This window comes from Paroedura picta, chromosome 10 (assembly GCF_049243985.1).
Source record: "Paroedura picta isolate Pp20150507F chromosome 10, Ppicta_v3.0, whole genome shotgun sequence".
NCBI classification, from domain to species: domain Eukaryota; kingdom Metazoa; phylum Chordata; class Lepidosauria; order Squamata; family Gekkonidae; genus Paroedura; species Paroedura picta.
In genome coordinates this window covers 85,611,066-85,682,258 of record NC_135378.1, presented here as the reverse complement: position 1 = coordinate 85,682,258, position 71,193 = coordinate 85,611,066, and the positions used below count along the sequence as shown (strand labels likewise).

The 71,193-nt window shown below is 50.9% G+C and overlaps 1 long non-coding RNA gene across 1 annotated transcript; it reads right to left on the bottom strand.

The window, feature by feature from the left end:
* Positions 1-37,447: 37,447 nt before the first annotated feature.
* Positions 37,448-70,968, bottom strand: LOC143820019 (uncharacterized). The gene is made up of 3 exons (XR_013225209.1): positions 70,913-70,968; positions 42,917-43,010; positions 37,448-37,956 (listed from the first exon to the last, which is right to left on the bottom strand). It is a non-coding gene; the product is annotated as an uncharacterized LOC143820019 (long non-coding RNA).
* Positions 70,969-71,193: the final 225 nt, after the last annotated feature.

Below are 71,193 nucleotides of genomic sequence, written 5' to 3'. Positions count from 1 at the left end.
ATCTAGGAAGGGTGGGATACAAAATTAAAATGTTTTAAAAATGATTTATCTGTTCCACTTAATATTTCTGGTAAGGGCTTGGAGGAGGAGCTGGTCTCATGGCTTAAGTGCCACTCAGCGCTTAACACCCACTCAGGGCAGCTGTCCCGCCCCTGAGTGCCTCCTCCTCCAACCGGCTTGCCTGTCTGTCCAGTAACCAGCCAATCACCTTCCGTCCCCCACCCCTGACCACCCCCTCCTCCTTCCACTTCCCAATGAGGCTCGGAGGCTGCAGATCCCTGCTGCGTGAAAGCTGCCCCTGCTGGTGAGTTCCAAAACAGCTACCTGCAGCCTTCCCAGGTCCTGGGGGGAGGGGGAAGCCATCTGTAGAGGTCTTCCACCCCACCCCAATCTACACCTGTTGTATTCCGGAATACAACGGGCTTGGCCCCTAGAACCAAGAACCAAGACAGGCAGCCCTCTGATGGGGTTAGAAGGGGTCAACTTTTTTACTGTTGAATAAAAAGGATTGTGCAACAACCTTCAGGCTTTGAGGAACCCCAGAAGCGGCACGATCGTGCAGAATACGGTTGGGAAGCAGAGCTGTGGACACACCCATCTGGGGCCCCTCTCCTTCCCACCCCCTCAAGGGCCATGATTGGCCATTTGGGGAGGGGATGGGCAGGTTGACATGGCCATATGTGCTCATCTCACCTGGTAAATGTTTAACAAATTTTTAAAATATGTACAAAATTCATTAACTCCCACCCCTTCAGGAAACCCTTCCAGGGCTGTCAAGAAACCCCGGGGTTTCATGACCCCTAGGTTAGAGGAAGACAATGAGTTTGTGTTCTTTCTTGCTCATGCAGCTCCGTCTCTCTCATTGGTCTGAGCTACCTGCAAGAATAAAAGGGAGGAGGAGGAGAGAATCATAGAGGTTGCCTTTGGGTACTCGGAGGAAGGGATGGATCAAGATGGAACCACCAGAGAGGGGGAGAAGCAGAAATTTTCGTCAACATTCTCTCCAATCAGCACCAGGATTGCTGGATGTTTTACTTCATCTAGTAGCAGTTATTGGGGGGGGGGGAGGGCTCCAAACCAGAACCCCTGTCTTCCTAAGACTTCCCTTCTTTCGCAGATAAGGTTACCAACTGCAGGTTGGAGAATTCTGGGAGGTCATGGAACGGGCTGCCTAAAGAATTGGGGAGCTCCCTCTCACTGGCAACCTTGAAGCAGCGGCTGGACAGATCCTTCTCTTGGATGCCTGAGGCTGATCCTGCACTGATCAGGGGGTGGGACTAGATGGCCTGCATGGGCCCTTCCCACTCTAGGATTCTAGGAGTCTAGTTCAGCAGTGGAAGGGGCTGCCTCAGGAGGTGGGGAGCTCCCCCTCACTGGCCATCTTCAAGCAGCGGCTGGACAGATCCTTCTCCTGGATGCTTGAGGCTGATCCTGCACTGATCAGGGGGTGGGACTAGATGGCCTGCATGGGCCCTTCCCACTCTAGGATTCTAGGAGTCTAGTTCAGCAGTGGAAGGGGCTGCCTCAGGAGCCCCCCTCACTGGCAACCTTGAAGCAGCGGCTGAACAGATCCTTCTCCTGGATGCTTGAGGCTGATCCTGCACTAAGCAAGGGGTGGGACTAGATGGCCTCTATGGTCCCTTCCGATTCTAGGATTCTAGGCTCTTATGCTGAGCCTTTGGTCTGCCAAGGTCACCAGAAAAGGAGCCATTTTTTCAGGCGGTGTCTCTCACATCACTTGCTGCTGGATCTTTTCCCTGCAGAGGACATCTAAATGTCTCTTGCTCGTCAGTCAGACCGTCTGAGGCCCTCCTGGCTCCCTTACACAGATGCCATCTGAGCAATCCGTCATCAATCTCGTCTCCCCTGCGCGAGTTGTCCTCCTGGAGGAAAGAATGAAGATTGGGGCCACTGCAGGCCCCCACAGCGGGGCCAACGAAAGAGGCCAGGCCCCTTTCGCTGTGCCCGGAATCCATTTCCCCTCGTCTGCCCTCAGCCCGCCTTCCTCCCCTTCTGCTCCCGCAGCCCATTCAAACTCGGCAATGGCGGAAGACTCATTTCGCTCTCTCGTCATTACCCGGGATTGATTCGACAACATCTGTCGCGGCATATGCCGTCCCTCGCTGATGAGGGGATGGGGCTGGAAGTGTCAGGGAGAGGAGGGACTTGGGGCGGATGACAACCGGGTGGAGTTGGGGGGTCAGGGCTGTGTCTATCTTTCGTTCCGGAGCGCTGCCCCAGAAGACCCGGGGTTGGCACGTTCAGGGATGCGAAAGAACCCGGAAGGGGAACGACGGTCCGGTCCATTTGGTTGGAGGAGGAGAATTATGGCCAAGTGCTGTGGAGCAGGCCTCGGATTGTGCCAGAGAAGATGGTTGTCAGCTGCGGCAATTAGGAGCAAGTTGCCATTAAAGGAACTGCGCAAGGAAGAGTAAATACTCATTACCTTATCCGTTTTATCTCTTCCTTTGAATGTAAGCAATCAAAGGCGCCTCTTGCCTGCCAGAGAGTTTTGCTGGCTGACGATTATCTTCTCGGGATGATCTCCTCCCCTCTCCGAAAACAGCTTCTTCCCCAATCCGAATCACAAGCGAAGCCGGGGCGATTTGATGACTCTGACGGACGATTGGATGCAGATGTTTCTCCGCAATAGCCATATCGGCAGCCTCCGGGCAGCCTGGCCCACGAAACAGCCCGCTTGGATGGCGAAGGAAGGATGGCTTCACCTTGCCCCTTTGATCCTTTCTGAATTGTTCAATCAACCAGGGGAGGAAGGGGCCTAGCGTTACCAGCCTCCAGGTGGGACCCAGGGACTTACAGCGAGTTTCCTAGCAACACAGTTCTCTGCATCTCGGGGGAAGGTCACAGGGAATGTCCCTTCTCCAACAGACCCCACTCAGTGGCTTTCAAGGGTCTCAGGCTGGGGTCTTTCATAGGTTCAGCCAGGGGAAGAGGAGGTTGGGAGAGGACAGGATGGTTCTTTTGCAGTATTTGAAGGGTTGTCACTTGGTGTTGAAAGCCCGCGTCCTGTTAGTGAGGACTCCTCGGAGGAAGTGCCTCGCTAGGAGCTCCCAGCTTCACCTGAACCTCAGCTGGATGAGAGCTTAGCCCAGTTAGATGTTCAACAGGAAGCTCTGGCCATCAGAAGGGTCTGGAGCTGCAGACAAATGAGGGTTTAGACTCCAAAGTGGTTGCAAAAGCTCCTCCTTCCTCTGCCCAGCCTCCAGCTGAAGCTCCCTGTCTTGCCAGCCCACCTGGCCCAATTCAGCAACTCTGTTTACCTGTTTGAAGTGATCTCCAGTCCAAAAGGCACCGCACTGGTTAGCAAGACAGTTGCTGACTGCAGAAGCCTGTGAGTCCTCTCAGAGTGAGGATGAAGAGGTTGCTGACAGCCTATATTAACTGGGGGTTAGGAGGCCTGGGTTTCAGGTGCAACTTTGATTCAATGAACTGTTGGACCCTGCATTGCATCTGTCTCCTTGGCATTCTGTTTTTCAGAGACTGTGCTTCCTTCTACCAGAGAGCTGAAGCCTGAGACCAGCTGCTTCAGTAGCGAGTGGGGAATTGGACTACAGAGCCAGTTTGGTGTAGTGGATAGGAGTGGGGACTTCTAATCTGGCATGCCAGGTTCGATTCTGCACTCCCCCACATGCAACCAGCTGGGTGCCCTTGGGCACATCACGGCACTGGTAAAGCTGTTCTGACCAAGCAGGAATATCAGGGCTCTCTCAGCCTCACCCACCCCACAGGGTGTCTGTCGTGGGGAAAGGAAACAGAAGGCGACTGTAAGCCTCCTTCAGTTAGAGAAAAGAGGCATATAACAACCTTCTTCTTCTTCTTCTTCTAGATGGCCTGCGTGGCCCCTTCCAACTCTATGGTCCTAAGTGCTGTCTCCTCAGACTGGCAACAGCTCTCCGGGGCAGGCAGAGGTCTTTCACATCACCTGTTGTCTGTTTCTTTCAGGTGGAGATGCCAGGGATTGAACATGGGACCTCCTGCATGGCAGGCGGAGGCTCTTCCACTAAGCTATGGCACCTAAATCAGACTCTTGGATCCTTAGCCCCATTAACTTCCCAAGTTGCTTTCATTTGTGGTTGTAAAGAACACACAATGCACATGAAGCTGCCTGATACCTAATCAGACCGTTAATCCATCAAGGTCGGTTTTGCCTGCTCAGACTGGCAGGGATTCAGGAAGAAGTCTTTCCCATCCCCTCCTGCCTGGTCCTTTTCACTGGAGATGCCGGGGATTGAGCCTGGGACCTACTGCAGGCCAAGCAGAGGCTCTGCCACTGAGCCAGGATCTCAGGCCAAGGTCTTCCCCATCCCCTCCTGCCTGGTCCTTCTAACTGGAGATGCCGGGGATTGAACCCAAGACCTTCTGCCTGCCAAGCAGAGGCTCGGCCCCTGAGCCAGGGTCTCGGGTCAAGGTCTTTCCCATCCCCTCCCACCTGGTCCTTTCAACTGGAGATGCCGGGGACTGAACCTCGGACCTTCTGCAGGCCAAGCAGAGGCTCTTCCACTGAGCCAGGGTCTCAGGCCAAGGTCTTCCCCATCCCCTCCTGCCTGGTCCTTCTAACTGGAGATGCCGGGGATTGAACCTGGGACCTTTTGCCTGCCAAGCAGAGGCTCGGCCCCTGAGCCAGGGTCTCGGGTCAAGGTCTTTCCCATCCCCTCCCACCTGGTCCTTTCAACTGGAGATGCCGGGGACTGAACCTCGGACCTTCTGCAGGCCAAGCAGAGGCTCTGCCACTGAGCCATGGCCTCTCTCCCTGGCTCTCCAGGGTCTCAGGTCAAGGTCTTTCCCATCCCCTCCCACCTGGTCCTTTCAACTGGAGATGCCGGGGACTGAACCTCGGACCTTCTGCAGGCCAAGCAGAGGCTCTGCCACTGAGCCAGGGTCTCAGGCCAAGGTCTTCCCCATCCCCTCCTGCCTGGTCCTTCTAACTGCATATTCTGGGGCCTTCAAGCTTCCAAGGCCTTCTGTCCACATGGCGCAGCATGTCTGCGGATCACTCTTGCCCACCCATGGCTGGCAGGGTTTGAGCAGCCAAGCTTGTGGCGTCCTCCTCACAGTCAGCCTTTGACAAAGTATTTATCGGGCTGGCGTCACTATAGCAACCAAGCACCGAATCATGAATACTCGCACAGTTCGGAACTGGCCCCGTTCTGAACAAGAACAAAGAGAGGGGCGGGGAAGGAAGCGCCAAGGAAAGGACGTTGATGTCCGTCTCCAAGCAAACTTGAGCCAAACGCGAGACCCTCCAGGCTCCTAAGGCATGGGCCCAAAGGGCAGGCTTTGCAGCTAGGTTTGTGGTTTGTGACGTTGTCCCATGCAAATCAAGCAAACCGGGGGCACAATCTGGCACCCACCTCGTCAAAAGGAATAAGAGTGGCAGAACAGCACGTTTGTTCTGACTCTCAGCCTTAGGGGGCCATCAAGCCATTACTGCCTCCCAGGAGCACAAAAGCCCTCCTTTCCAGATGACTGAGAGCCAGACCCAGGTTCGAATCCCCAGTCGCGCCAAGGAACCTCGTTGGATCTTCTGCAGGCCCAGATGCATTGTGAGAAGCACAAAGCCCAAAGTCTTTCAAGCGGAGATGGGCTTAGGGTTGCCAACCTCCAGGTAGTTCTGCAAAAGAACAAAATCTGCAGGGTTAAGTCAAGACAACGAGAATTGGTCCAATAGGAAGAAAAGCTTTATCCAATGCTTTGAAAGCACAAACAGTCCCTAGAAACACTGCACCAATATCCAGAAGCTGTAGGGATAACGAGTTTCTTCATAGTTTAATTTCAGAGTGACGACTTCTAAAAGTTTACAAAGGCAGTAAGGTTTTGGTTGGCAATCCTACAGGTTTGTTATAACTTTGCAGTATTTCTATGTACCAGTTGTACTTTCATAGAATCATAGAACAAGAGAGTTGGAAGGGACCTCCTGTGTCCTCTAGTAATCCAACCCCCTGCACTGTGCAGGACACTCACCACCCTCTCGCTCATCCACTGTCCCCTGCCACCCCCTTGAGCCTTCCCAGAATCAGCCTCTCCATCAGATGGCTCTCCAGCCTGTTTCAAGATCTCCAAAGATGGAAAACCCACCACCTCCTGAGGAAGCCTGTTCCCCTGAGAAACCGCTCTAACTGTCAGGTTTAGGTGGAATTTCTTTTGAATTAATTTCATCCCATTTATTCTGGTCTGTCCCTCTGGGGCAAGAGAGAACAACTGTCCTCCATCCTCCATATGGCAGCCTTTTAAATACTCAAAGATGGTTCTCAGATCCCCTCTCAGTCGTCTCCTCTCCAGGCTAAACAGACCAAGCTCCCCCAACCTTTCCTCCTACGTCTTAGTCTCCCAATCGGATTTTATTCATATTGTACAAATTCTTGTTGCATTACCGTGGATTTTGTTCTTTTATATGTTATACACTCTGTACCCAATTTTGCATTTTTTAAAAATCTCCAGGTGGTAACTGGAGATCTCCTGGAATCACAACTGATCTTCGGATCATGGAGTTCCGTCCCCCTGGAGAAAATAGCTTCCAGTATGCCCTCCTGAGGCCCCTTCCTTCCCCCAACCCTGTCTTTGATGGAATATATTGACTTTATAAACTGCCCCTCTTGACACAGCCATCTCCGTCTGTGACCTTCAAGAAGATCCTCCCCAAGAATTGGGGCCCCCATAATGACACAATGACTTGACAGAAAGGGGATACAGCTTGTCTGTAGGATGTCACAAGATTCCCTCTAAAGCGAAAATTGTAGAGAATTCAGAATTCGTGTTCTCCTCGGACGAGACATGTGAAGAGCGTCAAGAGAAGAAGAAGAGTTGGGGTTTGTGTACCTAATTTTTTGCTTCCTGTAGGAGTCTCAAAGCAGCTTACAATCACTTACCCTTCCTCTCTCCACAACAGGCACCCTGGGAGGCAGGTAGGGCAGAGAGAGCTCTGAGAGAACTGGTCACTCACTGGCTGCATGTGGAGGAGGGGGGAATCAAACCTGGCTCTCCAGATTAGAAGCCGCCACTCTTAACCACTAATCCGTGTTTTTAGGAGAGGCTGAGGTTCAAGGGGGTGACATGAGGAAAGTCCATCCCCAGGATCTCTGGTTATAAATGGACCAGGTAGTAGATGCCTGAGACCCTAGAGAGCTGTGGCCAGTCAGAGTGGACCAATCAGCAGAAGGCAGCGGTGTGTGATATTAAAACGACCAAAATGGCCGAAATCTCAGAATTATAGAATCACAGAATCCTAGAGTTGGAAGGGACCTCCTGGGTCATCTAGTCCAACCCCCTGCACTATGCAGGACACTCACAACCCCATCACAGAGAGTGGAGCAGTTCCCCCACCAACCAGAAGGGGGCACTAGGTTCTAGGGAGCCGCCTGTCCCATTCTGGAGCTAATTGATGCAAATATGAGCAGATTTGCGTGCATGTTTATTATTTTAGCATAATTGAGCATTTCACATGACAAACTTGCATCTCCTTCCCCCGCCCCAGACTTGATCTGTATCTACATCTTAATCTCTTTATTTTCTCCTTTGACATAGTGCCAAAGCACCCGCGGTAGTCTTCAACAGAAGATAAGACTTACAATCTGATACAGGCAGCACAAAAGGGGCGGGTGGGAAGGCGGAGATGGAAGATGGAAACCCGATTCGGAAAACTCTTGTACATCTGGCCGTCTACGTACAGTTGGCCTTGATGGATGTGTGCTACGGGAGGGGCCGTGGCTCAGTGGAAGAGCCTCTGCTTGGCCTGCGGATGGTCCCAGGTTCAATCCCCAGCATCACCAGATAAAAGGACCAGGCAGGAGGTGATGGGAAAATTTCTTCCTAAGACCCTGGAGAGCCATGAGGAAGGGCTGTGACTCAGTGGTAGAGCCTCTACTTGCCTTGCAGAAGGTCCCAGGTTCAATCCCAGGCATTTCCAGCAAAAAGGACCAGGCAGGAGGTGACGGGGAAAGTTCTCGGCCTGAGACCCTGGAGAGTCATGGAGAGACTCAGTGACAGAGCCTCTGCTTGGTCTGCTGAAGGTCCCAGGTTCAATCCCCAGCATCTCCAGTGAAAAGAACCAGGCTATAGGTGATGGGAAAGACCTCTGCCTGAGAGACCCATGGAGAAGGGCTGTGATGCAGTGGTAGAGCATCTGCCTGGCATGTAAAAGGTCCCCAATTCAAGGACCAGCCAGCAAAAGGCCTCTTGGGACCCTGGAAAATATACGTGTGTTCCTTTCTGAAAGGGGAGACTCGTTCAGGCAGGTGAAAGTGGAGTATAGAATCATAGAGTTGGAAGGGGCCATACAGGCCATCTAGTCCAACCCCTGCTCTACGCAGGATAAGCCCTAAGCATCCTAAAGCATCCAAGAAAGGTGTGCATCCAACCTTTGCTTGAAGACTGCCAGTGTATAAAAACCAACTTTTCTTCTTGGCAACTATGTGGAAATGCACCTGTCAAAAAAATGTTGCAAACCAGTAGGAACTTTGTGTTTTCTCAAAACGGTCACAGATACTGCTTTGAACTCACTGCTCAAAAGTGATCCAACTCAGTTTGAATCTAGTAGCACCCTAGGAATATTTTGGAGCTTGACCTTTTGAGAGTTGAAGCTTGTTTTGTCAGCCCCAAAATCTTTTTTATGTTTACGGTGCCGCTGGACTCGAATTCAGCTCTTCTACGGCAGGCCAGCTTGGCTACCCTCCGAATCTGTGGGAAGTTTATCATCAGTAGTGGAACAGCTCTGCCTCCTCCTGTCTCTTCCTCCAGGTGTGGAAAGGAGATGAAAAGCAAGCTGGTGCCAAATTACCTGGGCGGGCGAGAATTGTAATTTCTGCTTTTCATTTGTGGGCTCTGATCTCCACTCATCCATGGATGGGCCACTGCACAGACCAACATCCTCCAGAAATTTGGCACCTCGTGCCGTCCCTTCCAAGGTCACCTCACAAGATATCCTGTCCTCCAAAATACAAAAAAAAATAAAATAAAAATGGGCATCACATGGACAAGCCAAGCGGGTCAAAGATTAGTCCGCCATTTCTCTGGAACGAATCACCTGTCGAGTAAATGACCCTCAGAGAAATGAAACAACAGCCTCTTGACTTTCTCCTATTCTTTTGTCGGTTTTCTCCGCAAGCTGCTTAATCTGTCGTCATCCCCTCCCTCCTATACATTTTCCCTTCATAAAGCCATTTTTGTCCACCTCCCACAGCCGTATAATCCTGCCTTTGTGGCCGGAGGAGAAACGTTAATCTCACCAAATTGTACGTCTGCGGCTGATCACCGCCACAGGCTAAGAAAACCAAAGCTGGCTTGACATGAATGGCTTAAACTGGCCCATTAGAACTTTCTGCCTCGCCGTGTCCAGCTGTAAAAGTTAGTTTTGGCAGGCGTCGCTCCCGACGTACCATCAGCTGGTTTCAACAGTAATGGTCCGGGAACCACATCGGAGCGGAATAACGGCGTGCCCTCACAGAAGTTCTCAAATTATAGCTGCTTCCCTGAGAGAGTTTTGAAATTTTCCTCGCAGTGCCTCCCTCTTAGATATGAACCGTTCTGAAATCCGGCCCCTTTCGAGGAATCGGCTTCCGTGGCCACGCTGAACGTGGAGGTTTTCCAAAACGGGGAGGGTCTGGTGACTTCCCTACCCAACGCAAATGGCTTGGAATGTTTTGCCGGCACTTTTGCCGCCCAGTTGGCGGGGCTGCCAAAACATTGGCACGTGGGCGCCAGCTGTGGGCCTCTCTGAAATTTGTGCTTTTGTGGGCTCCGTCATTGTTGCACGGAAACAGCCCATAATCATTAATTGGGCGGATCACTGGATCACCTGCCTTGCATACCGAGGCAAATGCTTTGGAAACTCAGGGCCGTTTTTATGAGCTCCAGGCCTTGTTTTGCTGGAGAGGTGAAGGCCAGTTTTATAATAACCTCAGCCTTGGCTAATGGACAGGGGCTGCAGCTTAGGGGGGTAGAGCATCCGCTTGGCATGCAGAAGTAGCAGTGTATTTAGGGGACGGGGATGGGGGGGGTATATGCCCTTGGCACTGGTTGAGGGACATGCAGGAGGACTCTGGTAATCAGGGGGCCTGGAGGCCACCCTCACCTGGGTCCCTCAGTGGCAGGTGGACTGACAGATGGATGAGATGTGCATGGCAGGTGGGCGAGCCAGCGAAGGAGATGTGGGAGGGTAGAGGAGATGTGTGGGGCGGCCCAGAGGAGACACATGGAGTGGGCAGGCAGAGGTGATACACAGGGGAGATGTGCAGGCAGGAAAAATGCAGGGCAGGCAGGTGGAGTAGACACATGGGGGGGTGGGGGGATGCATGGGAAGGCTTCCTGGAGGAGATGTGCAGGCAAGCAAGTTGAAGAGACATTTATAGGTAATTAATTTATTAATTAATTAGTAGTTACATTTATGCTGGCTCATGGTGGTTCACAGCAGTCAGTGGGCGCAAATAATCATTAAAAATTAAAACAGTTGAAACAGTTAACAACAGCCCAAAAAATCGGTGACATTAGACTTCTGATTCGTAGCTCAGAATCAGACGGGGGGCTGTCTGACTTGCCACATGATGGCCGGGAGAGGATGGTGGGCGGACTGCCTGCTCACAACCCTGCATGCCCCCCCCTTCACCATGCCCCGCCCCCACGTCGCCAAGCCCCGCCCATCCCCTTGCCTGGGGTGGCAAATGCGCTGGGGCCACTTCTGTGCAAAAGGCTGCAGGTTCAATCCCTGGTGGATCAAAGTTCCAGGAGAGCCTTGAAGACCAACAAATTAGCTCTTCTTCTTCTGCGTTCAGACACACCACAAAGATCTTTCCCATGTTGGAAGCTGCAGCCAAAGAAATGTTTGGGAAAATCCTGTGCAGCCAGTTAAACCTCCAGTGGCTCGTTAGAAGCTTTCCTTGGCAAAAGCCCCCCCCCTCCGGCTGTGCCCCGTTTCTAAAAGTGGTGGGCACCAAGAAAGGTGGCAGTACGTATTGTGAGGCCCAGGGCCACCGCGTTGGGGACTCCAGCTTTAGCCTATTGCAGGGGTAGTCAAACTGCGGCCCTTCAGATGTCCATGGACTACAATTCCCATGAGCCCCTGCCAGCATTCGCTGGCAGGGGCTCCTGGGAATTGTAGTCCATGGACATCTGGAGGGCCGCAGTTTGACTACCCCTGGCCTATTGAGTCATGAGGAGTCCAGGCCTAGACCCAGAATCCCCTGGCTGTCCCTGAGGCCGCAGTTTCCTGGTATAGTCCCTTGGATACATTAATGCCCAGTCCTTCCCGTCCCGGAGGAGCCAGGTAACAAGACATGAGAATATAAAATGTCATCACATCCTAGATTGCATCTACAATATTTTGCTTTGCTCATTTTGGGGGGAACGTAAAGTGCTGCGTCGCGGGAACTATTTTAACAGGAAACAAAATAAAAATGTTAAAAACCGCAACTGGCACCAGAAAACATTCCATTAAAATTCCATAAAAATGTAGTTTCATGGCTAAAGGCACCGCAAACATTGATGTCCCCCTCTCCTCTACCTGCTTAATGGCCGCTCTTAAAAAGGACAATTTTTGCCGAGTGCCGCAAATAATAGCTCTGCTGGGCAAGATTTTGGGGGAGAACATCTGGGGAGGGGGGGGGGGGAGCCAGATAGGACATTCAGGGGGCTCAGTGGAGACAAAGAAAACCGGGAACAGGCTCAGCTGGAGGCCGGAAGGGAGAAGCGGTCCCACGGGAGTCGGTGTTCCTGGAGTCCAGATCCTGCAGCAGTTCTTTGGTTTCGCTCGTTGAGTTCCTTTCAAGCCTACAAATAAAGGTGCGTTTCTTTTGTGGGTTTCCAAATTCGCTTAATGAGCAACCCAAATTGTGCAATAAGAATTGTGTTCTGTATCCTGCAAACACAACGCCTATTTGTATGCATAGGCTTCTATCTGTCCACTCGCCTGCCCCTCCATCCGCCCATCTCTGCCCGTCTGTCCATCTATTATCTATCATCTTTCTTAGTGTCCATTCAACTGTCTTCCTCCATCCGTCAATCACCTTTCATCTCTCTTTCCGATCTACTTATCCATCTATCTGTCTGTCTCTGTCTGTCTATCAATCATCTGTTATGTATCATTTTTCTTACTGTCTGATCAATCCATCCATCCATCCATCCATGTGTCCATCTCAGTCCATTCAGCTATCAATCATCTATCAACTCTTTCTGTCTGATCCAGCTATCCAGTTATACACCCATCCACCTATGTCTGTCTATCTCCGTCCATCCGTCCATCTATCCGTCCATCTATCTGTCTTTCTGTCTGTCTGTTTCTGGCTCAGAATCAGGTGGGGAACTGTCTGACTTGCCACATGAGGGGCGGGCAGAGGAAATGCACAGGGGGAATGGGCTGGCCTGCAGAGGAGATGTGAGGGGCATCAAACATCATTATAGGAAGGGGGAGACTTGTCTTGGCAGTAGCATGTGCGAAAAGGATCTAGGAGTCTTAGTAGACCAGACATTGAACATGAGTCAGCAGTGTCACTCGGTGGCTAAAAAGGCAAATGGGATTTTGGGCTGTATCAAACAGAGTATCGTGTCCAGATCACGGGAGGTGATGGTACCACTTTACTCTGCTCTGGTTCGGCCTCACTTGGAGTCCTGTGTTCAGTTGTGGGCACCCCAGTTGAAGAGGGGTGTTGACAAACTGGAGCATGTCCAGAGGAGAGCAACAAAGATGGTGAGGGGTTTGGAGTGTCCATGAGGGGCTGAAGGGTTCAAGCAGCCCCTTCCTCTTACTATTCAGCTCTTTGATAAAGCAGCCTGGGTATCTGTTAAATCCGTGGTTTGAGAGGTGAACACGGACACCGGCCAGGATTTGCGCTTTGATTAAGACACCGGCCTGGTGCAAAAAATACCAAACCAATAACCCCCATAGAAAACCCCCCACTTATCTACCCCAGCAAACGGCTCTTCCCACCAGTGGACACCATTGGTCAGTGTCAGTTTAAATTGACTGGATCCGGCCGTCGGGATTAGGGCTGGCCACTTGGGTGTGCCTCGGCTGCTTCTGTGATTGCCAAGGCGGGCCAAGCAGACCGAAGCGGCCAACCCTAGCAGGATCCAGCCATGCATCCGTCAGCTACATTGTAAGCCACGATCCTGCCTCGGACCTCAGCTTGGTCCTCGGAGGTCTACAGGCCCGACGCCATCTCCATTTCCAAAGAAACAGAACGTCATGTGCCGAGAATTGAGAAGAGAGCACAACAGGTTGCTGGAACCACCCGTGTGCTTCCCTGCTTTTCCACCTTGTCACATCTGAGACAGACACAGGCCTATCGAGTCAGGCCCTCTCCCCCGTAGGCGCCCCAATCTCCCCGCCGCGATACTTCCGCCTTATTAGATCTGAGATTTACAGTCCGCAGGTTTCTCCCGAGCGCGACGCCGTCGAGGAGCAGAGGACGCGTTAAAAAGTTTATCCAGCGCTGCGGCGCGTGCCGCGTGCGCCATAAACGGCCCATTACCGGGGGCCATAAATAATTAATTAATGGGCGCGCATCAGGAGAAGGGATCTTTGGCTAAGATTTAATTTTTTTTTTTATTTCACTTTCATAAAGACTCGAGGGCTCCTTTTCTCTCTCTCTCTTTTTTTTATTATTATTTCTCCCCCCCCCCCCTTTCTCAGGGCTATGAAGCTCCGGTTACGAGCGCCGGGGTGAAAATGAAGACTCACTCCCGGGGAACATTGACGCGTCGGCGCAGCAAATGAATTGGAAATGAAGTGCGGCAATAAAATGAATAATTCAAAAAACACACCTCAAGTCCTGTGTTGTTTGATCAATTAGTGCCACTGGATTAAGGCTATAATTTACGGGGAAGGGAGGGGTCGGGCAGGTGAGGATCCGGAGAGGGAAACGGAGGGAGGGACGGCGGAGAAAGGAGAGGAGAGGAGGAAGGCCGGGACGGAGAGGCATGGCGGGCAAAGAGAAGCGAAGAATCGACACGCCAAGATTGAATTTTCTCTCTGGGTGTCCTGGAGTTGCCAACCTCCAGGGGAGACGTGGAGATCTCCTGGAATTACAACTGAACTCCAGAGGATAGAGCTCAGTTTCCCAGGAGAAAATGGATGCTTTGAAGCAGGGGTGGGCAAACTGTAGCCCTCCACATGTCCATGGACTACAATTCCCATGAGACCCTGCCAGCGAATGCCTGGAGAAAAGGAGGTTGAGAGGGGACATGATAGCCCTCTAAGTATTTGAAAGGTTGTCATTTGGAGGAGGGCAGGATGCTGTTTCTGTTGGCTGCAGAGGAGAGGACACGCAGTAATGGGTTTAAACTTCAAGTACAACGATACAGGCTAGATATCAGGAAAAAGTTTTTCACAGTCAGAGTAGTTCAGCAGTGGAATAGGCTGCCTAAGGAGGTGGTGAGCTCCCCCTCACTGGCAGTCTTCAAGCAAAGGCTGGATACACACTTTTCTTGGATGCTTTAGGATGCTCTGGGCTGATCCTGCATTGAGCAGGGGGTTGGACTAGATGGCCTGTATGGCCCCTTCCAACTCTATGATTCTATGACATCTGGAGGGCACAGTTTGCCCACTCCTGCTTTGGAGCATGGGATTGATGGCATTCACCCGCACAACAGCCCTGTTAGGTAGGCCCTCTCCACCTGGAGAACAACAGGCTTAAGACTTTTGTGGCTGAATGAGGATTTTGAGCCAGGTTTCCCCAGGCCTGGTCAGACCCTCTAAGCCCGGCCTCACCCTGACTCCCCATGTGACACTTTTCGCTGGAGAAGGAAGACTCCTAAGGCCAACCGGGTTCCTTGTGGGATTCTGAAGGTGCTGCCCTGATCACAGGCTTCGGACTAGGGTTTCCAGCTCGGGGGGGGGGGGAATTATTCTGCACCTGCGTAAAATATATATAAGTACATTAACCTTTCCACCTTGGCGTGGGAGGTGGCGTCTACCTGATGCCAAGCTATGCTCCTGGAACCACCAAAGGGTTGGTTGCAAACTGCAATAGTGGGAGATGTCTGGGTGCCCCCTGGGGGTTGGCATCGCCCCGTCAGGCCTGCCCCCTTTTGGAACTCCTCCAGCGGCAGCCGATTCTCTGTTTGCAACAGCAACAAGAAAAACTCCCCCATACAGCCCAGATCTCAAGCCCTCGTGATGTTCCCTCGAAAGGTCACGCCGTCAACCGAGATGGCTCCCTTTCTATCTCCTTATCGCCTCTGCGCGGCCGCCGCCAGCCTAGAGAGGAACTTCGCACGGTAAATTAAGGTTTAGCAGTGTGTTATTTTGCGATAAGCCAGCTCCTGTGTGTCTAAGACACTCGGCGTTCCCTTGAAAGGGTTGATAACTGCGCGGACCTCTTTGGCGCAAAAGGGAAGCGATTGCGGCCGCCCCCATAAAGGCACCTTGCCTTGCCTTGCCGGGCCGGTGGTGCGTGCGAGCATGTTCCACAGACGGCGATCGGTTTGCGCCGCATGCCTGCCGGCCCTGAGTCTGCTGCGTGTGCTTTGCAAGGCCTCCCCCCGTGGCTTTTTGAATCTCATTAGCCATGTCTGGATATTGTCCATCCGCAGGGGGTGGGCGAACGGCACGGCCGCAAGAACTGGGCTGCTGAGCCACGCGGCACTCGTGGCACATCGCTGGGGTGGGGGCTGCCCCCTCTGGGTTGGGAAACACCTGGAGGCTTTGGGGGTGGAGCCAGGAGTGGGCTGGATTCTGGGAGGGAAGGGAACTCAGTGAAGGTCAGTGCCAGAGCCCACCCTCCAGAGCTGCCATTCGATCCGGAAGTGAGCTATAATTCCAGGGGATCCCCAGGTCCCCCCTGGAGGCTGGCATCCATACTTCCCCAGGCTTAATGTTGTGAACTTCAAAGAGGGAACTGTCTAGAGATATGGGGTGCGGCACCGGACCCTGCTGAGTATAGACCCCTGGCTGAGATGTGCATTGAGCACAGAGCAGGAACTTGCTGGTGTTTCTCAAATCTCCTCTTGTATCCTGATTGGCTCAACAAGAGACTTCCTGCTCCTTTGAGCACACTTCCTCCCTGCTCGCCTCCAGGACAGACCAAATCGATATGGAACAGTTAGACGGTTAGTTACGTCTCCCTCTCCTCCCTATACAAAGTTGCTTCTCTTTGCTCTGCAATTCTTCGCATATTCAATGTTTGCCAAAATTCTCATGCTCCGCTCCCCAAATCTCCCCAAATGTTGCCCCAGAACCAATGGGATGGAATTAATTCAAAAGAATTTCTGGCTAAACATCCGGAAGTAGTTCCTGACAGTTAGAGTAGTTCTTCAGTGAAGCAGGCTTCCTCAGGAGGTGGTGGATTCTCCTTCCTTGGAAGTTTTTAAGCATCTGACAGAAATGCGGATTCTGTGAACTTAGGCAGATGGTGAGTGGGTGGGCAGAAGGGATTGTGCCCTTCCATGCTAGGATCTTGTGGCCCTTTCTTGCCTGCCCAGCAAAATGCCAAGTGCTGCTTTGGGGTCAGAAGGCAAAGTTCCTCCAGACCAGACTGACCAGGGATTCTGGGATTGTTTTGTGGGGAGGAATTATCTGGGCATGGAATTGCGGCCACTGTGAGTGGGCAGGTAGTTGTGAGTGTCCTTCATCCTGCAGGGGGTTGGACTAGATGACCTTGGAGGTCCCTTCCAACTCTGTGATTCTATGATTCCAGATAATTCCCGATTTGGAGCTGGCAACCCCAGTAATACGTTTTCATCCCAGGTTCTTCGTTTTCAGCTGCCAGGCATTCTGATAACGGCAAATATTGCTTTGCTTAATTTATGGATTGCCTCAATTGAAACTGTTTTACCATGTTTTGTGCTGTTCTTTTTTTTTTAATGCAACGATTTTATTAATTGTAATAGTTTCTTGATGTATCTGCTCTCTTACTGATATGCTTGCAAGTTTTCTTTTTTTGTGGGAGGGGGGGACAAACTTTATGGTGAACATGTCTAAATCAGACAGATAGCTGTATGTGTTGAATTAATTTGTATCGACTCCAGCCAGCTGGTATTTAATAAGGAGGCTTGCAAATTAACACCATCACTTGATGAAAGCATCTCTAGTCAATCCATCATTGGTCATTTAGTTGATTAATTGGCTCATTAGTTGATTAAGCCGGCAAATATTTGTGTGCAAATTGATCCTACTTTTCTAATGAAAATTGATCTTTCCATGGTTACGCATGTTTCCAGATATTTGTCATGAGGGTAGGTTTTGTTTAATATTGGGGCAGGGGATTAAGAATTTTTTAATGAAAATAATACATTTCTGAGAATCAGATTGGCGCAGTTTACATGGAAGCACATAATTTGCAACAAACTAATTCTGGTGGGTGGCCCTTGGTGGCAGCCACTATGCCAGGGGCCGCCCCTGCCCCCGCGCCTGTCTACCCTCCAAAGCTGCCATTGAGTCCGGAGCTGTAATTCCAGGGGATCCCCAGGTCCCACCTGGAGGATGGCATCCCTAATTGAGACAGTGGTCCCAGAACATCGGCAGCCTTCAAACAGGAGCTTGCTTGGCTCTTCTATGGAGGAAGGTTCCTCATGAGGCTTGCCAACCTCCAGGTGAGGTCTGGGGCTCTTCCCACATTACAGCCCATTTCTAGGCAACAGAGGATAAAAAGGCCGATTTGGGGAGTGGATTCTATGACATCATACCCCGCTGAAGTCCTTCTCCTGCCTAAACTGTCTTAGAATATGCAAGATCTCTTGTGTTCACAGCTCAAAAGGATATGATTAGGTAGGAACTGCTGAATGTTTATCAACACATCTTTTCCTGTGTCCTGATTGGCTCAGCTGGAGACTTCCTGCTCCTTTGAACCCACTTCCTCCCTGATTGCCTCCAAACGAAAAAGAACAGTTAGCCAGACTGACAAGAGTTTCTCTCTCTCTCTCTCTCTCTCTCTCTCTCTCTCTCTCTCTCTCCAAAGTTGTTTTAGTTGTCAATAAAGCGGTGCTCATCTGTTCTGCACAGATTGGGTCACTAGGTTGCACTTGCCAACCTGCCCAGGCCTTAAAGAAGAGGCCCTGAACTTAGACAGGTGGTCCCAAGAAGAAGCAAATCTGGGGGTTTGAACTTGGGGCCCCAGAATCACTGAGGTGGGGCACCCAATGGCCCCCAAGCCCCCATCCAACTCATTACTGCATCATGCTGTTGGAGGGTCAGGCAGGACGTTGACATGAGCAATGGGCCACTTCCAACATCTTCAAACTGATAGAGTGGCTGCCAACCTCCAGGTGGGGCCTGGAGATTCCTGGAATCACAACTGACCTTCAAGGTATAATTCCCCTGAGAAAAAATGTCTGCGCTGAACGGTGAACTGAATGGCATTATTGTGCAACCAAAAAAGGGGTAACATATAATATCCTTTAGTTGTTTTCTATTAGTTATATATATATTTTCCTAAAATTTATGATTTTTTTTCTACATTTGTAGTTGCCTAGTTATATGTTTTATGCTTTTTTAGATTCACAGGCATGTCTTGATAATTTGCTCAGGTTGCATTTTAAGATCATTTATTTCTAGTTACTCCACTGAGAGCGGCAGTCAAGAAATATAATAAGTATAATAAATATAATAAATAAAATACATTTTTGGTCCAATCTGTGCAAGAGATCTCCAGCCACCGCCTGGAGCTTGGCAACCCAAAGTGCACAGAGGGCCATCATGGACTCCCTTCGATAACAAGATGCCCAAAACAAAGGAAAGAAGCCGATCTGGGTGCATCAATCAAGCAGGCTTGCCAACCTCTAGGCGAGGGCTGGAGTTATCTTAAAATTGCACTTTGGACCACGGAGACCAGTTCCCCTGGAGGAAATGGCCCTTGGACGTCATATCCCTGTTGAGCCCCCTCCCCAAAGTCTTCCCTCCCTTGGCTCCACCCCCAAATCTTCAAAAACTTCACCCCCCCCCCCCCAGAGTAGCAGCAACAGATTGGCCCTCTGGGTCACCTGACCCCCCAGGTGAGCCATGTTCTGGCTGGTTGTCCTGGCCAAAGCCACTTGCCCTTCCCTCCTCTGGCCAGCCACCCTGGGGGCGCAAGGACCCAAAGTGCGCTCTACCGGGCTGCTCTTATGGGGACCTCCTCTCCTGTGTCCCCCCATCCCCCTCCAGCTCTGCGAGGCGGGCCAGTTCTAGCCGCCAAACCTCACTCAAGATCTGTGTGTCCCCACCCACCCTCCAATTTCTGTGTCCCTAACTGCTCATGAAGAAAGGCCGCAGGAAGAGTACGGGCAAAGCTATTTGTGCTGGTAATTGCCGTTATTTTCTCCGCCAGACAGTGCGCCCAGCTTCTCTTGTTAATGTAAACATGCCTTTAATGACAGCCTGCGCAGCTTCTGAGCGAGAGAGACCGTTCTCTAGGACGTTTACAGCCCGGGAAGTTCGGAGCACGCTGCAACATTTGGGGGGCTGCATTGCGGTAAACCGAAAACAAACATCCCAGCATCGCTTTCGTGTCTGGCTACTTTTGCACACTTTCGGGGGCGCTTGGCTTTAGGCCAACCTGCTTCCTGATGAAGGAGGGAACAAATTTGGGGGGCAAGTATCAAGTGGAACGTTTGGGTTTTCTTGCAAACGACGGACTGTCTGTTGTCCTGATTTCATCCCCCCCCCCACCTCCCAACAGTCTCTATTGCGGCTGTTGTTACATGACAGAAAGTGAAACAAATCCCTAGGGCTACCAACCTCCAGGTGGTGACTGGAGATGCCCAACTATTACAACTTTCTCTCTGGCATGATACCTCCTTGAAGTGCCTCCCCTTCCCAACCTCACTCTCCCAAGGCTCCACCCCCCCCTCCAAAATCTCCAGGTATTTCCCAGCCTGGAGCTGGCAACCCCAATCACATCCCAATGAAGACCCTCCCGTCCTCAAGCCCCGCCCTCCACATGATATGCCCCAGGATGGCCCTTGGATGTCCAAGGAAGGAAATCGACCACAATCCTCTCAGATGCTACCCCCCAAATCTCCAGGTATTCTCCAATCGGGGGAATCAGAGAGTCTGATCCTGTGAAGGTTCAAGGGGGTGGCAGGTGACACTGGGTGAGCGAGAGGATTGTGAGTGTCCTGCACAGTGCAGGGGGTTGGACTAGATGACCCAGGAGGTCCCTTCCAGCTCTAGGATTCTGTGATTCTATGATTCTATGGTATTTCTTAGTCCTACACATCATAAATATATGGGATTGGATTCAGTGGAAAGGTCAGGTGCTTGTCCTTTGGTTCCTTTCATTGCAGCGGGGCATGTCCCTCCCCGGGAGCTGTTACAATCTGTGTTCGATGAATGAACGGTTCCGTCATGAACACGAAGCCATGTCCCATGTGAGTGTGGACTGTGTGTGTGATGTGCTGCCAAGTCACATGGCAACATTAAGAACTAGGGAGGAAAATCTGCTCAGGATCCTTGGCCCCAAAGAAATAAGGCTGCTTTCAACCAGGACCAAGGCTTTTTCTACCCGCTGGATCAAACCAATGGTCCGTCTTGTCCAGCCTCCTGTCCCACACAGGGCCCACCAGTCCCTCTGGGCAGCCAACAACAGGGTATAGAGTCCAAGGGTGGGCAGGAAGGGATGTGCCAGTGTTTGTCTCTTGTGGCCCTTCCTTGCAGACTCAGGGAATTGCTGATCGCCACTGTGGGGTGGTAGGCCAATTTCCTCCAAACCAGGCTGGATTCTGGAGATTTTTGGTGGAAGGATAAGACGTTAAATAATGTGGGGGAGAGGACCGCGCCCTGTGGGACTCCACATGGAAGTCTGTAGGAGCGCGAGAGCTCATCCCCCACTGTTACCCTCTGGGTCCGGTCCTGGAGAAAGGAGCGTATCCAGCGTAAAGCTGTGCCCCGTATCCCCGTTTCGGCGAGGCGGTGGACCAACAATTCGTGGTCCACGGTGTCAAAAGCGGCCGACAGGTCCAGAAGAACCAGCACTGCCGACCCGCCTCTATCCAGCTGGCGACGGAGATCATCCAGCAGGGCGACCAGCACCGTCTCCACCCCGTGGCCAGGTCGGAAGCCAGACTGATATGGATCGAGTGCCGAAGTTTCTTCCAAGAATGCCAGGAGCTGGTCTGTCTTCCCTTTCCTCTCCCCACAACAGACACCCTGTGAGGGAGGGGAGGCTGAGTGAGCCCCAATATTATGCTCAGTCAGGGCTGTGGCAGTTTAGAGATTGTAAAGCCGAAACTCCACAGACAAATAAACTTGACTAAAATATTACTTCAAAGAGAAACATTTTACATCCATAGGCCACCTTCTCTTCATCTCCCATTCAAAAAAAAATTCTGATCATTTTTGGGCAAGAAATAACTTCTGCTTATATTGTGGATAAGTTTCCTTATTGATTTATCATCCTCAGGCAGGGATTCTTAATATTGAAACCAGCCCGTCTCTTTTTTCAAGAAGGTCTTTATTGAACGTCCAAGGAATTTCTGTATGCAACTTTCCAAATACACTGAAACGTTGGTAAGTTACTTTCAAGTATACTAACAACTATATGAATGTTATACTTTATGGGGGGGAGAACACTTTTTTTGCATTATATACACTTTGAATTTGTAGTTCTGCCGCTGAGGAAATGTATGAAAATGGGTTCATAACCGGTTCACACAGACATCCTTTACTGGCTTCTAAAACTGCATCCCGAATAGAACGAGAGTGCGGATTTCCTGACCTTTTACAAGTTCCCTTTCTTTTGGATAACTCCAATACAGAAATAAAAGGAAAGGCAGCTAAATCTCTGCAAGGTGCCATCAAATTGCATCAGGACTGTTGCTAAAGACGGTGTCTGTAACCAGTTCACGTTCTGGCATAACTTCGGCTTCGATAAGCAGTTGCTGTTTCCTTGAGCAGCTCTGGAGGGTGGAATCTGTGGCTTGGTACCCTGGATGAGGTCTTTCCACTCCCCAAGCTCCATCTTGACTGGGCATTGGCAGAGTTTAACTATGCAAAGGCGGGGCACAGCACTGGCAGCATAAAGAAGCCCTCCCTCCAGCCAGCAGATCATGGGGGGCTCAAGGCAGGAGCAGGGTTTTTCCCAAGCACCCAACAGGGAGATGGCAACCTGCTCTGGGTGATATCCAGAAATGCGCTTCCCCTTGAAATAAATCAAAGCAACTTACTGAACCATCAATCAGACTTCAGGACACTCTGGCAGCCCTCAAGGGATGAACTTGGAGGAGTCAAGACCCTGCTAGCCTGGTGCAGTGGCTATGGGCATTGATTTCTAATCTGGAGAGCTGGGTGTAATCCCCCACTCCTTCTCCACATGTAGCCGGCTGGGTGGCCTTGGGCTGGTCCAGTTCTCTCTGAGCTCTCTCAGCCCCACCTCCCTCACAGGGTGTCTGCTGCGGGGAGAGGTTGGGAAGGTGATTGGAAGCCGTTTTGGGGCTCCTTCCAATAGTGAAAAGTGATGCATTAGGAACCAGCTCTTCTTCTCTCTTTATTGAGCAGGAAAAACAACTTTGTAAAGAAGAGACGAAATCATCTTAAGTGACTAATTGTTGTTCTGGAGAGATGCAGGGAGGAAGTGTGCTCAGAGGAGCAGGAAATCTCCTGCTGATTTAAGACTCCTGCAAGTAGTGAAAAGCGGGGTATAAAACCCAACTCTTCCTCTTTCTCTTCCTCTTCTCCTCCTCCTCCTCCGGCTCCATCCCTCAAATTCCCAGGTATTCCCTGAACGGAAGCTCTGACCTTTCCAAAGCTGGCAGAACCACCCATGTAAAAGCCGAATGGGAGCAGATAGCAAGGAGGAGTTGGCTTCCGTAGGGAAAGGCAATCCTGCCAATGTAGGGGCCCCAGGCCAGAAACACACTCATCTCAGCCAACCAGCCTAATCTGCTTCTTTCTGCTGACTAGCTTAGTAGATGCTGGAAATGCAGTGGGCATGGTCTATCTTGATTTTAGTCTTGGGAGAACATCAGTAAAGACAAGGATGGATAAGGAGAAACCTCAGCAGGGGATAACTCTCCACGGTCCCTCCTCCGAACCAGCCACTTTCTCCCGAGGAGACCAATTCTGGTCATCTGTATAGTGCTTAGTATAGTGCTTAAGAGTGGCAGCTTCAAATCTGGCCAGCTGGCCTCTATTTCCCACTCCTCCTCCACATGCAGCCAGCTGGGTGACCTTGGGCTCGTCACAGTCCTTGTAGTCCTGTTATCACAGAGCAGTTCCCTCAGAGCTCTCTCCACCACACCTCCCTCACAGGGCATCTGTTGTGGGGAGAGGAAGGGGAGTCAATGGTCAGCCACTTCGAGACTCCTTCGGGTAGTGAAAAGAGGCATCTAAGAGCCAACTCTTCTTCTTCTTCTTCTTCTTCTTCTTCTTCTTCTTCTCCTTCTCCTTCTCCTTCTCCTTCTCCTTCTTCTTCGGACATGGTCAACGGTTGGCGCGTTCCTCGAGGGAAGAAGAAAGGGAGAAGACAACAGCCAAGAAAGGCAAATGCAGGGGGGGGGGGAGTTGTTATTGCTCGTTTTAATCCCCTCCGGGCTGAGAGAGCTTCCCAGCCACATTCAAGCAGCTAATCACCTTCCTTTGTCACTGAAACAAAAATACGCGCAAAACGTCATGTCATCGCTCAACTCTGCCACCGGAGAAAAATGCAGACATTAATTACAGCTGCTGTTGTTGTGTGGGGGAAATTACTGTAATCGAGACAGAGGTGAGATGCATCTCCGTGTTTAAGGCAAACACCGGAGAGCTTGCACGAGACGCCACTCTCCCGGAGGAGGTGGGCAGGGGGGGGGGGAGATGCCAGCCCACAATGCCTAGACATGGACGACCCCTGCCTCAGTTAGCTGTGACCGTGAAACAGAGCCTCCGTGTTCAGGGGAAGTGTACCATTCTGGGGGTGGTGCTAGCAGACGCTGAGAGAACTGGGTAGGTGCAGCTTGGAGAAGAGGAGGGAGAGGGGTGACAGTGTTTGGACTAGGAGCAGTGGATACAAAAATTACAGGAAAGAATCATAGAATCCTAGAGTTGGAAGGGTCCATAGAGGCCATCTAGTCCAACCCCCTGCTCAACGCAGGATCAGCCCAAAGCATCCTAAAGCATCCAAGAAAAGTGTGTATCCAGCCTTTGCTTAGAATCATAGAATCATAGAACCATAGAGTTGGAAGGGGCCAAACAGGCCATCTAGTCCAACCCCCTGCTCAACGCAGGATCAGCCCTAAGCATCCTAAAGCATCCAAGAAAAGTGTGTATCCAACCTTTGCTTGAAGACTGCCAGTGAGGGGGAGCCCACCACCTCCTTAGGCAGCCGATTCCACAAGAAGGTTCCACTTAAATATTAGCAAGCATTTTAGGATGGCGAGGGCTGTTCGTGGATGGAAGACGCTGCCTCAGAGGGTGGCCAAGTCACCTTTCACTGGAGGTTTTTAGGAGATTGGGGGAGCCCCTGTCAGGAGTGGGTGATTTTGAAGTCCCTGGGAAGTTGGAGGGCTGGACTGGATGGTTCCTGGTGGTCCCTTCCAGCTCTGTGTGATCCTGAATCATCGGGAACTGGAGATAAACTGCTCAAGGTGGCCCTGCTATATAAAATGATAAAACCAATCTAACACAATCAAGACAAGTGAAACCTGGGCAGCTGGCTGTAGGAACGTCAGCAGGGGGCAAATAATGGGGCAGGAGGGGTAGAAGTGTGCAAAGAAGACGAGAACAGGGAAACCATGGATTGGCAAGTTGGGAAAGATCTGGAGATTTTGGGGCTGAAGCTTCGGGAGGGCAGGGATTCCTTTCACCCCATTGTCAGGATGAGATCATAGAATAACAGAGGTGGAAGGGACCTCATGGGTCATCTAGTCCAACCCCTTGCACTATGCAGGACACTCATAACCCCATCGCTCATCTACTGTCACCTGCCACCCCCTTGACCATTTAGGAGGAGGAGGAGGGGGAGGGGGAGGGGGAGGAATCCTAGAATCATAGAGTTGGAAGGGATCTCTGGGGCCATCTAGTCCAACCCCCTGCACTATGCAGGACAACCACAACCCTCTCGCTTACCCACTGTAATGAGTTACACTGAAGGTTTTAATATTACCCTTTTGAACTGGATGTTGTTGCCCCGATTTTGGGTAAAGAAATACAGGGGTGCGGGTTTCATTTACCCAATTTCCTTCTGCTAATGCACCATCTCTCAACTTTTTTTACCATTGAGAAACCCCTGGAATATTCTCCAGGCTTCGAGAAACCCCAGAAGTGGCATGATCATGCAGAATATGGTTGGGAAGCAGGGCTGTGGACCAGGGCCCCTCCCCTCCCCACCTCCTCCAGGACAAACTGGACAGTTTGGGAGGGTTGGATGGGTTGAAAGCCTGCTCTGTGGTCATTTCAAACTGTGCCACTTCCTACACACACACACACTATGGCTGTGCGATCTTCCTCAGAGTTTTTCGTTTTAACGTTCTAAGTGGAGCCCTATAGCATTCAACTGATATAGCACTCCCAAGCCCAGGCATCTCAATAGTGCTGCTATAGCACTGAAGCGTCAACTGGGTGTAGCCCTATAGCACTCGGCTTAGAACGAAGTTTGCAGAAGATCGTGCAGCTGGGGACGCAGCATAACAGGAAGTGCTGTGGGTATTCTAAGCAGCACAAGACAACAGAAGCCATTTCCCTCGAAAGAGACTCAGCCACGCATTGCTAACCTGACCCACACAAGGCTGTACGCACAGGTAAATAAATTCTGCTAGCAGACATTGCTACAACGGGTCTGTCCGAAATAACAGGGGGAAAAAATTCCGCTCGCAACCAATTACTACAAAGGCAATTTGCAAACGGCCTGCCTCAAAACAGAAGGCTAATTGATCCTTGTGAGCAGCCACAAAAGTTAACTATAAATATGCAAATAGAGGCGAGAACAAGACTCATTAAGCATTCAGCGTTAACCACCAAAATTAAGTGCCATTAAATATATTAAAAGGACTCTCCCCATACTTGTCTTTACAAATGCGTCTAACAGAAATACTACAGGAAGGCAGCAAGAGGTTAAGCGCTCTGTCCAGGTGAATGCAACCCTGCCCAAACATAGGTGGCCAAGCGGGCACAGGCTCCGTTCGCATCCGGCTAGCCAGCCGTAAGCAGGGGCCTGCTCCTTCAATGAGCTGTCCAGAGGTTTGCAACTGAATTTTTGAGTGTGCCTGTTTTGCACAATCACATTGTTTCTTGCGCAGGCTAAAGGCGAGTCCAAGAGAGCTCTGAGAGAACTGCTCTGCAAGAACAGGCCTAAGAGCACTGTGCCCAGCCCAGGGTCACCCAGCTGGCTGCATGTGGAGGAGGAGTGGGGAATCTAGCCCAGTTCTCCAGATTAGAGGCTGCCGCTCTTAACCTCGGTACCATGCTAGCTCTTGTTTATTGTTTAAGGAGCTGGCGCTTGACCGCTCCTCCTTTGCGTATTTAAACTCTGCCAACCGTGGTGATAAAAGAAATGATTTCAACCTTCTAATTGATCATACAGTTCTTGGAAATTGGCTTTCGGCCCATATTGGAGGCCAAGATCCGATCTCTCTTTCTTCTTTGTATTAAGAAAATCTGCTCGCTCTGTAACCTTTTGCTTACAATGGAGATGGTTTATAGAGTGCCTTTCAGATAGTCTAAGGAATGCTGCTTCCACGAGAATAAAAGGTCACTTCTTATTTCTAATCGCTTGGGACGGGCTGGCGCCGGAGGTAGAGGGTTGTGGTCTAGAAATGTGCTCTGTTTAGTATAAGCCTGACAGGCGAGTCCAGTGCGGGTGACCCAGCCGTGCTCCAGAGCTGGCCTGGAGAGAGAACCCAGAGATGACTCTGCAAGAAGAAGAGTTGGTTTTGATACCCTGCTTGTCACCGCCCGAAGGAGTCTCAAAGCAACTTACAATCTTCTTCCCTTCCTGTCCCCACAATGGACACCCTGTGAGGGAGATGAGGGTGAGAGAGCTCTGTGAGAACAGAACTATCAGGACTGTGACTGGCCCAAAGTCACCCAGCTGTGGGGGAGGAGCGAGGAATCAAACCTGGCTCACCGGATTAGTAGCCGCTCTTAACCACGACACCATGCTAGCTGTATCAAGGATTGCCCCAAGCAAGAGGGGCATTATCGCTTGGGTCTGAGTTTCTGAGACAGTCTTATGTCGTAGGTGTGTGACATTCTATGCTACTCTCTGTTCCTGGCACAAGTTTGATGGGCCTGAGTCCTCTGTGACTTTATTTTTGCTGTGGCTAATTTAAAAAAAACATAAAACAGTTTTGCAGCCTGGCATGTTTTGGGGTAATTCATGCTAGGCAAGGACCCTGCTTGGACCCACGGCTGACAGTGCCTGCTTGGGAACCAAAAAGATTGTCTGAGGAGGAGCTTTCAAGAGTCACATTTGGTGGGTCTTTATTAGCATTGCAATCAGCAAGTAATTGTTGGGCTGTTTAAGCAGCTGAGCTGTATCTGTGGGCTTGCTAGTGCATCAAGCAGTCTCAGGTGTGGTTGCGATGAAAACTCCCAAGCACATGTCCTGGGGACTGTTTTAAGCTGGGCTCCCACCCACTTCCTCAAAAAGAAGCTCAGAGTCTGTGCTCTGAAACAAGGAGAAGACTTTATTAGGCTCTCTGTGCTCTCCCTCCACTGATGCGTAGGCATGTAGTCTGCTTGAGCCAACCACAGGGGCTTGCAATGTGTTTTCTTTGTAACTTTTTAAAAAGCTTTTTTACTTTGTTCCAGTAAGAAGGCTGAAGCAGATGGATATGATATCTGTATTTAAATAATCTTTCCAGTAAAGATCATTCTCTTTTTAAACCTCAAAGTGCTGTGAGTCTGGATCTGTGCCTTATCCACAAAGAGAAAAGTTGTTTTATATATCCCACTTTTCACTGCCCGAAGGTGGCTTACAATCACCGCCCCTTCCTCTCCCCACAACAGGCACCCTGTGAGGTAGGTGGGGCTGAGAGAGCTCTGAGAGAACTGCTTTGTGAGAACGGCTTCTAACAGGGCTGTGACGAGCCCAAGCTCACCCAGCTGACTGCATGTGGGGGAGCAGGGAATCAAACCTAGCTCACCAGATTAGTAGCCGCCGCTCTTATACTACTACAAGACGCTGGAAACTATAACTACCTACTTTCAAAATGCTGTTACTCTGCAGCTCTAATTTTCTGGAGGGGCCTAGGACCGAGACTAGCCCCAAAGTCCCAACAATCTTGAAGGTGCTCCTGGATGTGAATCTCGATGGGCACATTCAAGGTACTCAATCCCCAGTTGATTGAGGTTGGTGCCTCCCCTGGACCCCGTCATCCGGCTGCCAGAAACCTGAGCCTATTCTGCACACAATAGATAATGCACTTTCAATGCACTTGTGGATTTTCCTGTTCCGCACAGGAAAATCCAGCTGCCAAAGCACATTGAAAGTGCGTTATCCTATGTGTGAAGAATGGGCCCTGGAGAACTTGCCAGACAAGGGAGGGAATGCAGCAAGAAGTAATGACATGCTTACATCTCCCAGAAGAGCCCCCTTACATTCTGGTTTGGGGTCAAAATTCTATGGTAAGCAGCTAATTCTACCATAGACATTTTGCCCTGCAGACAGAGTGTCACCCCTGATCTTGCAGGCACTGTGATGTCACTTCCAGGTGATGTCAGCACTTCATCCTGTTATTTTTGTGCCCCTCCCTACTCCTGGAACGCGCGCCCCCAATAAACCCGAAGCCCTGTTGATGCTGTTCTTGCGTGCACATGTGTTTATCCCTATCGCTTGGTTTTTTTTGACTTGAAAATAAACCTTTAGGAAAGGGCATATCTTACAGATTTCAGCTTGGCAGTGAGAGCTGGAATTCTTTTCACGTTCTTTCCCCCCCCCCCTTCTTTCCAAAAGAGGTTTCACAGCATTTAACCAGCATCTCTATAAATACGCCGCTCGCTCCGAAGAAACCACTCTTCTAGCCAAGGTCTGTTTCTTCCGTAAGCCACCCTCCCACGGACCTGCTCCGTGAACACGCGGCGTGATCCGCTGGCACTTCATCAAGGGAGTTCACCCGGAGTTCACCGTGGGTTTACTGCGCCAAGAAGCAAGAGTTAATGGCGATCTGAATGTATTGAACTTCGGGATGGCTAAATAATGAAGCTAGCCGACCCATAAATTTGGCCCTGACCTATAAGGAATCTTTGAGCATGCCTGTTTCTCCCCAAAAAATATATAGAAATGCCGTACTGCTTCTTGATCTCTCCTTCCACTTTGGCTGAATGTGGCCATTTAAACGGCTCATGGAGAGCTGATGGCTTTTATGGAGGGGGCCCAGACGTCACAGCTGAATGGCTCCCACTCTGCCCCCACCCCCCTCCCTTTCTCCTCCTCTTGGACTATGGCTACAGTTGTCAACTCCAGGTTTTGGAGACTGAAGAGAGAGGGGGTTGGGGAGGAGATGGACTTTAGCCTGGTACAATTCACGAACAGATAGAATCATAGAGTAATAGAGTTGGAAGGGATCTCCTGGGGCATCTAGTCCAACCCCCTGCACTATTTAGGACACTCACAACCCTCTTGCTCATCCACTGTCACCTGCCAGCCCTTTGAGCCTTCTCAGAATCAGCCTCTCCGTCAAATGGCTCTCCAGCCTCTGCTTAAAGGTAAAAGTAAAGGTATCCCCTGTGCAAGCACCGAGTCATGTCTGACCCTTGGGGTGACGCCCTCTAGCGTTTTCATGGCAGACTCAATACGGGGTGGTTTGCCAGTGCCTTCCCCAGTCATTACCGTTTACCCCCCAGCAAGCTGGGTACTCATTTTACCGACCTCGGAAGGATGGAAGGCTGAGTCAACCTTGAGCCGGCTGCTGGGATTGAACTCCCAACCTCATGGGCAAAGCTTTCAGGCGGCTGCCTTACCACTCTGCGCCACAAGAGGCTCTTAAGCCTCTGCTTAAAAACCTCCAAAGATGGAGAACCCACAGCCTCCAAGGACGGTCACCCTCTCAGTCGCCTCCTCTCCAGACCAAGCTCCCCCAACCTTTCCTCCTACATCTTGGTCTCCAAACCCCTCACCCTCTTTGTTGCCCTCCTCTGGACACGCTCCAGTTTGTCAACATCCCTCTTCAACTGGGGTGCCCAAAACTGAACACAGGACTCCAAGTGAGGCCAAACCAGATGAAATTGTCTTATGCTGAATCAGATTCTTGGTCCATCAAAGTCAGAAGTGTCTACTCAGACTGGCAGCAGCTCTCCAGGGCCTCAGGCGAAGGCCTTTCACCTTACCTGCTGCCTGGTCCTACAACTGGAGATGCCAGGGATTGAACCTGGGACATTCTGCATGCCAAGCGGAGGCTCTGCCACTGAGCTACAGCCCTTTCCATGGCTCTCCAAGCTCTCGGGGAGAGGTCTTTCCACTCCTGCCTGGTCCTTTGAACTGGAGATGCTGCTGGGGATTGATCCTGAGACCTTCGACATGCCAAGCAGAGGCCCTGCCACTGAGCCAAGGACGCTCCCCATTGGATCTAGCGTTCGCTGGCAGGGGGCTCCTGGGAATTGTAGTCCATGGACATCTGGAGGGCCGCAGTTTGACTATCCCTGCCAGGCACCTTTGGGGGTTCAACTTCCCCATAAAAACAGAAATTGTCCATGGGGGAAATGGACCATCCAGCTAACCCAAGTCAAGCAGAGACACGAGACAACAGACAAGAAGTTTACCGAGGTTCCAAAAACCTTCCAGCTAACCAACTGACAAGCAGCGTGGAGTCAGGGTTAAAGAGTGGCAGCTTGAAATCTGGAGAACCGAGTTTGATTCCCCACTCCTCCTCCCCGTGCCGCCAGCTGGGCGGCCTTGGGCTAGCCACAGTTCTCTTAGGGCTGTTCTCGCCATCGCCTGCCTCTGCATAGCGACCCTTCTCTTCCTCAGTAGCCTCCTTGTCCAATTAGAGACGAAGGCCGAACGTCTTGGGCTCCTGAGATGTTGCAAGCTCAGAAGTGCCTGAGCCGTCCAAATCTTGATCTACTGCAGACTGACATGGCCGCCTTCAGATACCTTCATTCATCTCTGATTACTCTGCTTGGTGTGGTGCAGGGGTAGTCAAACTGCGGCCCTCCAGATGTCCATGGACTACAAATCCCAGAAGCCCCTGCCAGCAAATGCTGGCAGGGGCTTCTGGGAATTGTAGTCCATGGACATCTGGAGGGCTGCAGTTTGACTACCCCTGGTGTAGTGGTTAGGAGTGCGGACTACGGGTTTGATTCCTTGCTCCCCCACATGCAAGTCATTTTATATATATATTTAAAAATGAGTTAAATATCGGATGATATGACCAACCCATGCACCCCTCCCTGGCCTGGAGAGGGCGGGGAGGGGAGGGGAGGGGCCCCAGGTGGGCGTGTCCACAGCTCTGCATCCCAACCCTATTCTGCACCATCGCGCCACTCCTGGGGTTTCTCGAAGCCTGGAGAATGTTTCAGGGGCTTCTCAATGGTAAAAATGTTGAGAAAAGACAGACTAAGCCCACCCTGGAACACACCTGATAGAGCAGCCACTGGAGGGAAACTAATTGGCACGGATTAGCCAAGTGGTCAGCTTTCGATGATCGCAGAGGCACCTTGAAAAATAAAAAATCCGAAGCTCCCAAAACCTTGGCATAACAGCGGGCTCCCCATTCCACGGCGGTGGGCACTGATTGGTTCTGAATTATTCCCCCCCCCCACACACACACACACACACTTTAATTCCAGCTGGAGACTTAATTTAAAACTTCCCTCCCGGCTCCAAGAAGCCTTGAAGTTCGCGTTCCTTCTGAAGATGTTTCATTCAACAGCACGCTTCCAAAAACAGAGAGAGAGAGAGAAATTATGCGGGTGATAAACTGGAGAATGGGACCCACGCCAGTCCTCTGGGAAGCCGGTGTCAATCACAGGGCTATGAAATACACACGGTGTCTTTCTTGACACCAGGCTGGTCCTGGCCGCCCCCCTTCCTAACCACCCCACAGAGACAAGGCCACAGGGAACTCCGCACACAAGGCCTGCTCAGATGCCGTCCGGCCGTGGTGGAGGAGCATTTTAATAAGCCCCACTGGCTGCGTTTTGTCAGAGACTTTGTGAAAGGGGCAGCGGTCTGTGCAAACCCCAGGAATGGCAGAACTCCACGCCCAGTCCCGCAGAAACATTATCCTACTGCATGGGGGCACACGGGGGGGTGGCCCGTAGGCCTCACGAGCATAGGGGCTCCGTGCTTATCTATGTGTGTATGGAGAGTTTAAGATATGCTTGAAGTCGCTTTCATTCACGGGTGGAAAGTGACATCCGGATGACCATGGATGTCAAGCCCACAAAGAAATGTTGCCAGTTGTATGAGATCAGGCTTTCTCATTCAGGGGTTCATGAAACCCTGGGGTTTCTTGACAGCCCTGGAAGGGTTTCCTGAATGGTTGGGAGTTGTTTTCGATCCTCCCCCCTCTCCCAAAATGGCCAGTGCTGGGCCTGGAGGGGGAGGGAAGGGGAGGGGCCCCGGGTGGGCATATCCACAGCTCTGCTTCCCAACCCTATTCTGCAGGATCGTGCCGCTTCTGAGGTTGTTTGAAGCCTGAAGAATGTTTCAGGGGTTTCTCTATGGCAAAAAAGTTGAGAAAGGCTGGACTAGAGAGACCACAGGTCTGATCCAGCAGGGCTCTTCTGATGGTCTTACCAAGAGGCAGCCTCAGCCTCTATGCCTTGTTGCCAGCCATCTAGGAACTGGCTGGCCACTGCGTGAGACGGGAGGCTGGACTAGATGGACCCCTGGTCTCATCCAGCCGGGTTCTGCTGATGCTCTTAACCAGCCATACGTGCGTGGACCAAGAACTTGTGTTATGGAATGTTAATGAAGAAGAAGGTTGGTTCTTATATGTCTCCCCTCCTTCATACCTGGGCTGATTCTGCACTTATTTTGCTTTTTGGAGACTGGCAGCCCAAGTTCCCGCCCACCACCCTCCAGCCCTAGTTTTGAATCCCGGAAGGTGTTCTGTACCCTCGTGCCAGGCGTCAAGCTCTGGAAACTGATGCGCTGCTTCAGGTGTCGATGCGTACAGCCGTCCGTTCGGGATGCGGCCAGGGCGGAGGAGCCAAACGGAGAACAGCATCCCGGCTCCAGCAGTAACACTTAATGGACCGAGAGTACTCGTTGCATTGGCAAGGAGAACAAAAGAGCCAACAGCTGGCGGTGCCATCTGTGCCCCTCCAAAGCAGCCACGAGACTCTCCGCTCAGGTTTCCCGTTTGGGCCTAACCGGCAGAAAGGCCGGCCAACGGGTTGTGGAGAGGTTGTTATGGAGGGGGCAGGGAGGGGCAATCCCCGCCCCTCTTGAGGCTGGAAGCCCAAGGCCTCCTGGTGGAACAGCCTGCCTGGAAGAAGGTTCACCCTCCAGTGCACACGGTCAAATTTATAGCTTCCTTTACCGATCTTTTCACACCTGGCTACAGACAGCATGGAGAGAGATGGAGTGTGTGTCAGGGGGATTCAATTGGGGTTGTTGAGACAGTGCCCGGCAACTTTCGGGTCATTTGGCAAAGTCCGGAGAGAGAGAGAAAGAGAAAGAGCAATTAAAAATTAAAATAAAGCCTCATTTCCTTAGGAGTTCTGACCATAGAGTTCCGGGTGATTCCTAGAGTGACCCAGAAGTGAGACAGGTAACTCTAGGAATCGCCAGGTCAGAACTTCCTGCAAGCAGACGAGGCAGGATTATCAGAGCCCCCCTCCTCCCCACCCACCTATCAAGTGGGCATGGCTTCCTTTTTCCTGGAGTTCTCCCCACATGGGAACCACCGATTCAAGGGGCCGGCTAGAAGGCCACCTCTGAAACACAATCCGAGATCCAGTCATCGGTTTTGAGCAAGTTGTGCCTCTCTTTCCCCTGTGCCAAGATGGGGGTCTTCCATCCCGGGAGTCTCTTTCAATGGAAATCACTTCTAGAACTGAAATGGATCTGTGGGATCACTAGAATGCACCATGGGTTGCATTGTCAGCTCCATTTTGGGAAACACGTGGCTATTTTGGGAGCCTGTCCTGGGGTAGTCCACCTGTGGTCCTCCAGATGTTCATGAACTACAATTCCCATGAGCCCCTGCCAGCGTTTGCTGGCAGGGGCTCATGGGAATTGTAGTCCATGGACATCTGGAGCACCACCGGTGGGCTACCCCTGCGTGCAAACGACATGGTTTGGGTGGGGAGGGGCTCTGTTGATCACCATTTTTACTGCCATCCTTCCTCTGCAGAGTTCAGGGTCTGCTCGTCCTCCAGTTTCCCTCACAACAACCTTGCGAGGCGGGTCAAGCCGAAAGAGAAAAGGGGCAGCCCAGGTTTCTTTTGACCCGCCTATTCCTGAAATGCATTTAATCCTCCCCCCCGCCCGCAGAATACAGGGGATACATAATAGCACATAATAATTTACCCGTAATACCCGCCTCTTGCACCAAGGAGATCCAAATCGCGGTGTAATTAATACGCGAAACTCTTCAGATGGTAATTATCTCATTAAGTTTTCATGATATCAGGAACTTCTCCCCCCCCCTCCACCCAGCTCCATTTAAAAATGCTTCGCGTATACGGAAAATGGAATCTTTTTTGGGGGGAGGAGAAACGCCTTCTGTTAAAAATCAATACGGAAGGCAGCTTGCAGCAGAGATAGGATGCTGTTAAAAGGGGGAAAGGCTTCCACCCTCTCTCCCTCCGGCCCCCCTTCTCCCAAGTACTCCTGAAAAGGAGGATGAATTACTTTGCATGGGGGCTGTAATAGCTTTGCCAACTCGGGAATGGATTATTGCAGAACTAGCGGTGTACGAGGTGGAACAATTTCTGCCAAAAATAGAGGGAGGGGGAAGAAAACCGCAACCCCAAATGCCGGGAATAGGATGTCTGATTGCGTTGTAATGGTGCCTTCAGGGGCAAGATTAGAGTTAAGTATCACTTTGAAGATTCCCAGTGTTGTTTTAAGACCTGCTGGCCCCTCCAGGGGTGTGCGAGCGGTTTCAAAATTGGTGCGCACGCCTGCCGAAAAAAACACCCACTTCCGTGTGCTTTGGGTTTCTGTTTTGGTTTCAAGGTTTAGGACTCAGGCGTAGTCAAACTGCGGCCCTCCAGATGTCCATGGGCTACAATTCCCAGGAGCCCCTGCCAGCGAATGCCCCTGCCAGCGAATGACTACCCCTGCTTTAGGTGTTAAGCCACCCCTTAAAGACTTAAAGACAATTTGGGGGCAGAAAAGTAGGGTATAAAAACCATTTCCTCCTCCTCCCTCCTCTTCTTCCGGTTCTTCCTCCTTCTCTACTTCTTTTCCCTCTTTTTCAGATGTCTGGAGCTCGGAGTCCAGGAGCACCTTTAAGACCAACAAAGATTTATTCCAGGCGTGAGCTTTCGAGGGCAAGCACTCTTACTATGAACTGACCATCGTGATACTCGAAAGCTCACGCCTTGAACAAACCTTTGTTGGTCTTAAAGGTGCTCCTGGACTCTGATTTTATTGTGCTCCTTCAGACCAACACGGCTACTCCTTTGAATGGAGCTCAGAGGACATTCCGGGACGACTCCAGCTCTCACCTGGAGGATGGCGACCATAGTTCAAACCTATGTACAAAGCAGACATGTGGCGACCGAGGCACAGCTGTTTAAAAAACCTGCCCAGGTTTCCCCTAGAGCTCAAAACAGGTACAATCTGGAGTGGAGTAATTAAAGGATATTCCAGCTTCTGCACCCCACCGTGAGCCATAAAAACCTTGCTGGGTTAATAATCCTTGCCCTTTATACAGCAGCCGTTCAGGAGTTCCCGTGGTCTCATTGGGGAAGACCTGCTGCTTTCAGGGCCTTCCTCAGCTGGCCCAGGTGGAGATCTTCTCCAACTGCAAACATTGTGTCAACCCTGGGCTGGAAAATTACTAGAGATTTGGGGGTAGGTGGAGACCAGGCAGAGTGTGGCTTGGAGAGGGAAGGGGAGGGGCCTAAGTAGGATGTGAAACTGTAGAGTCCGCCCTCCGAAGCAGCCATTTTATCCAGGGGAATTTATTGCTGCCATCTGGAAATCCGTTATAACTTGGGGGAGGGGGGCAGTCTCCAGTCCCCACCAGGAGGTTGGCAATGCAGGCAGCTGAGGAAGGCACTTTTTGATGAAATTGTCCTTAGGGTAGGTATGAACTGCTGGGAGAGGCAAAATCTGCACTGTGCATAATTGAGCAGAATATAAAGGCTGCCCTGCAGGGGGCATCCGAGGAGATGTGAATTTAGCATAGTTAGATCAGGAACTTCACATTATTTTCTCCAGTGTCCTGATTGGCTCAACAAGAAACATCTTGGACCCGGATCCGGTTCAAGGTTCTGGTTCTAACCTTCAAGGCTTTACGCGAGTTGGGACCCACATACCTGAGGGACCGCCTATCGCCCTATGCCCCTCGCAGGGCCTTGCGCTCTGCGGGTGAAAACCTGTTGGTCGTTCCCGGCCCTAGGGAAGCACGCCTGGCCTCGACCAGGGCCAGAGCCTTTTCGGTCCTGGCCCCGACCTGGTGGAATGAGCTCCCGGGAGAGCTGCGGGCCCTGCGGGATCTTTCAACGTTCTGCAGGGCCTGCAAGACGGAGCTCTTCCGCCAGGTTTATGGTTGAGGCCGGGGCTGATAATAGATCTATGCCTCCCCCGGGGACTCAGGTTCTGGACCCGAAGCAAAACATCATCAGGACCTCCTCTCCACCCGCTAGTAGTGGGAGGGAGGGGGGAGGAGTTGAGCTGCCATTCTTGCCATGCCGGCAATATTGGCAATGTTATTATTGTTTTATGGGGTTTTAATGGGGAATTGCGATATTGTTACCCACCACGAGCCGCAAGGGAGTGGCGGGCTATAAATCTAATAATAATAATAATAATAATAATAATAATAATCTTGCTTTTTGAGCAAACTTTTTGAGAGCCAGTTTGGTCGAGTGGTTAGAAGTTCAGACTTCCAATCTGGCATGCCGGGTTCGATTCTGCACTCACCCACCTCACAGGGTGTCTATTGTGGGGAGAGGAAAGGGAAGGCGAATGTAAGCCGCTTTGAGCCTCCTTCGGGTATGGAAAAGCGGCATATAAGAACCAACTCTTCTTCTTCTTCACTCCTTCCCTGCATGACTCCAGCCTGCTGTTGAACACAAGTATGACTACAGGCAACAGCTAGCTAGTTAGTTAGGTCTCTCTGTCTCCAAATATTGCCAGTTTCTGCCTGAAAACCTAGAATAAACAACATTCAGCAGTGTTCTAAGAAATGACTGTAAGAATTTATTTCTTTTCATATTTGTATCTCGCCACTCCCACGCAGCGGCTCGTGGTGGGTAACATTCGTGCCCCCAATACAACACAATAAAACAGTTCAAGCCACCCATTAAAAAAGAACAGGTGGCAACAAAATCTCCCCCCCCCTTTGCTCAACAGTCTCCTCTCAATGCCTGGGGGGGGGGGACCAGAATCGCCAGATGGACAGGCTGATTTTGGAATCAATTCCTCCCCGTACTTCTCGACTTTTGAAAGCACCGAGAGAGGCAGGAATCAGGGATGCAAACATAACATTGTGTCCACCCCGTTCCCCAATTCTGCCATCCACCTAGCACACGTGGCTCTAAACGTGGCAGCAAACGGATTCCGCTCCCCCCTTCCCCTCATCGAAAGCGGTTAGCTGTGTTCCAGTTGGTTGCAGCTGGCTGAACGCAGCGGCCGAAAAGCCCTCTATTATTGCTACCCACCGCAGGTGATAGAAAGGAAGGTCTCGCTTGCTCAACTCTGTGATACACGGCCCGTGAATCTGCCTTCCTACTGAGCCAGGCCATCGGCCTCTTGGCCGCGGTCTTGTCTGCTCAGGCTGGCAGCGGCTCTCAAAGGTCTCAAGCAGAGGTCTTTCACACAAGAAGCCGGCTTGTGCTGCATCAGACCACTGGAACATCAAGGTGAGTCTTGTCCATTCTGACTGGCAGCAGCTCTCCGGGGTCTCCGGCGGAAGTCTCTCACAGCAAACAGAAAGAGAGCTCTTCCGCCAGGCGTTTGGTCGGGGCCAAGGAATTCCCTATAATAATGACAGCTGGAAGAAGAAGAAGAAGAAGAAGAAGAAGAAGAAGAAGAAGAAGAAGAAGAGATGGTTCTTATATGCTGCTTTTCTTTCCCAGAAGTCTCAAAGTGGCTTAGAGTCACCTTCCCTTTCCTCTCCCCACAACAGACACCCTTGTGAGGTAGGTGAGGCTGAGAGAGCCCTGATATTCCTGCTCGGTCAGAACAGCTTTATCAGTGCTGTGGAGAGCCCAAGGTCACCCAGCTGGCTGCATGTGGAGGAGGAGCAGGGAATCAAACACGGCTCGCCAGATTAGAAGTCCGCACTCCTAACCACGAGACCAAACTGGCTCTCTTCTACAAGGATAACCACCACACACCCCCAGTCAAAAGCGACATCTGGAAATTAGACTGGGATATCTCAACATCAAAGAATAGACCACTAGTTGATCTAGCTGCTGTTTAATGGGTTTTAACTGGGAAACCAACCTGGATAGCTGGTTTACTGTTTTAATGTATCGCTTTTTCGTGAATCCAAGCGCTGTTTATAGAAATGCTGTAATATACCACGAGGTGGCTCTGCCAGGAGGGGCAGTGAATAAATTCCATAAGAAGGTAAATAAATTAATAGTTCCCAAGGTAGGTGGGTTCTCCAGCATGGAAGCCAGCATCCTTGCAATGTTATTTCCTGGCCTCAGTCATCGCCGTGGTCGACATGACTACATATGGACATATCACCCGAGTGAATTAATAGTTTATAAATTCGGGAAAACCTTCCATGGCCATCAAGAAAGTCTGATTGAGGGCTTCAACCCAGCTGGTGGCAACACAGATCTCTACGGTGAAGTCGTGAACCCTTCTGTGGGCCTGGGGGTGGCGGGAGGGTGGGGCACAACTGGATGGAGACCACACGGGGCCGATACGTGTCTCAACATCTTGGAAGGCCCCAGGCGGCACAGTGCTCATGGCTCAAGGCGCCTGCTCCCGCGACCGTGTGTGCAACAGTGAGACGGGAGCATTGTCCCCAGCGGGCATGGCTGCGCTTGAGGTGGAGAAGCCGAAACAAAAGGAGGGAGGGAAGAGGGCAGAGGTCGGCGGTTCCCCAGATGCACAGCCTCAGAGGCCACAATGCGGCCTTGTTTCTCCTCGCCCAAGCTCTGGAAGCCACGCTCAGCAGAAAAGGCTCCCAAAGTACCCGGCTCTGTTTTGCGTTACAAAGTCCGTCTATTCCCCCGGTCCCTTGAAGATTGCACGGATTATGGCGGAGAGCCCCAACATCAAGCCTCTGTCTTGCAGCCAGCGCAGGAACGTTTTGCACGCCAGCTGCCGAGATTTCCTGGAATTACCATTCGTTGCCAGAGTGCAGAGCCCGGTTCCGGTGGATTAAATGGAATCTGGTGGGTTGCCGTGTGGGGCCGAACCGGGGTGGGGGTGGGGGTGAACAGGAGTGCAGCGGCACCTTTAAGCCAGACGATGTTTTGTTCTGCGTATTAACCTTCGTGTATCCGAGGAAGTGTGCATGCACACGAACGCTTATCCCAGCCTTTCATAGAATCCTAGAATCATAGAGTTGGAAGGGGCCACACAGGCCATCTAGTCCAACCCCAAGCTCAATGCAGGATCAGCCCTAAGCATCCTAAAGCATCCAAGAAAATGTTACTGTTCAGAAACATCTGAAGCACTCTTTTGGCTTCGAGGACCCCCAGGAGTGGTGTGTTTGTGCAGAAGAGGGTTGGGAAGCAGAGCTGAGGACATGCCCACCAGGGACCCCTCCCCTTCCTACCTCCTCCTGGCCCATCAGTGGTCATTTTGGGAGGGCTGACATGACCATATGTGGTTATATCACCCGATAAACGTTTACCAAATTTAAAAACTATATTAAAAAAATTCCACCCATTCAGGAAACCCTTCTGTGGCTTCACAAACCCTGGTTGAGAAAGGCTGCTGGAAGGCCTATGCTGCCCCCCCCCCCTTCCCCGGTTTCAATTCTTAATGAAAGGCAGATTGGTTGGGTCTCATGCTTTGGTTGCTACCGTTTTCTCACACTGCAAGCCAAGTTGAGTCTGCTCTGAGGGGACTAAAGCCAATGGAAAGCTCCCCAGGAAACACATCCCAGATGCCTTCCCTGGGAGCAGACCTCTCCACTACGCCCCGGGCCTCTCCTCTTCAGAAAATCATTTTCCTCGTCGAAACTCCTGCTTGGAACTGTTTTGCAAAAGGTGCAGTTCTCTGGAAGAAGGAAGTCCAGCCGTGACCCCCCACCCTAAGCTTCTAGTCTTGTTGTAAGCAATAATTCTAGGGTATCCCCAGATCCCACCTGGAGGTTGGCATCCCTGAACCTCAGTGGAGGACAGTGACATGGAGTCCCCCCCCTCCAAAGCAGCCATGTTCTACAGGGGAGCTCATCTCCAGGGCATCCCCAGGTCCCACCTGGAAGTTGGCATCCCTGAATCTCAGTGGGGTACAATGTCATGTTCTCCAGGGAAGCTGATCTCTGTAGTCTGGAAGAGAGCAATAATTCCACGGGGTCCCCAGGTCCCACCTGGAGGCTGGCACCCCTACTGCACCCTCAAATTTCCAGGTAGATTTGATCCTGGAGTTGGCAACCGCAGCTCACCCACTGAATCCAGGCCCCTCTGAAACTGCCTCACAAAGTGGAGCATGGATTAACAAATGTTAAAGTAAATAAAATAAATCATGACCCCCCCCCCCCAATTTGGCAGCTAAAGCCCGGCTTCAGGTTTATGTTTGGCGACGACGCATGCCGGCAAAGCTGCCCTATAATTTCTGCTAATCAAGGCAACCTTCCTATTAGAAAAATCATTATTCTTTTGCTTAAACTCGGCAATTTTCCTCTCGCTGTGCATCTGTTAATCAATTTTGCAAGCCTCTGCCCGGGGAGGAGAGGAGAGGAGAGGGCCAGTGGCTTCCCAGCTTTCCTTTTTGCAGCAAGGTTTATCAGTGGGAGGGGCTCCCTGTCTGCTCCCAGTAATTAATAGGATCTTCATCTCCTGCTGGGGGCCAGAATCTCTGTGCCACCCCCTCAACCAGACCCCGTTGGGCTGCAGGAAGAGCTCTCCAATTCGGAAAGGCCTGCAAGACGGAGCTCTTCTGGCAAGTCTTTGGTTGAGGCCAGGGAGGGACCATTGGGAGCTGCCCCCCCCCAGCCAGCAAGGTTATCTTTTTGCTCCCTATTAGCCCCCCTGAGGCAATGAGACATCCCCCCCCTGCTGAGCAGGGTGGAGGGAGGGTGTCTTATTCCGCTGCCTTCGTGTTTGTTTGCAAGGATGATGAAAGAGGAAGTGGGCGGGAACCCACATTAAACAAAGGAATTCCCAGGATATGTGCTGGGGGGGGGGGGAGTCCATTGCAACCTCACCTGTGGCCACTTCATGCATTAGTGAACACCTGGGTACAGCTCAGCTGCTTAACAACAGCCCTTCAAGGCTGATTACTTGCTGATTGCAATTCCAACAATTCTATTCCACTGAAGTCCTTCCCTGCCCCAAATTCCACCCCAACTCTCAGCTCCCCCCCCCTCAAAGCCTCCAGGTATTTCCCAACCCAGAGACGGCAACTCTAGGGGTGCTACATCACTCTGTGTAGAGGGGGGATCTCCTCGAATGGGATGCATCTCTTTATCTGGGAGCTTCCATCTGCCCCCTCCCCTCCGCCTTTGTCCTCCCCATCATTCACATGGCCTTCCGTGGAGGATCTCTGCAGGTCTCCCCTGTAACAGCCATGCCCTTCTACTTCCCTCTCTAGAGCAGGCCTCTCCTCTTGCTTTCTCCTTTTGACATCTGCCTGAACATGAACTGCTTCCACTTGAATAAATGCAATTTCATCCTTTGTGTGTGTGCGCAGTATACTTCTTGGGGGATTTATTGACTGCCTTCAGGCTCACGCCTCTTGGACTGAGCAAGTCTTGGCTACATCAACCCAGCCTTCCCAACAGGAATCACCAAGCCTGAGAAATCACCAATTTCTCAACAGTCCTCTGCCCTAGGAAACTTAATTTCTGTAATAAACCAAGCATCCTCCTTAAAACAAACTTGCACGGGCTGAATCAAAAATTACTCTGGCATGGCGGAGATCTTGATGGTAGAACATCTGCTTGGCATGCAGAAGGACCCTCCTCGCTTTTCCCTACCCAAAGGAGTCCCAGAGTGGCTTGGAAACCCCTTTCCCCTCCTGTCCCAGAAAGAGACAGCCAGTGGGGTAGGTGAGGCTGAGAGAGCTCTATGAGAACTGCTCTGCAAGAACAGCTCTAAGAGAACTGGGACTAGCCCAAGGTCACTCAGCTGGCTGCATGTAGAGGAGCGAGAAATCAAACCCTGCTCCCCAGATTAGAAGCCATTCCTTTTATCCACTACACCACGCTGGCTCTGCGGGAATGACAACTGATCACCAGACTTCGGAGATCAATTCCCTTGGAGAAAATGGCTGCTTTGGAGGGGGGGGGACGCTTAAAAATTGCACCTCGCCAAACTCCACCGTCCCTGGGCCCCACCCCCCAAACCTCCAGGAATCTTCTAACCAAAGGTTGGCAGCCCAGCTTTCATAGTGCCTGTTGTGTATGTGGACAGAACAGAGTTAACGCAACCCACTTTGCAAATCAGGGCTTGAGAAGTTAACCAATTACAGAGTAGAATTGCAAACATTTATGGACCAATGAAAGGGTCTTGTTAAGGGTCAATCATAAGTTTGGGTTTTTCCCCTTGTTCCTTGTTCAGTATTGTTGGGGTTTGCTGGTTGTTGCTTCTAATAGAGAGCAGTTTTTGAAGCACTCCTGGGTCTGCATTCACCAAACCTACAGACATAACAGTGCCTGTTTTTAAAAGTTTCTGGTAAGCCACTTTGGTCCTTTTTGAATGGGGGAGAAAAAAGATGTTTTCCGTAAACGGCTTTCAAGAGGCGACGCACGTAGCATAAAGGCCAAGCATTATTTATTATGAACATCACAACTATTGATTCGATCCGCGTGTCAAAGTTACCTTTCTTTACCTTTCTTCCTCCCAAATGTTTGTCTCCTCTGTGTCTCCGCTAATGCACACACGCAGAAATCGTGTCAAAAACATAAAGTCACAACTGGAAAACATAATATCAATAAAAAAGCAATTAACAGAAGAAATTAACCTCACGGAAAACAACTAAACCGCAGCCTAGCAAAATAAACTATCAATCTAGGAGCAATTAGATTCCGCACCAGCCCTTCTTCCAAAGAACTGGAGGGGGGGCACCTTCTGTGGCTTCATCCATGGAGAAACCTGCTAAATCCATGGGATTGGGAAGCACAGATCCTGCAGGTTCCTTTCAGCTCTTCGTTGACCCCAGCTCATAGGTACAAGAAAGCTAAGGGCTCTTCCACACATTGAAAAAAATAGCGTTATGCCAGCAAAATGGCATGAAGCTAAAAAAAAATAACGCACCTCCGGCCATTCCTCACCTTCTGGCTCTCTCGCTTTTGTCTGCTGCTTTCTCACACTTCTCAACACTCCACACGCCTGCTTGAAATGGCGGAAGACAGCAATGCGCTTTACCCACAACTCTCCTCCGCCTGTCAGTCAAGCCAGGCAGCCAATCATCTTTCTCCAAGTTTTAAAGGGCCCACGATGGCAGCTAATTTTTTTAAAGTAAAACTTCTTCGTTGAGATGTCTATGCATCTAATCACAGATTAATCATAGACAATCTAATCATAGATTCATAGTGCTTTTGATTCACCCCTTATGGAATCACAAGCCTTGAATCCTTTAAAAATTAATCTCGAGCCTGATTATTGGGGACTTTAGAGAGGCACGCTTTGAGTTTTAACTGGGGGCAATTTTTTTTTTTGCTTTGCTTTGCCTGAATGATTTAATGCCTATTCATTGCTCCAGGCAGTTTGCTTAAAAAAAAAATCCCCAGGAGAAGGAAGAAGGAGGCCGGTGTGAGGGCGGGCACTGAAGGTGGAGATAGCATTACTTCAGCTCTGCACATTTCCTTGGTGTGTGGCTTGCTGGGTTGCTCTCTTCTAACTTGTGCTACATAGTTTGGGGAATTCACTTTATGAGATTCCCCAACTACCGCTTTAAAATGGCGGATGTTGCTTGGGGTTTTCTGGATGGACACGGGAGGTTGGCATCTTCATAAAGCGAGCGTTTCATTATATTTATCGGGTGTGGAATGCCCCTTGGTTTGCATCAGCTTTCTTGGGTCATCTTTTCTCCTTGGAGCCTCCAGGAGGATCCCCTGGAATTGCAGCTCATCGACAGACTAAAGAGATCAGGTCCCCTGGAGAAAAGGGCAGCTTTGGAAGGGGAACTATAAGTAGGGATACCAGCCTCCAGGGCAGACCTGGAGATTTCCCAGAATTGCAGCTCATTTCCAGACTACAGAGATCAGGCCCCCTGGAGAAAAGGGTAGCTTTGGAAGGGAGACTGTAAGTAGGGATACCAGCCTCCAGGGCAGACCTGGAGATTTCCCAGAATTGCAGCTCATTTCCAGACTACAGAGATCAGGCCCCCTGGAGAAAAGGGATGCTTTGGCCGGGGCTCTGGGGCCTTGCACTCCGCTGACTCCTTTTCCAGGCTGTACCCCCAAATTTCCCCAACCTGGACTGAGCAACCACCCATCCCCTGCTGGCATGGGCGGGGGGGGACACCTGGCATCCCCACTGGGGACCCATATCATAACTGCTAGCTGAGCTTATTTTATCCCTTAAAGGGGGGGGGGAGGAGAACAAACAAGTGGAGATAGATTTTTTGGCTTGCTCCTGCCAGCGATTGAGTCTTCCAAAGGAAGAAAGGGCGGGGAGGGGTTCTTCCCTGGCTTGGAGATACAAGCCAAGCTGAGAAGATCCTTCCAAGCTGCTCATGTTCCCCTTGGTATTGAACGGGAAAATCTGGCCAAGTTTCTCTTCCAGACCTCTGCTCCGCAAGCCCAGCCGGCATCCCTAATAAAAATTGATTCCTTTTTGTGCCCGGGCTGATAGCTGATCTGGGACAGAGTTGTAACCAATGGCACGAAGGGGCATATTCTCCAGCAAGTCCTTTTACTCTCTGTAATTTGATGGCAGAATTTACAACCTAATTAATTTCTCCCTCCCCCCCCCCCAGCCAATTATCATACTGTTGCATTTGAGGGCTTTAAAGGAAGAGAAGAACCACACCAAAGTTAGTGTTAATGGAATTTGCAAGCCGATTGTTACTCCTAAAGCTGCCAAGTTCCACGTGGGGCCTGGGGATCTCCTGCAACGCCAGCATGTCCCCCTCCCCTCAAAACTTTACCTTCCTCAGCCTCTGCTTCTTAGGTCCCCAGGAATTTCCCATCCTTGCAATACACTCACCTTAAACATTAAAAAAAAAAAACATTAGAATTCCCTCAGAGTAAAATCTCCAAAGGAAAAATGGTATAACTTTTCAAAAATCAGATTTCACAGAATGCTAAAGTTGGAAGGGTCTTAGAGGCCATCTAGTCCAGCCCCCTGCTCAATGCAGAATCAGCCTCAAACGTCCCTGAAGTTAGAATCGGTTTAGCTTCCTTTATACTACGAGGATTGAGCCTCTTGTGGCGCAGAGTGGTAAGGCAGCCGACATGCTGTCTGAAGCTCTGCCCATGAGGCTGGGAGTTCGATCCCAGCAGCCGGCTCATGGTCGACTCAGCCTTCCCTCCTTCCGAGGTCGGTAAAATGAGTACCCAGCTTGCTGGGGGGTAAACGGTAATGACTGGGGAAGGGAATGGCAAACCACCCCGTATTGAGTCTGCCATGAAAACGCTGGAGGGCGACACCCCAAGAGCCAGACATGACCCAGTGCATGCACAGGGGATACCTTTACCTTATACTACTAGGGCATTGTTTCTGAGAGGCAAAACCACTGAGGGATTTTAATGCACATGCCTGGGGTACGGAGAAAAGAGAGCTAGTGGGCCTGGTGCCCCCTATGCGATTCTACTACACCACTCTCCCGCCCTTCCCCAGGCTGCACCCCCCAAATCTCCAGGCGTTTCCCAAGCAGGAGTTGGCATCCTTCAAAGGTGCTGGAGTTGCCATCTCTGGAGACTTTGTGGGTGGAGCCGGGAGTGGGCAGGATTTGGGGGACCTCCGTGGAGTATATTGCTGTGGAGTCCTCCCTCCAAAGCAGCCCTTTTCTCCAGGGAAATTGCTCTGTAAACTGAAGATGAGCTCTAATTCCAGGAGGCCTCCAGCTCCCACATGGGGATTGGCATCCTTATGGGCAGTGCTCATTTGCACTCTCTCTCTCTGAGCATTTATTTATCCCTCTGCTTTCCCTTCCCACAGCAGTCTATCCATCAGGCTGAGCAGAGCAGATAGAAGCAAGAATTGTGGCTGGCAGACGAAAATCACTGCAATTAGGGAGGGCCATAAACACTCTCTTCCACACGGAACCATTCAGCGTGGGTGAAGACCCTTCCTCCTCCCCACACACAGCTGTCTCTTCTGCCTCCGCTTAGCTTTTCCCTGCACACACAGCACATATTGCATTTATTTTATTTTTAAATTTCTCTTTCCCCTCTGGGAGCGAGGGCTCTGGCCTAATGCCTACATTCAGGATCCTCCGATGGAAGCTCTGGGATCCCACACTGGCCTCAACCATGCGCCTGGCGGAAGAGCTCCGTCTTGCAGGCCCTGCGGAAAGCTGGCAACTCCAACAGGGCCCTTAGCTCTGCCGGGAGCTCATTCCACCAGGTTGGGCAGGGCCGAAAAGGCATCCATTCCGGCTGATGTGCTCAGGCGCATGGGATCAATGTGCCGTTCATGGGATCAATATGAAGTTTCTCTTTTCCCATCTCGAATGCCTCTCAGAAGGCACGAGAGTGGATCAGAGCCTGTCAGGGTCCGAAAGAGGGAGGTGTGCTGGTTTCAAGGCAAGAGATATCCAGAGCTGGTTTGCTGTGGCCTGTCTCTGCAGAGCAAGCCTGGGCTTCTTTGCTGGCCTCTCCTCCAAGTCCTGCTTAGTTTCCAAAATCGGATAAAACCAGACTTCCCTCTCCCCCAATACTAAACTCGAGGGCATCCAACGAAGCTGATGGGTAGGAGGTTGGGGATGGCCAAGAGGAAATGCTACTTTGTACAGAGCGGGATGAAAATGTGGGATTCACGGCCAAAGGATGTAGTGATGGCCACAGGCATAGATGGCTTGAAAGGGGGTTAGATATATTCATGGAGGAGAAGTCTACCATTGGCTGCCGGCCATGGCGGCTTAAGAGACCCTCCATATTCCGAGGCACTATGCCCCTGATTCCTAGAGCAAGGAGGTAACACTAGGGGAAGGCCTTGGCCTCTCTGTTCTGTAGTTGGCCTTTCAGAGATGATTGTCCACAGTGTGAGGCAGGACACTGGACTGGATGGACCACTGGTTGGACCCAGCAGAGCTTTTCTGATGTTCTTAGTAGGGGAAGGCCTCGGCCTCTCTGCCCAGTTGCTGGCCCTCCAGAGGAACTGGTTGGCTACTGTGTGAGACAGGATGCTGGACTGGATGGGCCACTGGTTGGACCCAGCAGAGGTCTTCTGATGTTCTTATCAGGGCCCTGTTGTTGGCCGGCCAGAGGAACTGGCTGAGTGAACTGACAAGATGCTGGACTGAACGAACCACTGGTCTAACCCAGCAGGGATTCTCTTATATTCTCATCAGAAGAATACCTCAGACTCTATGCCCTGTTGTTGGCCATCCAGAGGGACTGGATGCTGGACTAGATGGACCCCTGGTCTCACCCATCAGGGCTCTTCAGATGTTCTAATGAAGGCCTGTTTGCCCTGTGGTTGGCCCTCCAGAGGAACTGGTTGGCCACTGAATGAGACTGGATGGACCACCGGTTTGATCCTGGAGGGCTGTTCTGATGTTCTTAGATCAATGTTCTTTCTTGTTCTCCCCACTGCTGACACGTGTAAGGACAACGCATGCAACACAAGCTCTGGGTATGCTGTGGACGCAGCTCCCGCCCCTCTCAAACTCGCTGTCTGAGCATGTCCTGAAGCGCGGCTGCTGCCTGGTTGATGGACTTTGGGCCCACAAGGGTGACGCTTGTCTCCCAAGCACCGTTTCGGTTATGTGCAAGGAGATAAGGGAACGAGAGGAGCCCGGCCGGGGCTGGCTCGCCCGTGCTCTGCGACCCGCCGTTGTAAATTGTCCATAGATCAAAGATATTGCCTACATCCTGCATTTAATGCTATCAGTAAAAATATAAGGGGAGGAAAAAAAGGTAATAGCTCACAAAGAGGGATGAATAATCTGTGTGAAATATTGAGCTTGTGAAAACAGCATTTCTCTCCCTGACTGGAGTTGCTGTTTAATTTGCATAAATCAATTTTGTTGGTTTTATTTTTTTTTTTAAAGAAGTAATAATAACAGATTTGCCTCTGCGGATCGGCTTCCCAGACAGCGCAAAGCTGCCTGCTGTAAATCTGAGACCCTTTTTGCAGGCTGGCAAAACGTCAGCGATACATCCGCAAGATCGACCCCAAATGGACCGATTCGTCCACGTCCGGGGGAAGATTAGAACCATCCGGCTGGATCTGTCCAGTTCATCATTCTGTCTCCGGACAGTAGTCAGTCCCAGGCCTCCCTGAAGGTCACAGGCAGGTCGGGGACGAGGGGGGGGGGTCTTGCTTTGGTGTCAGCTGCTAGAATTCGGGGCTGTCCCTCACCTGTGCCAGGTCTACCTGTCATGTCTGTCTAGAAAGTGATGCATTTATTGAGTTCCACCCTTTAAAAAGCTCTCTATGTCAGTGGTAGTCAACTTGTGGTCCTCCAGATGTCCATGGACTACAATTCCCATGAGCCCCTGCCAGCGAATGCTGGCAGGGGCTCATGGGAATTGTAGTCCATGGACATCTGGAGGACCACAGGTTGACTACCCCTGCTCTACATGATTGGCTGCCCTATCCTGGATGGTCCAGGTTAGCCCAATTGGGGCAGAAGATAAGTGAGGTCAGCCCTGGTCAGTTCTTTGAATGGGAGACCCCCCAAGGAACCCAAAACGAGCCATGGCCACCCCCTCTGCTCGTCTCTTGCCTTTGTTGTCATGGTGAGACCGCTGGCTTTATAAATCAGAATGACAGAAAGCTGGAAGAGACCACCAAGGGCCATCCAGTCCACTCCCCTCCCCTTCTTGGGGATTTAAAAATTACACACACAGGACAGGTGTTCATCCAATCCCTTCCTGAAAACTTCCAACGAAACCTCCCTCCGAGGCAGCCTCTTCCGTTGACAAACCGCCCTCACCGTCAGAAAACGCTTCCTAATATTTGTGGACCCTCCCTTCCCCTAATTTGAACCCACTGCCCCTGCCGTTTGAGACGAGACAAGGAACAACCCAAGAAAGGGTTGTTGCCCTGAATCCGCAGGACCCCCTCCCTGGAGAGATTCATCGATTTCTCTCGATTGTTGCATTTCCACCAGCAAGGAAAGACGTTCTGGTTTCCGGTGGGATGCCCCCAATAACAGCTGCCCGCCTTCTTCCTAGGGTCTCTTTGCGCACATGAATGTATTTATTGAATTAGTTTATCCTTTCCGATGTGTTTTCTGTTGTTCGAATGTTGTGACGCTTGGTTGGTGTTTTTTTAAAGCGTGTTGCCTTCAGAGCCCTGATCAGGTGGGAAAGGCAGCATAAAGAAGGGTCTAAACGCTGTTGTTTTTTTTAAAAATTAAATTTAAAGCTTGTTGGTCGTTCTTTTCCAGATCTTTGGCCCCACCCCTGTAAGCACCAGGTTTTTAATAACTTGGGGGGACGGGGAAGTGAAGAGTGTGGTCAAAGGAGGGCACTTAACATCCGCTGCCTTGTGCAGGGTGCTGAGTCAACCACAAAAGGCTATTCTGAGACCCACACTGCACTTCTGCCTGCTTCCAAGACCCGTCTAGTTAAGAGCCTGGAATTATTCAGCTGCAGCCTTTAACTGGGGCTACAGCAATTGGTAATACAAAAGCACCAGACGCTGTCCAATCGATTGATAGCACGAGAAGGCAAAATTAAAGCCTAGGATACATTTTTCTTTCTTTATAAAAATTGATCTAGTCTTTTTTTGTTGAGGTCTGGGCCTATTTTCTAGAGCTGTATTTTTTTTTATCTATATATGGCAAAATGGCAAAATCAATATGGACTCGTGGCGATACCAAGTACAGGGGAGGGAAGAACGAGGAATCATTGTGGGGTTGAGATAATCTATTCCATACTGGAAAGAATTAAAGAGTACCTTGGGGTAGAAAGGCACTGCATGTACTACAGAATCATAGAATAGAATCCTGGAGTGGGAAGGGGCCATGGAGGCCATCTAGTCCCACCCCCTGCTCAGTGCAGGATCAGCCTCAAGCATCCAGGAGAAGGATCTGTCCAGCCGCTGCTTGAAGACGGCCAGTGAGGGGGAGCTCCCCACCTCCTGAGGCAGCCCCTTCCCCTGCTGAACTGGACTCCTAGAATCCTAGAGTGGGAAGGCGCCATGGAGGCCATCCAGTCCCACCCCCTGCTCAGTGCAGGATCAGCCTCCAGCATCCAGGAGAAGGATCTGTCCAGCCGCTGCTTGAAGACGGCCAGTGGGGGGGAGCTCCCCACCTCCTTAGGCAGCCCATCCCACTGCTGAACTAGACTCCTAGAATCCTAGAGTGGGAAGGGGCCATAGAGGCCATAAAGTCCCACCCCTCGCTCAAAGCAGGATCAGCCTGAAGCATCCAGGAGAAGGACCTGTCCAGCCTCTGCTTGAAGACGGCCAGTGAGGGGGAGCTCCCCACCTCCTCAGGCAGCCCATTCCACGGCTTAACTACACTCCTAGAATCCTAGAGTGGGAAGGGGCCATGCAGGCCATCTAGTCCCACCCCCTGCTCAGGGCAGGATCAGCCTCAAGCATCCAGGAGAAGGATCTGTCCAGCCGCTGCTTGAAGACCGCCAGTGAGGGGGAGCTCCCAACCTCCTTGGGCAGCCCCTTCCACTGCTGAACTGGACTCCTAGAATCCCAGAGTGGGAAGGGGCCATGCAGGCCATCTAGTCCCACCCCCTGCTCAGTGCAGGATCAGCCTCCAGCATCCAGGAGAAGGATCTGTCCAGCCGCTGCTTGAAGGTGGCCAGTGAGGGGGAGCTCCCCACCTCCTTAGGCAGCCCCTTCCACTGCTGAACTAGACTCCTAGAATCCCAGAGTGGGAAGGGGCCATGCAGGCCATCTAGTCCCACCCCCTGCTCAGTGCAGGATCAGCCTCCAGCATCCAGGAGAAGGATCTGTCCAGCTGCTGCTTGAAGACGGCCAGTGAGGCGGAGCTCCCCACCTCCTTAGGCAGCCCATTCCACGGCTTAACTACACTCCTAGAATCCTAGAGTGGGAAGGGGCCATGCAGGCCATCTAGTCCCACCCCCTGCTCAGGGCAGGATCAGCCTCAGGCATCCAGGAGAAGGATCTGTTCAGCCGCTGCTTGAAGACCGCCAGTGAGGGGGAGCTCCCAACCTCCTTGGGCAGCCCACTGCTGAATTCACAAAATCCTAGAGAGGGAAGGGGCCTTAGTTACCAGCATAGCTAACCAGTAGGTGAAAGAAACTATTAGAACTGCGCAGAGACAGTTCACTGGATAAGGTGGTATATAAATTAGAGAGGGAAAGGCCTCCTTCAGGAAATGGAAGTCATAGACAAACAAGGCAAACAAAACCCAGCACAAATGTGCCCAAAGAATATGCAAGCACACAATTGGCTGTGCAAAAAAAAAAAAAATTATGAGGAATGTATCACTAAAAGCATGAAGACCGACAATAAACAATTATTTAAGTGTATTAGGAACAGGAAACCTGCTAGGGAATGAACATGGCTGTACCTACGAGGGACCCAAGATGTGTACCATGACAAAGCACCTCTAATGCATCAACCAGCTGTGGCAATTGCAGTGAAAACCCATTTGACCATGTCCGTTGGGACATGTAGCATCCCCAGATGTCCGAGACAGAGCTTTACGGGTCAGTTTTGGCTGATGCTATAAGGCCAATTCCCAGGATCGTTGTTGCTTTGGAAAAAAGAAACAAATACATTGATAGAATCCTAGAAAAAAAATCTGTATTTCACAAGGACAGTCTGCATCAGGCATCAGCACAAGATTCCAGATGTGGGAAGAACAAGAAGAATAGCTAGTCTTTTATGCTCTGCGTTGACCTACTCAAAGGAGTCTCTAAGCAGCCTAGAGTCATAGAATTACAGAGTTGGAAGGGACCTCCTGAGTCATCTAGTCAGCCCCCTGCACTATGCAGGAACTCACAGCTACCTGCCCACCCACAATGGCCCCAATTTCATCCCCCGGTGACCCCCCCCCCAAAAAAAAACAAATCTCAGATGGCCCCAGGAAGAAACAGCTTCAAAAGTGCATGAAAACCCTCTAATCTTCCTCAAGCCACTGACTCCCATCCTTAATGCCTCCTATCATTCCTGGACCGATATTTGGATTTTTTAACTGTTGGAATATGCCATGTCCGTACTGTGCATGATTCCAGAGGCTTTGAAGAAGATCCTGCAGGGGGCATCCGAGGAGATGTGGATTGAGCATAGTTAGATCAGGAACTTCCTGATTTGTTGCGTTATTTTTTGCCTCATCAATAGACTTTCTACTCCGTCGAGAGCAGTTCCTCCCACCTTACCTCTAGAACAATGAACAGAACAGTTAGACTGTTAGGAGGTATTCTCTCTCTCCTCTTTCTATTCAAAGTCATTACTCTTTACAATCAATCACCTCTTTGCAAATTTAAACCCTGCCAGCATTAACTGCTGTGAGCACTTTTAGGAATGAGAATTATTTCATTCTTCTCTGGCTTCATCTGCCCTCCCCCCATTTTGACTTTGCTTCTGCCTTGTGCCGATGGATCCAACGATGCCTTCTTTGCTGCACCGGTTTCTGTGTCCACCATTTTCCCCAGTATTGTTATTTGCATTCGTTTGTGTGAGCGTGAAGCAGCACTGACGCAGCCGTGTGTCTCTTATACATATAAATTATAGACACAGAACTAACCCCCCGCGCGTCGCCACAATACAACACGAAGACACAATGCAATCACGAAAGCCAAAACACTGTCAGAAATGTTTCAAAACACATCCAGGAAGACCTGAAACGGGGAACAACCGCGCAACCCAGAGTGAAAAGAGATGAAAAAGGCAAACTGCATTTGGGATTACGTAGAAAGGGACTGAAAATAAAACCGCCAATATTGTCCTGCCCCTATGCAAATCCGTGGTGCAGCCCCCTTTCGAAAACAGTTTGCAGTTCTGGCACCGTTTCCACACCAGGAACTTTGCTGCACCAGCTTCCGTGGGGGAGCACAAAATCTGGGGTGGATGAGGTGGACCAGGCCAAGTGCTTCCCCATGCAGGAGCAGGGAGAGGTGCGGCAACCTGCCCCGGCTCAAACTCCAGCCCGCAACCTGGCGTGGAGCCTGCAGTGCAGAAATGGAGCTGGTCTCTGTAGCTGAAAAAGGATATCGCAGAGCTGGAAACAGGACAGAGGAGGGCAACCGAGTTAATTATTGGGGCTCAAACATTTTCCCTTTGAGGAAAGTCTGAAGGGTGCGGGACTTTTCAGTTTAGAAAAGAGATGATTTGGGGTGGGGCAGGGAACGATAATGGAGAATTAACGGGGATAAAAAGTTTTCTCCCTCTCCCAAAAGTAGAATCCTAGAATCCAAGAGTTGGAAGGGGCCTCCAGGGTCATCTAGTCCAACCCCCTACAGAATGCAGGACATTCACAACTACCTGCCCACCCAAGGTGACCCCGATTCCATGTCCAGCTGATGGCCCCCCAAACCCTTCCCCCCAGAATTCCTGGCCAGTCTGGCCTGGAAGAAATTCACTTTCTGATCCCAAAGTGATGATTGGAATTTCCCTGGGCAGGCAAGAAAGGGCCCCAAGAGCCAAGCCGCAGCACAATCCCTTCTGCCCAACCACTCAAAGGGGGAGGGACTAGATGGCCTCTAGCTACACTCCAACTCTATGAGGTTAAAGACAGATGAGGCAGACAGGGGGGGACATCCCACGTCTTGGTGGTGCAAATAAACAGCAGCACTTTCCCCGTTGGGAGAGGCCAAGGCCCAAGCTGAGTAACAGCCTGTTTCTAAACCGGGGGGGGGGGGGGGGGGACAAATCCAGGGAGGCTGGGCGAAAGAAAAGCAGGCGAATAAGGCCAGTCTTCCCAGAGAGCAACTCTGTGCAGCTCTCTGTGAATAGCTTTAATTGCACCCAGCTGGAACCGATGCCAAGTCGCTGGACAGTTTGCCTTTTTTGCCTGCCGAGAAGCCGCGTCGCCGCTGGAACGCTCCCCAGTCCGTGTGCCCGCCTCGCCACCAGCCGCTCTTTCTTTGGCACCGCACATCTGGAGCTGCAGAGCCCCCCCCCCCCCTCCGCGGACTTTCATCTCCCGCCTTTTCGGGGAATCAAGCGGCCGGCCAAAATCCTCCAGAGAGCGCTGCCTTTCTCCGGGAGCCAAGGAGACTTAATGCAAACGCGGTGGGTATCTGTCTCAGCAGCTGGGACTGCGAGCTGGCCGGGGCCAAGGGAGAAAAGTCATGTCAGTGAAGCAGAAAATAGGATCGCCTTGGCCATCACCGGGCCTCCGCCAGGGCCAGCGGCACAATCGGAGTTTCGCAGCCAGCGCTGTGCGGCTCCAGCAAAAAATGAAATGAAATCAAACCAACTTTTGGGATGTTCAAACCTTCCCTGGGCTCGGGGTTCTGAATCGCGCACATTTTGGTGCATGCCCTCAGCATAGCCCTCCACAAGTTCTGCCTGCCCTTAATCCTAGGCGCACCAATTCATATGTGCCTGGCGTAAAGCAGGCAGAGGAGTGTATGATGGAATGAGCTGTCGTGCCAAATGGTTCCCCATAAGCAGAAAACATGGCATTGTGAGAAAGAAGGTGCCAAGCCTTCCTCTCAAGTGTGCTTCTTTTCTGCTTGCGGGGATGATTAAAGAGAACAACAGAGGTACATTCGAAGCAGGGAAGCACAACCTGTAGAGCCCCGAAAAGAAGAAGAGCTGTTCTTTTGTTGGTATCCTGAAGGCGTCCCACTGCCATACGGTGAGGTAGGTGGGATGAGAGAGCTCTTAGAGAACGGAGACTGGCACAAGGTCACCTAGCTGGCTGCATGTGGAGGAGGAATGGGGAATCAAACCCAGCTCTCCAAATTAGAGGAGGAGGAGAAGACACTCACATGCAATTTGTTTTCTTTTTAGAAGAGCCCTGCTGGATCAGACTAGTCGTCCATCCAGTCCAGCCTCCTGCCTCTCACACAGGCCAAACAGTTCCTCTGGACAGACAAAAACAGGGCAGAGAGGCCGAAGCCTTCATAAGACCATCAGGGTTCTGCTGCATCAGACCAGGGAGGGTCCATCCATTCCAGCATCCTGTCCCACACAGGGGCCAGCCAGTTCCTCCAGAGGGGCAACAACAGGGCAGAGAGGCCGAGGTGAGGCTGAGAGAGCCCTGAGATTACTGAAGAAGAAGAGTTGGTTCTTATATGCCGCTTTTCCCTACCCGAAGGAGGCTCAAAGCGGCTTACAGTCGCCTTCCCTTTCCTCTCCCCACAACAGACACCCTGTGAGGTGGGTGAGGCTGAGAGAGCCCTGAGATTACTGAAGAAGAAGAGTTGGTTCTTATATGCCGCTTTTCCCTACCCGAAGGAGTCTCAAAGCAGCTTACAATCGCCCTCCCTTTCCTCTCCCCACAACAGACACCCTGTGAGGTGGGTGAGGCTGAGAGAGCCCGGAGATTACTGAAGAAGAAGAAGAGTTGGTTCTTATATGCCGCTTTTCCCTACCCGAAGGAGGCTCAAAGCAGCTTCCAATCACCTTCCCTTTCCTCTCCCCACAACAGACACCCTGTGAGGGAGGTGAGGCTGAGAGAGCCCTGAGATTCCTGCTCGGTCAGAGCAGCTTTATCAGGGCTGTCACTAGCCCAGGGTCACCCAGTTGGCTGCATGTGGAGGAGCAGGGAATTAAACCCAGCTCGCCAGATTAGAAGTCTGCACTCCTAACCACGAGACCAAACTGGCTCTCTGGACCCCAGCTCGACTCCAACGGCCAGGACATCTTGTGACGGCCGGCTCCGCGTGCATTTCGATAGGAGTGAGCCCCCGCTCTCTCTGTCCCCCCCCCTACGATTTCCATCCCAAAACAAAAAAGATGCCTTTCGCTGCCCTTCTCTCCCTCGGCCTCCAAGGACGGCCGACACCGCTGCATTCAGATCGGCAAGAAGCAGCCTGTGCATTATCAGCTGGGAAGAAGAAATAATAATTTGTGTCATTGTCTATGACAAAGCACAAAGATAGAAAGCTCTGCTCTGTTGCACCTCCATTTTGCCGCCCTCGGTAATTACAGGCAGCGTCTTCTTTGGGGAAGAGAAAACAAGGAACACGGGGGAGGCGGGGAGGGGGAGGCCTCTGTTCGCGGATGACAGACGTGACTCGGCTGTCCCTCCAGCGTGGCAAGGACAGGAGCTGCACCGAGGGTCAGGCTGGCAGGGGATTTGAGAAACCTACCAGCCTTTCGACTCTGGGGTAGATCCCACCGGGAGAGCGATGGGCGGCCTAAGGTCAACCCAAGAGCTTCCCAGGAAAGGAGGATTTGAACCCAGGCCTTCCTGAGCCTTTTCCAACTCTCTAGCCACTATTCCTCGTGGGCTTTGGAGAATTAGGGCACGGTGGTCCATGTGTGGGTGGCATGGAGGCCGTTGTGTGAATCCTCAGGGAGGAGCTCTCTGTCTGTCCAGCTGTCAAGCCAATGGGGTGCAGCGGCTGGATTGCCAGACCAGAAAGGTTGCTGGGTGACAGTGGACCAATTACATGTTGTCAGTCTGGCCTACCTCACAGGGTTGTTGTGGGAATAGAACAACTTAAGTCACTCTGAATCTCCATTGGGGAGAACAGTGGGATATAAATGTATTAAACCAACAATCTCTCTCTCTCTCATCATCATCATCTATTATCCATCCCTCTCTCTAATTATCATCCATGCATCCATCCATCCATCCATCCAAGCAAAAGATGAAGGCAGCAGAAAAAACGGACAATCCAATGTGAGATCCACAAATCCTGGATCTACACCCACACACTAGTTGTCTACATGAGCTTTTGTGTTTATAGAAAAGGATAGCATTACTCAGAGCTCATTGAAAGAAAGACTGAATACATCTAAGAACATCAGAAGAGCCCTGCTGGATCAGACCAATGGTCCATCTAGTACAGCCTCCCGTCTCACCCAGGGGCCAGCCAGTTCCTCTGCAGGGCCAGCCACAGGGCAGAGAGGTGGAGGTCTTTATAAGGACATCAGAAGAGCCCTGATGGGGCTCAGGCCAGGGAGGGTCCACATATTCCAGCCTCTATGGGTGGATTGTTTGTGCATCAGATGTGCTGGTTACTCCAAGGAAAGGGAAAGGCATTTGTTCCAGAGCTGATCCTCAGCATCAGAAAGAGGTTCTCAGGCCCAATCTTAGACTCTCTGGGCCCCCAAGCCCCATGTCTGGCTCCGGAGCAGAGGGTGGTGATCCGAGCAACAGTCAAAAGCAAGTCAGGCCTGAGGAGACCTCCCCTCATTCTCCCCCTGTCTCTGCAGAGAGCTCAGTGCTGTGAAAAAGGAGCCTGGCACCTGGGGAAGCCGGGACATTAGCAGCATCAAGCGAGGGACCCGTAACGTCATGGCTGCGGCCCGCCTGTATCCCCCTCGTCAGATATTTCTTTGGTGACCAAAAATGGCCGAGGAAACAAACTCCTAAATGATTGCTGTTGAGGAGGGAGGGAGCGATTGTAGGTGAAGCGCAAATTACTCAAGCAATTCACAGAGCGATTTCGGGGATGCGCTGCCGGGATAATGTATTCTGAGTGGCTAGAATTTGGTTTAATTTTCTCTCTTTGTCGAGCCGGTTCCTCGTTATTTTAATCCTTCCCCCCCCTTCCCTGTTTTCCCTCATTGGGTTTCTCACTGCGGTCTGCTTCATGGACGCACAGGCACAGAAAAAGACCAAACCCCACCTGGGTTTCCACAGATCCTGCTGAGGAAACCCTCGCCAGATACCGTGCGAATGCTCGCCGCTCGGTGGAAGGTTCTCCAAATATTCGGCTTGGCTGTTAGGCATCCGGTGACCTCTGAGGACGGCTGGAAACCTGAAACCTTGGATGGTGAGATGGTTGGTTCCAGTCAGGATGGCAAGATCTCAGCACCCATTCCCCTCTCCTGTGGCCTGGCTTCTTCACAGAATTATTAGGGTCCCCGAAGCAGAATGGCACATCGCTGCCAGAAATGACAGCTGTGAAATCCCCTCTCATGACACCCTTGAAGCCACACGGAAGCTCATCCCTTGAATAGAACTTGGTGGGTCTTAGAGCTGCCTCTGGACTCTAAATCGGGACCACAGGAATGAACAGCTGGGAAAGGGGATTAGATTGGTCAGTCGAGGAGAGGTCTCAGGGCCTACTAGCCATGGTGGCTGGGGTGGACCTCCACATTCAGAGGCCCTGTGGGGTGGGTGAGGCTGAGAGAGCCCTGAGATTACTGAAGGAGAAGAAGAGTTGGCTCTTATATGCCACTTTTCCCTACCCAAAGGAGGCTCAAAGCGGCTTAGTCACCTTCCCATTCCTCTCCCCACAACAGACACCCTGTGAGGTGGGTGAGGCTGAGAGACCCTGATATTATTGAAGAAGAAGAAGAGATGGTTCTTGAATGCTGCTTTTCTCTACCCAAAGGAGTCTCAAAGCGGCTTCCAAATGCCTTCCCTTTCCTCTCCCCACATCAGACACCGTGTGAGGTGGGTGAGGCTGAGAAAGCCCTGGTATTACTGCTCTGTAAGAGCAGCACTTTCAGGGCTGTGGTGAGCCCAAGGTCACCCAGCTGGCTGCATGTGGAGGAGGAGCGGAGAATCAAACCCAGCTCACCGGATTAGTAGTCACCACTCCTAACCACTACCCCAAGCTAGCTCTCTACTAGAACAGAATAGTTAGACTGTTAGGACTAACTCTCTCTCCTCTTTCTCTACAAAGTTGTTTCTCTTCCAAATAAAAATATGTCATTCTTTTAACCAGCGTGGTGCTCTACTCTCTCTGCATATTCAAACTCCGCCAAGAGAAGCCGATCCCTCTTCTGCTGCCTCCTGTCCTTGTGACTTCTTTCCAGTAACATTTTCCCCTCCTCTGCCTTTCAGCTGGCCGATCCCTGGTGAAATTGAGGGACTATTCATGCCAGGTCCAAATGCCATCCAAAAATGAACTGAGCAAAAGTTATTAAAATGTGTGTGACCATAAATGGAGAAGAGGAGGGAGCAAAGAATGAAAGGTCTACGTAATTCAAGAACATGATTCTTTGTATTCGGGCATAAACTACACACAGTGAATTGTCTTTTGTCATTGACACGAACGGAGCACCGGCAGATCTCTGGGTCCCCGTGTAGACATGATTATAGGCTACTTGATGCCATCAGAGCAGGCCATGCAGAGGGCCATGAGTCTTCTCCGGGAGAGAAAGACCTCGCCGATTTGCATAAAAATTATATATTCACAGAATGCTAATGAACCATTTAAATGTCACGGGTGCCTGAATGAGACTGATGAATCGACACAGGAGAAGCAGGAGAGAGGGAAAGGAAGCAGGTTTCCCTTCGGGGAGGAAAACGCCTACAGGATTCACCGCCACTGGATCAAGCGATGCTGCATGACTCTAGTTAGCTTTAAAAGAACATCCTTGAAAAACAGACATTGGTGGTAAAGAAAACCTGTTTTTTAATACCCTGCTTTTCACTACCTGATAGAGTTTTCAAAGTGGCTCACAATCGCCTTCCCTTCCTCTCCCCACCACAGACACCCTGCGTGGTAGGTGGGGCTGAGAAAGCTCTGAGAGAACTGCTCTGTGAAAAAGAGCTCTGAGAGAGCTGGGACTGACACCAGGTCACTCAGCTGGCTGCATGTGGAGGAGGAGTGGGGAAATCAAACCCGGTTCTTCAGCTTAGAGTGAAAAGAGCTTTTAAAATGTATATTCTGCTTTTCTCTACCCAAAGGAGTCTCAAAGTGGCCAGCAACCCCCTTTCCCTTCCTCTCCCCTCAACAGACGCCCTGTGAGGTAGGTGGGGCTGAGAGAGCTCAAAGAGAACTGCCCTGTGAGCACTGCCCTAAGAGAACTCAAGGTCCCTCAGCTGGCTGCACTTGGAGCAATGGGTTCTCCAGATTAGAGCTTGCCACTCTTAACCCCGAGATGACACCGAATCCACCTTCTCTCTCCCCCCCAGTCAAAAGAGGCAGAATGAATCCACAGCTGAGGGAAGGGGGCTTGCCAAGGTACCATCACAAGGTGGCCTTCACATCATGCGGTTCTGCACAGCCCTGAAACGGCGCTAGAGGCGTGCCCAGACGGTCCCAAAGGAGCACCTAGTACCCGACCCTCTTCCTCCCTCCCCACACAAACTCATTCTCCCCAGAAAATCATCGGCTGAGAGCTTTCGCCTCAGAGCTTCTTGGCCTTGCTTGTCCGCAGTCGGGCTCCATCCATTTGTTTTTAAAAAACTGTAGCGGATCCGATCTTGCTGCACAATCTTATTCAATCTTCTCTCGCCTCCTGGGCTGCTCAAGGGGGGTTTTCTAGTTCCACCGGACAGGGACCGACGGAGGCATCTCGGCCTATGCTTTGCACTGGAAAGAGGAAAGCCGAGCACAGGAGCCCCCGGTTTGGGATCAACTGTGAGGGGCGGGTGCAGAATATCCCTTAAGTGGGGCGTGATGTCCTGGGCATCATTCAGCAGCACAGAGGAAGCGCCTCCAGCAGGGGGCATCAGAGGAGATGTCGCATTAGCATAGTTGGATCACCTCTGTCTGATCTACATCTGTATCTATATCAATGGTTCTCAACCTGGGGGTCAGGACCCCTTTGGGGGGGTCTAACAACCCTTTCACAGGGGTCACAGGGTCAGCAGCTTGGCCAGGGGGGTGAGTGCCATCTTCACAACAGCACCACAAACCCAATCTAACTCCAAACGAGCACAGGCACGAGTTCCTCCAGCTGGCCCACAGAATAATTTCCAGTGCTCTAATGGAAGAGGCAGGGGTGGGTAGGGGGAGGCCTAGAAGAAGAGCTGGTTCTTAGATGCCACTTTTCTCTACCCAAAGGAGGCTCAAAGTGGCATACAATAGCCTTCCCTTTCCTCTCCCCACAACAGACACCCTGTGAGGGAGGGGAGGCTGAGAGAGCCCTGAGATTAATGAAGAAGAAGAAGAGTTGGTTCTTATATGCCACTTTCCTCTACCCGAAGGGGTCTCAAAGTGGCTTACAGTCGCCTTCCCATTCCTCTCCCCACAACAGACACCCTGTGGGGTGGGTGAGGCTGAGAGAGCCCTGATATCACTGCCCGGTCAGAACAGTTTTATCAGTGCCGTGGCGAGCCCAAGGTCACCCAGCTGGTTGCATGTGGGGGAGCGCAGAATCGAACCCGGCTTGCCAGATTAGAAGTCCGCACTCCTAACCACTACACCAAGCTGGCTCTCTGGGCAGTTTGCACAGGGTAATGCCACTTGGGGGCCTGGAAGGAATTTCTCTCCAGGCCAGACAGGCCTAGGGGTCCTGGTTTTTGCTTTTGTGTTTTTGCTTTTCCTCTGGGCATAGAACGAGGGTCGCTGGGAGAGGGGGCGGCAGTTGTGAGCTTCCTGCATTGTGCATTGGATTGCATGACCCTTGAGGTGTCTTCTAGCTTGATGCTTCTATGTAAGCAGGCGTGAGCTGTTTTGAACGCCTGCTGAACAGGTTTGCATGAAGGGGGGGGGGGAGAGGCTGTCCCCAACCGCTGCGCATGGACCAAACGCTGCTGACAGAACAGCCACTAATTTCTTAGATGAACACCACATGGTAGGATATTTTTCCCCCCCGAAAGAAAACCTTCTGTGTTTAGTTAGGCCTGAGTTATGCGCTGTGTGATGTATTGATTGTCTATGTCAGCACCAGAGGGCATTTATCTTTTCAAAAAACCCCAAACTACTGGCAATTGCTATTATGCTAATGGGCACTAATACTTTAAGCACCCTTTTGCCTTGTTCTGCTAGTCTTGCCGAATCCTCAGCTTTTGTTTTTTAGAAAGATAACTCACTGCCTCTTTTTGTTGCAGAGATATAAGGGGCGCGCCTTGATCGCCACAATCGAAAGGAGCAGAGATTTGTTTTCTTTTCAGGGGATTCAGAGAAGCTGGTAGATCGCCGGGAGGGGTCCCCAACACAGCGCCCGGGAGCACCGTGCCAACCCCTTTCCCAATGCACAGGTTAAAGCGTTTCAACATCTCTGTACTTTTATTTCTCTCGTTCGCTTCTCTTTCCCAGGGTCTTTTAAAAACGACCCTTCTGCTGCAAACTTGAACTTTGCGTGGAAGCTACGCCTGCTGTGGCAGCCATTTTGTGTTGGCTCTGCAGGGGCCGGCAGCCATTTTGTAGTTGCGCCCCACCGCCTTGTGTCAAATTCAAAAGGCCCCCGCAGGGTCAACATGTTGGGATTGGGAACACTTGCATCAAACTAGGATGCGGGAGACCCAGGTTCAGATTCCCCTCTCTGCCATGAAATTTGTTGGGTCGCCTGGGATCTGTCACTCTGCCAGCCTCAGCTACCTCCCTGGGAGGAAGGTCAGATTTAACAAACACAGATAAAGTGACGTACTCTTCACAGAATCACAGAACCATAGAGTTGGAAGGGGCCATACGGGTCATCTAGTCCAACCCCCTGCTCAACGCAGGATCAGCCCTAGGCATCCTAAAGCATCCAAGAAAAGTGTGTATCCAACCTTTGCTTGAAGACTGCCAGTGAGGGGGAGCTCACCACCTCCTTAGGCAGCCTATTCCACTGCTGAACTACTCTGACTGTGAAAATCTGAGTTGGAAGGGGCCATACAGGCCATCTAGTCCAACCCCCTGCTCAACGCAGGATCAGCCCTAAACATCCTAGAGCATTCAAGAAAAGTGTGTATCCAAATCTCATAATTCAGGTGCAGTACTGAATGCGCTCCCTGTCTCCTGGGTGTTTGTGAACCCCAAGAAAACACAATTTCCCCCCATCCCCTGCGAGGGAATTTGCAGCAACCTAAAGTGGAAGCTCAGAAGTCGCATTGGCTTCCTCCACTGTTTCCCACCTCAAATGTTGATGTTTGAGATCCGACCAATGCTGTGTCTCTGTCTGCCCTGCTCTACTCCCCACTATATTAAAAAAAAAATTTCAACAGGATTGTGTTAAAATGTGGTTCCAAAGTAGCACAAGCACAATATACACGCACATCTCCCACCCAAGAAAGACGGAAAGTTCAACAGGACACTTTTTGTAAATTTCATGCAGGGAAACAAACTCTTGGTCAATTTCATGCAGGGAGGCTAGGATCCTTGTTCATTTCATAGAATCCTAGAATCATAGAGTTGGAAGGGGCCATACAGGCCATCTAGTCCAACCCCCTGCTCAACGCTGCATCAGCCCAAAGCATCCTAAAGCATCCAAGAAAAGTGTGTAGCCAACCTTTGCTTGAAGACTGCCAGTGAGGGGGAGCTCACCACCTCCTTAGGCAGCCTATTCCATTGCTGAACTAAAATCCTAGAGTGGGAAGGGGCCATATAGGCCATCTAGTCCAACCCCCTGTTCAACGCAGGATCAGCCCAGAGCATCCTAAAGCAATCCTCTCTTAAAGCACAGGGTCTTGCAGTTCACTCCCCCTCCCGTTAGTCCATATGCAGTTGGATGCATGATGGAAAATAAAAGGCAATTTCACTTGCCTCGTCACATAGCATCCAGTTAACTTGTGAAACTCACTGCTGCAAGAATTAATGATGGGCAATAGAGATTGCATAGCTTTAAAAGGGGATTCAGAAAATTTGAAGTAGTTAAGGTCTTCAGTTGCTATCGCCCATAACTGCTGAATGGGATCTCTATGTTCAGGCCATGTCCCCCTAAATAGGTTTTGGGGTAGGGGGCAGCATCAGAAAGAGATGTTAGCCTCTGTTTCCCATCGCCCCCACTTTCGTACCCCACTGCTGTGTGCGTGAGGAAAATGTTCGCCACACCCCCTCATAGAGTTTTGGTAGATTGCTAAAGCATTATGGTCGTGCCATGATGTCACTTCCTCTTCCGTGACCAGAAGTGATGTCACAGTAGTGTGCATTGCAATGAAATGCTGGTCCCCCCCCCCCCTGAAAACCTCTCTGGGCTATGTTGATCTCACAGGGCATGGTGTCTCTCCCTTGGAATACAAGATGGATCTTTGTTTTGGACCAGCAGTGTTGTTCTCCTGTTTTTATGCGCTTACACAACTTTTTTGGCGTTCACCCCCATTGTTTTGACAGACAACAAAACTGGTATCTCATAAACTCCCAGCCGTCGGGAGGGATAAAACTTCAGTGTGATAACCAAAGGCTGTTTTTGGAAGAACAACCACAACACCAAAAACGTATGTATGAACGATGAAACATTGAAGCTAAACAACGTGATTTGCAAATACAGCCAGCCAGCACTTGATGAATATTTCACTACTTGCCATGGAAATTCACATGGACTTTAGAAGCAGATTTCCCCGTTTCGCCCATGAAAATCCAGCTGCAAAAGCACATTGAAAGTGCGTTATCCTACATGTGCAGAATGATCTAGAAAGCTAGACAGCGTTCATCAAGGAGAGAAACCGAGGACTAGAACGCTGATGCTAAGAAAGGCAGGGGACTACAGATGAGGTTCTCGGACTAGGCAAGATCTGTAGCGGCCCTGATTCAAAAGTATATGAAGAATATCCTACAGGGGGCATTGGAGAAGAAGTGCAGTTAGCATAGATAGATCAGGAACTTCCTGGTATTTTTTTCCAAATACTCTCCCTCCCATGTCCTGATTGGCTCACTCGGAGGCTGCCTGCTCCTTTTGAGCACACTTCCTCCCTGCTTGACTCCAAAACAGAGAGAACGAAGACAACAGAACAGTTAGACAGTTGGGTCTCTCTCTCTCTCCCTTCTTTTTCTATACAAAGTTGTTTCTCTTCTAAATAAAACTTTTATAGTCTTTAAAGCAGCTCGGTGCTCTAATCTCTTGGCATATTTAAACTCTGCCAACACACCGGAGGTAAACCTGGAGTTGATTCTTTTAATATATTTTTTTTTCTTTTACGGATTCCTGCTGTTCTCCCCCTGCCCCTTCTGATTGGAGCTCATGATACGAGGCATAACCAGAAGACCCCCTTCTATATGTTACAGTCCATAAAATCCCTCTAGCAGAAGCACCTGACGGGCTTGATTGAAAGAGGCAATTCCAGCATGAGCTGAGAAGCTCTTTCCTGAACCAGTGACTCACGGTGTCCTATAAAACACACACTAAAATGTCATAATGACCGATCGCTATTATTCCTTCCCAGAATTTCAGAGGTGGGAGGGGATGGGGGAGGAGTGCTAGAGGAGGAAGCTTCAGACTGAGTCAGGCAGGCATCTGCTTCCCTTGACATATGACGGAGACGAAGGGCTGTGGGTTAGGGGAAGAGCCTCTGCTTGGCATGCAGGAGGTCCCAGGTTCAATCCCCAGCATCTCCAGTTAAAGGATCAGGCAGAAAGGGAAGGGTTGGGAAAGACCTCTGCCGGACACCCTGGAGAGCCATGAAGGGGGGCTGTGGCTCAGTGGAAGAGCCTCTGCTTGGCATGCAGGAGGTCCCTGGATCAATCCCCGGCATCTCCACTTGAAGGAGCAAGCAGTAGGGGATGGGGAAGACCTCCACCTGGGACACCAGAGAGCAGCTGCCAGTCTGAGTAGGCAATACCGTGACTGACCAATGGCTTAGTGCCAGGGCAGTGCCATAAAGGGGCCCAGCTGAGAGGATATTGTGTGGTGGCAGAGTTTAAAAATGCAAAGGAAGAGTAAAGCACCAGCTGCTTAAAGAATAACAGAGCCAGCGTGATGTAGTGGTTAAGAGCAACACCTTCTAATCTGCCGAGGCAGGTTTGATTCTCCACTCTTCCTCCACATGCAGCCAGCGGAGTGACCTTGGGCTCGTCACAGTCCTGATAGTGCTGTTCTCGTAGAGCAGTTCTCTCTGAGCCTCACCTATCTATCCCTGTTTGTGATAGAGTGTCTGTTGTAGGGAGAGGAAGGGAAGGTGATTGTAAGCCCCTTTGACTCTCCTTCAGGTAGGGAAAAGCGGCATCTAAGAACCAACTCTTCTTCTTCTTCAGGAATATTGGGGCTCCCTCAGCCTCACCCACCCCACAGGGTGTCTGTTGTGGAGAGAGGAAAGGGAAGACGAATGGAAGCTGCTTTGAGACTCCATCGGGTAGAGAAAAGTGGCATATAAGAACCAACTCTTCTTCTTCTACGTTAAGGTTTAGGGTTGCCAGCTCTGGGCTGGAAAATACCTGGAGACTTTGGGGTGGGGCCAGGAGTGGGCAGGATCTGGGGCAGGGAGGGACCTCGAGTAGAATGCTATGGAGTCTCCCCTTCCAAAGCAGCTGTTTTCTCCCAGGGTAACTGATCTCTGCCACCTGGAGATGAACTATAATTCCGGGGTGTCGTCAAGTCCCACCTGGGGACTGCTATCGCCAAGTCCCTCCCCTCCCCTAAACCGTCCCTCACCACACCTCCCAAATCTCCAGGTATTTCCCAACCCAGAGTTGGCAACGCTACACTGCAGAGGGGAGGGGAGGGGAGCAAGATACCAGAGGCAGGTAATGGAAAGCCACTCGGCTGCTGTTGAACAGACTTTGATATTCTGCCTTTTGACATTTAAATGTTAATTTACAGCAATTTGGCTTCTGATTAAACCGCGCCATTCGTTTAGGGAAACAAGACGATCTGCTGAATGCCGGCCTGAAATTCATATCATGGGGGGAAAATGGATTTCTCTCTCTCTCTCTTTCTCTCTCTCTCCCCCCCTCCTCTCTCTTCGATACGTTTCATTTCCCCCCTCCTTGTTCGAAGTAAAGGCCCATGGGTTCCTTCTGTTAAAAAATGGGGAAAGTAAAGGGGTGAAATTCTTCCGGGGTCTAAATACGCTCTGAAATGTGTATGATAATTTAATTATTGTAAAGCATTTTTTGGCTTAAGGGAAAAAATGTAAATTTTGGCCACCTTTTCTCGTTTGGCAGATATATGGCCGTGGTTGAGGAGAACAAAGGGGGCGAAATCGCGCGGAAATTCATTTTTCATGGCATTTTATTGCTTACAGTTCCTGGATTATCCAGCAAACAGACGAGGGATGATTTTTATCTAGTGTTACCAGCTGATTACTTTGAGAATATTATGCTCAGCTGGTTGGCCCCCCAGGTGTTACAGGAGAGCCCGTGGATTCTGAGCTCTGTGGGGTAGAAGAAGAAAAGTTGGTTTTTATACATTGCTTTTCACAACCCAAAGGAGTGGCTCATAATCGCCTTCCCTTCTCCTCCCCACAAAAGACACCCTGTGAGGCAGGTGAGGCTGAGAGAGCTCTAATAGGACTGGGTCAAAACAGCTGTATCAGGACTCTGACTAGCAAAAGGCCATCTAGCGGGCTGCATGTGGAGAAGCAGAGAATCAAACCTGATTCTCCGGATTAGAGGCTGCCACCGCTCTTAACACCACACTGCCTCTCAAAGCTGTTTTTTAATGACCTGCTTTTCAGTACTTGGAGGAGTCCCAAACCAGCTTACGAACACTTTTCCCTTCTCCTCCCCTCAACAGGTACCTTGCAAGGAGAGTGAGGTTGAGAGAGTCCTGAGAGAACTGGGACTGTGCCAAAGTCCCCCAGCAGGCCTCATATGTTTCAAGGTTGCTTATAATCGCCTTCCCTTCCGCTCTGCACAACAGACACCCAGTGATGTAGGTGGGACTAAGAGAGCACTGAGAGAACTGCTCTTCAAGAACAGCTCTAAGAGAGCTGTGACTTGCCCAAGGTCACACAGCTGGCTGCATGGGAGTGAGGAATCAAACCCAGTTCTCCAAATTAGAGGCCGCCACGCTTAACATTTTCCACCCCTCTTTTTGCTACCCGCAAGAATCACCAAGCGGCTTTCCTTTCCTCACAATAGACAACCTGTGAGGTAGGTGGAGCTGAGAGAGCTCTGAGAGACCTGTAACTAGCCCAAGGAGTGGGGTATCACACTCAGCTCTCTAGATTAGAGTCACTTGCAACAGTTTTTTTCTTGTGCATTCCTGCCCTGGGAACTCACAGCATCCCACTTTGGACTCCTTGATGTTGCCCCAACAGCAGCCGGGTACTGAGTTCAAGAGCCGCCTTCCGTGCCTCAGCAGTTGCTGCTCTCTGTCACATCAAACTGGCTGTTCTGTCTGCTCCGCTCTGCGGCAATTTATTCTGCGGAGTGATGCATTTCCTCTCATTCCCGTTGTTAAGGTGGTTTTAATTTAATTTGCTGAGCTGCCTGGTGAACTCCCAACTAGTCAAAAGGCAGGACAGTGTTATTTGCAATAAATAGTAATAAATGAACAACGGAAGATCAGAACATGACAGGGAAAACAAAACGCCTCCTGATTGCTCACACGCCCAACAAATACCAATGAAAAGAAGACGACAATTGATTCCCCCCCCTCCCAACCAGGGTATTATTACCCGTAATCCTCAGTCAAGCTTCGAGACTCACAAACACATTTCTTAATGAATTCTAATCCCGTAATGCTTGATGCTCATTGTTTTTGGAAGCAATCATGTTTAAACATCATGGTTCCCTTATGTCTTGGGGGGGGGGGGGACCGTGGACGTGGACTCAGGTTGCCAGGCTCCAGGTATGGCCGTAAGATAGGGCGATGTTAACTTTGGTCTCAACCCAAAATCAGGTGGAGGAGCCCTTTCCCCCAAACACTGCCAAGAATCCACTCAAAATTGATACTCTGCTTTGGTTCGGCCTCCTTTGAGTCCTGTGTTCAGTTTTGGGCACCCCAGTTAAAGAGGGATGTAGACAAACTGGAGCGTGTCCAGAGGAGGGCAACAAAGATGGTGAGGGGGTTGGAGACCAAGATGTAGGAGGAAAGGTTGGGGGAGCTTGGTCTGTTTAGCCGGGAGAGGAGACGACTGAGACGGGATCTGATAACCATCTTCAAGTATTTAAAAGGCTGCCATGTAGAGGATGGAGTAGAGTTGTTCTCTCTTGCCCCGGAGGGATGGACCAGAACCAATGGGATGAAATTAATGCAAAAGAAATTCCGTCTAAACATCCGGAAGACGTTCCTGACAGAGTGGTTCCTCAGTGGAACAGGCTTCCTCAGGAGATTTTTTTAAAATCTTCCTTTGGAGATTTTTAAACAGAGGCTGGAGAGCCATCTGATGGAGAGGCTGATTCTGGGAAGGCTAAAGGGGGTGGCAGGTGACAGTGGAGGAGCGAGAGGGTTGGGAGTGTCCTGCATAGTGCAGGGGGGTTGGACTAGATGAACCAGGAGGACCCTTCCAACTCTATGATCCCCAGGAATTCCCCAGGACTTTTGGAAACATGAATTTTTGTAAATCCTTTTGTAAAAAGCCCTGGCCCCGGTCGAGACCAGGCGAACCTCCCGGGGGCCAGGGACAGCTCTGCCAACACCTGGAGGACTGTTTCAGACATGATTCCTGTCCACACAGGCACCAATGGGATATCTACTGGGACAAGCTGATCCTCTTATAGGGATGCCAGCCTCCAGGTGGGGCCTGGGGATCCCCTGGAATTATACCTCACCCTCAGGCATCATGGATCCGTTCCCTGGGCGGAAACGGCCAGTTGGAAAGCTGAATTCTATGGCGTTATGACCCCATTGATGTCCCAGCCCTCCCCGAACCCTGCCCTCCCCCCAATTTCCACAGATTTTCCCACCCAGAGCCGGCAGCCTTCCTGAATCCGTCCCTCCCAGAGGCCTCAAGGGGGCTTTCAGCCGAGTCTGAGCCCGCCAGAGGTTAAGCCCTGGCTCATAAAGGGTGGCTCCCACACCGATATAACTCCGGAAGCTGGCTGCCTTCTCGTTGCTTCTAACTTATGAGCTCAGCCTACATAAGCAATGGAGTGTGAGACCCTCCGGAACAAAGAGCTATTTTAGGAAATGGATTTTTAAATTTATGATTGTTTTCGGCGCCCTGTTTTTGCAGCTCCGTAGTTGGAGCTGGGATATTAATGGCCAAAATCCAAAGTCCCGCCTGGATGAATCCTCATCCGGAGCCGTGCATTGGGCTGATTTCAGACATTTAGAAAACTGGTTTAAGCTTGTGTTGCCACTCTCCAGGTGGGGCATGGAGGTCTCCGGGCGATGGAGCAGCCTTTCTCCACTTTTTTGCCATTGAGAAACCCCTAATCACGTTCTTCAGGCTTTGAGAAACCCCCCTTTGAGGATCCCCTGAAATGACAGCTCCTCTCCAGACTGCAAAGACCCCTGCCCCTGGAGGAATGAGCTGCTTGGGATGGGAACAGGGGGCTGTGCAGCACTCCTCTCTACACACACATGTGCATGTGTGCACACAAATCAAGTACTGGGTTTAAAAAAAAAAATTAGCAGGCGTCGCCGGCCTTTTAAAACATGAAGAAAGGGGATTGGTTGCCAGGATTGATTGACAGGTGGGTCACGTGTAAAGTGCATTGCTTTCTTACGCCATTTCCAGCAGGTGATGTGGAGGGGAAGAAGCTTGAAACGGCAGCAGACGGAAGCGAGTCAGCAAGAAGGTGAGGAATGACCAGAGGCGCGATAATTTTTAGACCTACGCCATTCTGCTAGCATTCTGCTTGTTTTTTTGGCATGTTTGTTTTTGATGTGCAGAAATGCCCTATATTTTCCCAGTCCTACCCACATCAGCATTATTCCCCCTGCTGTAATTGCCTGTGGAGGTTACCCCCAACGCATTCCTTCCTTCTCAGACTGCAAATTGCAAACTTCATAGGACTTACTCGTGTCAACGTTCCCAGGATAGAGGCTTCTCCTGGCTACCCTGGGTCTCACAGGGCTGGCAGAAGGCCATTTCTGGGATTCCCACACACCCTCCAGAATGCACAGAGAGGTTGCCCCAGGAGGCAAACTCACACACACACACACACACACCAAGCCCTCTGAGCTGAATGAGGACAGAAGACCAGGGCTACTTACTGGCAGCAGGGCATGCTCTGGGGCCACCTCTTCTTCCACCCAGCAAACCTCTGAAACTGGCAGGAAATTGGAGGTGGAGAACTGACCTCTTATTAGCTTTCCTGATTGGGGCTAAACTACCAGGGCAGGCCATTCCTGGGGGAGGGCCATCTCCTACTGGGGGAACATTTCCAGGTGGGGCCAATCTGGTAGGCAGTGAGTTGCCTGCACGCAATTTGAGCTGATTGGCCCTGATTGGCAGGGTGCTCTCTCTATTAGAAGGACCTCCCCCCCCAGGCAAA